This window comes from Lycium barbarum, chromosome 4, assembly GCF_019175385.1.
Source record: "Lycium barbarum isolate Lr01 chromosome 4, ASM1917538v2, whole genome shotgun sequence".
Lineage (NCBI taxonomy): Eukaryota > Viridiplantae > Streptophyta > Magnoliopsida > Solanales > Solanaceae > Lycium > Lycium barbarum.
Window position 1 is genome coordinate 17,441,202 of NC_083340.1, and position 59,720 is coordinate 17,500,921.

The 59,720-nt window shown below is 33.4% G+C and overlaps 3 protein-coding genes and 1 pseudogene across 3 annotated transcripts; 3 read left to right on the forward strand and 1 right to left on the reverse strand.

The window, feature by feature from the left end:
* The first annotated feature begins 1,109 nt into the window (after positions 1-1,109).
* Positions 1,110-10,238, forward strand: LOC132637218 (butanoate--CoA ligase AAE1-like; annotated as a pseudogene).
* Positions 10,239-21,239: 11,001 nt separating this feature from the next.
* On the forward strand, positions 21,240-23,916 carry LOC132635424 (subtilisin-like protease SBT3). The gene has a single exon (XM_060351806.1). The coding sequence runs from the start codon at positions 21,429-21,431 to the stop codon at positions 23,748-23,750; it is 2,322 nt and encodes a 773-aa protein (XP_060207789.1). The 5' UTR covers positions 21,240-21,428; the 3' UTR covers positions 23,751-23,916.
* An 11,724-nt stretch (positions 23,917-35,640) lies between these two features.
* Positions 35,641-38,005, forward strand: LOC132635425 (hypothetical protein At1g04090-like). The gene is made up of 2 exons (XM_060351807.1): positions 35,641-35,883; positions 36,199-38,005. Exons 1-2 carry the CDS (start codon positions 35,787-35,789, stop codon positions 37,776-37,778), a joined length of 1,677 nt encoding a protein of 558 aa, XP_060207790.1. The 5' UTR covers positions 35,641-35,786; the 3' UTR covers positions 37,779-38,005.
* Positions 38,006-38,568: 563 nt separating this feature from the next.
* On the reverse strand, positions 38,569-43,161 carry LOC132635426 (ubiquitin-fold modifier 1). The gene is made up of 4 exons (XM_060351808.1): positions 43,000-43,161; positions 42,805-42,902; positions 41,239-41,271; positions 38,569-38,897 (listed from the first exon to the last, which is right to left on the reverse strand). The coding sequence occupies exons 1-4, from the start codon at positions 43,071-43,073 to the stop codon at positions 38,818-38,820; spliced, it is 285 nt and encodes a 94-aa protein (XP_060207791.1). The 5' UTR covers positions 43,074-43,161; the 3' UTR covers positions 38,569-38,817.
* Between the last annotated feature and the right edge of the window lie 16,559 nt (positions 43,162-59,720).

Consider the following 59,720-nt stretch of genomic DNA (forward strand, 5'->3'; position numbering starts at 1 on the left):
GTTATTGGCGTTCCATTTGTCTTGTTTGTTTGGATCTTGTGATCTCCGTTCAAGCCTCGGTAGATGAACAGTAGTGAAATAATTGAAAGAAAGTATTTCATTTGAAAGGTAGGTATGTAAGTATATGTATAAAAATGTAACTATATGTATATAAGTTATGAAATATGTATATGTAAATGTACGTATGTAAGGAAATATATGTATATGTAAGTTGTGAAATGTTCTGTCAATTTCGGACTGTGACATTTCTAAAGCAATTGGTTTATAATATTTCCTGTCTGGTAGCCTTAATCTTGTCAATGTCCCCGTTCTTTGTCTATATTTTTTTCTCAAAAAAACTATGCCCCAGTTTTGGTTCTGAAGGGTGTACTAAATTTATGTTGTGGTGTGACCGAACCTTATATAGGTTGCCTACGTATCCGCCAAGGAATCAGGTCAGCGTAGTTCTGTTATATCTATGGTAAAGGGTTTGTTGGATTTTTATCTAGGTGTGACGGGTCTGTATGTTGATAGTCTTCGTGTAAGGTTTTTTTTTTTTTTTTTTTTTGAATTTTCTGTTATAGCGCAACCGAACCCTATGTGTGCTGCCTACGTATCTCACCATGAGAATCAGGTCAGAACGTAGTTCGTATGTATGCAAAAATCTTTTGATTTTTGTTCTAAATGCAACCGAACCCTATATGGGCTGCCCACGTATCCCCCATGAGAATCAGGTCAGCGCAGTTCGTATGTATGCAAAAATCTTTTGATTTTTGTTCTAAACTCACATGCATATTAGGACGCGTTATTTTTTTTTTTTTTTTTTTATATAATCATTTACATCTGTTTGACAACTTGTTTGACTCTCTTTGATAAATTATTTGCTACATGCCTTACTTGACTTTACGTGATCATGACTTTACCTAGATATGTTCATGAAACTAACATCATTTATACTGTATGTTTATTTTATCTTATTCCCAAAACAGAGAGTTGGTTCGTGTTGACACTCAATGGCTGACCACCCTTACATCACAAGGTCAAAGACATCATCGTTACCTCAACGCAGCTGGGTTGTTCAAGGAAAGGCAAATATTACCGCACCTATTTCGACTGGTCCGGAAAACATCATGGTTTCTAATGATCCCCCTGAGACTTCTGAACATAGCAATACTATCCAACGGGATGAACATATCGCCCGCCTAACTCAAGAGATTGAAGATCTATGCAGAGAACTGAATCGGGTTAGAAACATGATCAACTCATCTATTACACTCCAAACTCCGCTTCCTGAACCTAGGAACGTCACACCAAACCCGCCTCGTTTTCCATCACTTGAATCCCCAGCAGAGTCGCCAAGCTGTCACACCCCATTTTTACCCGGAGGTTAAAATTAGAAGTATGACGTATTGGAGATTCCTGTTTTTTGTTTGTGTTATGTTAAGGAGTCGCCACCTAATTATTTACGGTGAATTAGGACACCTGAAGTTTATTAAAGTTATGTCTAAAGTTAATTCTGTTTAAGGTCTGCGAAATTTAAGATTCTGGATAAGGGTTCAATTAGTCTAAAGGGAAGGTATTAGGCACCCTTTAAGACCCATTAACAATGGTTAACCGACCGGACTTATGATTAATTAGGCTGAGTGTAAATATAGTATTATAGGAAAAGGAAAGCAGTTTGTAAGTATGGCCAAAGATAGATATGTCAGAATGCTATTTAAAATAGAACTTGTAAAAATAATAATAATTTGTATAAAAGACTATTTTTTATGCTGTTTAGAAATACAATTTATAAATATTGTTAAAGTTTTAAATAAAAGTATAATAGTGTTGTTTAAAGTAATACTTATATAAAAAAAAACATAATAATTTGCGTAAAAGAAGATTTTAAATGTTAAATGAGACTGGAAGATATTGCTAAGGCATTAGATAAAAATATAATAATGTCATTCAAAAATAAGATTTGTAAAATGGGATGATTTGCTTATGAATAATAGCATTTTTAAAGGATAGTTTGACAAAAGTGATCTTCAAGTAAAAAATGATATTACATGAATATGATAATATAAAAACGCCTAGACTTAAATATGATAAAAAGTCCATGAATTTCTTTCTATATTTTTATCTCTTTATTTAACATTATTTGCGCTAAAATATGCATGATTAAAAAGTGTGTTCATAAAATGTATTTGAGTTTATATTTTTTGTGTATCCGTGATGTAAGACTAGAAACGTGATCTTAATTCAAAATATATATTTACGACCTCACGTCCTTGAAAAACCGATTGTTCTAATATAGATAAATATTGTAGGTATTGTAACTAATTTAATATGAAAAATGAAACTATGAAATTAATTATTGGTTCTTTCTACCTATTTTACTAAAATCAAAACCCCACTGATTTCGCTAAGGTTCACCTAATCTAAGCAAATAAAATAAGTAAAGTGTTAATCAGGTAATTATAAATTAAATACACATAAAAAAAAAGGGCAAAATGATTCAAATGGGCTCAGGCCCATTTTCGTGTTGTTGCTGTTTGCTATTGGGCCACTGCTGGGCTGAAGCCCAGCAGATTTATGCGCTGCTGCGGATCTGTTTGCTGATGTTGGGCTTGGCCCAAATTTTATCTTCTATTGGTGCTGCAGGCTGGGCTGAATAGAGAATGGAATCATGTTGGGCTTTTAGCCCAACGCCAAAATACGGAAGAAAACGAGTCTCTCGGACTCGTGTGCGAGATGATCATGCATAAAACGAGAGGAAACGATTAGTATATGATCAACGAATATGTAAAATACACACTCAAACCAGATCAGCAGGTTGTATATATTCTGTGTATATTTAAATATATCTCATGCATACATATTCATAAGGATGTGTAAAAGGTTAAGGTTGGAAAACTTCCTCTCCATCTTCCCGATGCCGCACAAGTTCCAAGGAATTTTCATGAATCCCAGGCATGGCTAACACCGGGAAAGGCTTGGATGACCCCAAACTGTCATGGTCCATCTAAAAAAAACAAACATGTCCAAAAATGGGACAAGGGAGCGCAGGGAACTCGAAACAAAACTCAGAACAACTCAAATGATAACAGCAACATTCAAAAGAGTATTGAGCATATAGGATTTCCAGAAAGGAAAGAGGAAACGACCTATTAGCATGACACACACATATTAAGCATAGAAATTAAGTCCATGACTTAAGCTGGTCTAGGCAAGAGTGTTAAACCAAGCAAATTACTCAAAATAGCATGGATGATAGTGTACAGTCAGACTTCAACTAGACAAAACAGTTAAGCATTTCTATTCTTTTAAGTATAGGAAAGGAACAAAGCATAAAGTCACAAATGGGAGAAACAGCAGCCCAATGTTATTGAGGGCACAACGAACATAGCACTCGAATAAAAAAAATCCATGGAATAACAGAATTAGAACAATTTCCAATAGTTCAGATAATGTAAAACAGAAGGAAAAGGTGTGTGTTCCCAAGAGTTTCAGGTTTCAGGACTGAGACAACATACAACATAAGATCAATATCTGGTCCATAGAAGTTGCGTCTCATTTTGTAGCCACAGAGGAAAAGATGAGAAGCCTATCAATTGCAAGAATAATTAGGGTGACATTCAGACATGAGGGCACAAAAAGAAAGCATAGGACAGTGGCAAATATGAAAAATGAAATACCTGATATACCCTATAGCTAGCAGAAGCATGTCAAGGAATTACTAATCTATTTAAACACAGTTGCATACCCAAAATTTTTACACAGATCATGGTAAAGCTCAACTAGTGCACAAAAGTTTCAGAATTTGACTAAGATTAACATGCACTCTGTGATCAAACTAGTCATGAAAACAGTACAGAGATACAAAACATACTAGGAGATACTGACTTAAGCATAGATAGAGGGTGTTCACATCCAGGCCCAGCAACAAATCAAGAGAAAAACAGAATGCAGTGTTATCACAGGAATGAAGGTTCATACATACATTACAAGGAAAAAGGAGATAAAGAATTAGTATTCTACATGGTGGACTGATACTAAACTTGATTCAGGACAAATTAAACAATGTAGATATATTTAGCTATTAGTTCAAATGCAAATTCAGTTCCAAGAAACAAACGCAATGAGAGATAATCATTAACGACCAGGGCAAGACTAAATTAGTTAGAAGTAAACAGTAGCCTGCATAATACTACTAAGATGCTGAACTTAATCTAACCAACTGAAAATGGAACAAGGTTTGATAAACGACTTGTTAAGGAAACTAAACATAGAATTCAGATTTGGAAACAAACACATTTCAACAACCAATACCGACATGTTAGGTAATCTTTCATTGTATTTAAATCTAAGCGGATTACATTTATGATAGGGTATATTACCTGAAAAAATAGAGTAAAAGCAAGGCAATGCTGGCCTGTTCTAATTACATACGGAGTATACCTAAGATATACACACAGTGATGTGTATATCGAATATATATTGAATGTATATTTTCTTCTTATCCCGGTAACCTACTGTATATCATATGTATATCTGACTCTGGAACAAATTATGAATCATGGAAAGTTCAGTCTAAGCCTCCAAACTACTACAGACACCTTTCAAATTCGACTAACGATTAATATCCTATCCTAACAGCTCCCAAACATCAAACAAATAATGCGACAACAACGAAACTACATAATCACTAAACATACAGCAGGATAAACTAAAAATCTTAACCAAAACAGAAATTAAAGCTTACGAGTGATAAGGCATCGAAGTTTACCTTTTTTGTGCGCAATGAACTAGGGTGTCGAAGTCGTCGAATCTACACTCGAACGTTAACAGATTAGGAATCGACAAAAATGGATTCGAAGAGTTCTATCGCAGCCAAAGTCCACCAAGACAGAACGAACATTTACCAATCTTAAAGTTAGAATCGTAATCAAAATGAAAGTCCTAAAAAATGCTAAAGATTTCTGGGTGATTCTTGTTGTATCCCAAACAAACTCAATCCGTCCTTTTCTCCTTTTCTTAGTTTGTTTTCGTTGTTTTTATACTGAAAAAAAAGGAGCGGGAGAGAGAGACAAGTGGGGGACAGGGGTGAGTGGGGAGCGGAGAAGAAGGAGGGAAAGGGGGTGAGTGGGAGCGGCGTGAGGCGGCGAGTGGAAGGGAGCGGAGTGAGATGGGAAAGGAGAGTGGGAGGCGGAAAGAAGGAGGGAAAAGGAAAGGAAAGAGTGAAGGGGGAAACCCTTTAGGGCTTTCCCTTAATTTGAGTGAAAATGGGCCGGACCCCGTCCATTTGTGGACTGGGTCAAATTTTGGACTGAGTATTGAAAGAAATGTCTAGAATTAAAAACATAGCCTGGTCTAAAAAATTGAGATAAAAAATATGGTTTAGTCTAAAAGATATTAGGAGTTAATCGGACTTTGATTTGGGGTCCGGTAAGTCAAAATACGGACCGAGTGCAAGAAATAGTTTGGCTTCTAAATTTGAATAAGAGACTCATTTTGATTAACGATGTACTAAGGGTGCCAGAATATCACCTAATACGGAAATATGTAATTATAAAAAGACCCGGGTAAAAATTATATGATGTCGCAAATGACCGTGCAATAATATTTAATAACAAACGCTATTATTTAAATGTGCGAAATAAATGTGATGTGTGTGCGGAAGTTGGTAGAAACGTTGAGAAATGCAAATTTCAATAATACTGAATAATAGTAGCAAATAAATAGCGGTAGTAATACTGATAAATAACAATGATAATGGTAATAATGATAATGTTGATGATAATGGTGATAAAAAAAATAATAGTAGATATAATAATAATGGTAAATAACAAACATTGATAATAAAAAATGATAATAATTAATAATAATAATAATAAAGATGATAGAAATTAATAAATAAAAAATAATAACGATAAATAACAATTATTGATAAAATAATGATAATAATTAATAATAAAATAACGATGATAATGATGATAAATAATTGATAACAAAAAATAACGCTGATAATAATGATTAGTAATTAATAATAATAATAATAATAATAATAATAATAATAATAATAATGGAAATAACAAGAATGATAATAATAAATGACAACTAGTAATAAATGATAATTTAAGAATAATAATAATAATAATAATAATAATAATAATAATAATAATAACAATAATAATGATAATAATAAACTGCAGAAGAATAAATAAAACGTGGGTGTTAATAAAAGACTAATAATTATAGTAAAACTTAAATGCATATTTTTTAATTTCTCGAAATACCAGAAGTATAAATAGGTATTTCGGAGGAGATGCGGGACAAAATTAGGTGTCAACAGTATATAGAATGTAAGGATTTACAAAGTGTTGCCTTGTAATTAATTTGACGAATCCGAACCCGAAAACGAGACGATGGCTAACCGTTTGAAATTTGTGATAAAGTAATGCTTATAATGTTAAAAAAAATAAAAGTTGTGATATTAATAGTAGTAGCAATAAAATATCGCGAAAAATAAAGTATTTAGCTCGTTAGTAAATTTAAAAACCCGGGTAAATTAAATAAAAGAGGGACAAAATTGGGTGTCAACACCTGATATTTTTTTCTGCGTACAATAATGTAGGCTCAATACATCAAGGATGCGTAAACGTTCGGATCGTCATTTTAGGGGTTGAAAATGTGCCCGAAGTAAGTTTTATTTGTAACCTTTAGGTTTAAGTGTTCTATATACATAGACGTCCATTTTTGTTTGAAGACTTGTTGTCATTAGCTTAAGGTTTTTTATTTTTAGGGTTTAGATTTATTGAAAATAAAGCCGTTGCCAAAAGGTTTTTAACTGATTTAGCGCAGTATTTTACTGCGCTAAAGTTTTTTTTTTTTTTTTGTATAGCGCAGTAAAATAGCAAGCACTAAAAAAAAATTGGCAATTTTTTTTTTTGGAACACGTAGTGTGTTTTTTCATACTTTGACCAACAATTAGTCGTGTGTCAAGACTCCGAAACGTCAATATTTTATATAGAACCTGATATTTTTTTCTGCGTACAATAATGTAGGCTCAATACATCAAGGATAGGTATACGTTCGGATCGTCATTTTAGGGGTTGAAAAGGTGCCCGAAGTAAGTTTTGTTTGAAAAAACTTAGTGTTTGACTGTACGGTTATTTTAGTCAACTTTATATGTCGAGAAAATTAGTCAGCTTTATTTTCAAAAATTGAAACCGCAGAAGTGAAATTGACATTCACAGCTATATTACCTTGGGATTTTTACGTTGAAATCTATTGCGTATCATCATCATCATCATCTTATAAGTAAATAAAACTGAAAATTTCAGGCCAATTTGGGGGAAAATTGAAATTGAATGGGATAAAAGGTGTTTTTTTTTAAAATCAGCTCGGCCAAACCGCCTTGTGGCAGTTTGTTCGCATAGATCTCAAAACAATACGCAAGTTAAAAAAAAAAACGCGTAAAACGGACGTCCGAGCACAAAGTTATGACCATCTAAAGTTTGACCACTTTACAACTAGTTTTTCTCCCTATATTTTTTAGAATTATATTTATATTCAAAATAAAGTTATGTCTTGATTAAAAATAACACGCTTAAATCAAAACCTTAAAAAATAAAACACTTAAACCTTAAACAAAACTTACTTCGGGTACCTTTTCAACCTCTAAAACGACGATCCGAACGTTTACGTATCCTTGATGTATGAGCCTACATTATAGTACGCAAAAAAAAAAAATCAGGTTCTATATAAAATATTGACGTTTTGAAGTCTTGACACACGACAAATCGTTGGTCAAAGTATGGAAAAAACACTAAGCGCTGCAAAGAAAAGATTTATTAAAATAAGATGTTGCGATCTTTTTATGAAAAAAAAACACTAAGTTCCTTAAGTGTGTTATTTTTTAATGCGTAACTTTCTTTCGAATATGTTACAAAAAAAAAAAAAAAAGGCCGAGCGCAAAAAACCGTGTATATTCGAAATAAAGTTACGCTTTAAAAAATAACATACTTAAATCTAAACCCTAAAAATAAAAAACTTTAAGCTAATGACAACAAGTCTTCAAACAAAAATGGACGTCTATGTATATAGAACACTTAAACCTTACAAACAAAACTTACTTTGGGCACCTTTTCAACCCCTAAAATGACGATCCGAACGTTTACGTATCCTTGATGTATTGAGCCTACATTATTGTATGCAGAAAAACATATCAGGTTCTATATAAAATATTGACGTTTCGGAGTCTTGACACATGACTAATAATTGGACAAAGTATGGAAAAAAACACTAAGTGTTTAAAAAATAAAGTTGGCCAATTTATTTTTTTTTGTACTGTTTCTATAACGCAGTATTTTACTGCGTTATAGATTTTTTTTTAACAACTTCTATAACACAGTAAAATACTGCGCTAAAACAGTTAACGGCTCCGTCTCCGTGAACTGCTTTAGCGCAGTAAATTACTGCGCTAAAGGTAGTTTTGTAATATTTTTTTTTTGTTGGGGTATTTTGGTTCAAAGTGGTTTTTTTGGGGGCATTTTGGTTCCGGACTTTGCTGGAGGTTGGGGTCCATAGTTCCATGCATTAAACTAGAGCTACCCTCACTCAAGTATGACAGGGTGTGACTCGCACATCATAAAAATTATTAGTGTATATCTTGAAAGCAGTTCATTTGCCTTCTATACCACTTAGTTAATCTTGTTGGTATTATAGAGATGCTTAACATTAGTTAATTTTTTCTTACATTTTTACCAAGAAGAAAATGAGTTCTTGTTCAAATCACCATCTTTTGTTTTGGTCTTAGTTTTTCCTAAATTTCTGAGCTGGTTGCTTCCTTGGCTTCTAATGTTCCTGCAATGTATGAGCTTCACTTTGGAATACCAATGGCAGGTGCAGTTCTTTGTGCACTTAATGCGGGTCATGATTCAGCAATGGTCTCTCTGTTACTTAGACATTCAGAGGCCAAAATCATATCCGTAGATCACCAGTCGATGTTGCTAAGGGTGCATTAGAAAATCTGTCAAAGGCAATTGCCAAGTTGCCCTATCTAATTTTGATCTCTGATAGACAGAGTCAGTTATCCAGCCAGAATAATTATAGGAGCTTGGCTTCAGAGAGTTGGAGTATGAGTCTTTTTTAGCTACTGGAGAACCTGATTTTGACATAGTACGGACAAACGATGAATGGGATGCTATTGCTCTCAATTATACCTCTGGCACAACATCGAGACCTAAAGGAGTCATCTATACTCACAGAAGGGCAAATCTTAGTTCTCTGGCTTCAGTTCTTCTCACTGAAATGGATTCGATGCCTGTCTATTTATGGACTCTTCCCATGTTTCATTGCAACGTATGGTGTCTTACTTGGGCTATGGCAGCACAGAGTGGCACGAACATTTGCCTGACAAGTGTCACCGCAGGAGGGATTTTCAGCAGCATAGTTGAGCACCAAGTGACTTACTTGGCTGGTGCACATACGGTTTTGAACACGATAATATATGCATCACCAAGTGCCCAAAGGCCCCATCCGAGTACAGTAAACGTGATCACAGCTGCAGCACCACCTCCTCCTCAAGTTCTACTTAAGATGAAAAAGCTCAGTTTTAATCTTAGTCACGGTCACGGATATTAAAACTATTTGCGTTTGGAAACCTGAGTGGGACTCTCTGTCACCTGATGAGCAGGCTAGGATTCAGGCTCGTCAAGGAGTGAACCATCTTGTCTCAGAGGAGGTAGACGTGAAGGATTCTGAATCAATGAAGAGTGCACCTCCAGATGCAAAAACAATGAGGTAATGATTAGAGGAAACACAGTAATGAATGGTTACTTAAAGTATGTCAAAGCAACAGAAGATGCTTTTAGAGGGGGTTGGTTTCGAAGCGGGGACTTGTCAGTAAAGTACCCTGATGGATACATAGAGTTAAAGGATTGTTCGAAGGACATCATTATCTCTGGTGGAGAAAACGTTAGTCCAATCAAAATGGAGTCTGTAATCTTTAACCATCCAGCTGTTCTTGAAGTGGCTGTAGTGGGAAGACTAGATGATCTCTGGGTTGAGACACCTTCTGCATTTGTTAAACTGAAGGATGGATGCGATGCCAGTGCAAATGAGATTATCAAGCATTTTCGTGATCGTTTGCCACATTACATGACTTCTAGGACAGTAATTTTCGACGATTTGCCAAAAACTTCAACAGAAAGACTCAGAATTTGTTCTGAGACAAAGCCATGGGAAGTGTTTCAGAAGCTACCAAACTTTAATAAATTTTAGTGTGGATGGGGCTTGCTTAGTAGAACGATCTTTCTGTATTATAGACATAAGTTTGATCATACATAACCAATAAACGGGGCTCAAATACTTAGTCCATTGTTGCTTGTGTTAATTATACAGAAGAAACCTGACAGCGTTAATCAATGATGAAGAAAGAATATAATGCCAACAGAATTTTGTCTAATCCCATTTATATTTGAGGGGCAAAACTAGGCATTTTTCATCTGAATTTGAAAAGACTATTATCCACCGTATTTTGGATAACACATCTCTTCATCCAAATAGACTAGAAACATGAGATATATTTTGTAATTTCGGGTATCAAACAGTGACAGGATCCACTTCATGTGTTGTGTCAAGGGGGCTTAGACCTCTTTCTCCATTACTTTAATAGAAAAATTGCAGAAAAGCAAACTATGTATAAATATGTGTTATTGAATAGAATGGTCATGTGGACTCAAACTTTGTTTAAGATCCTATATGGTCAAAAGTAACCTGCATTGAGATATTTACACTAAACTAATAATAAATACATAACATAAGTTTGTATAAAGACTTATTTCACTTAATCATGATTAATTAATATATATTCTCACTTCATTAAACCACTAAACCGATAAATGCATAATAATTGGAGTTTAAGGCGTAACTTACAATATTAATGATTCCTCTTAATTTCTCATTATAATAACATTAATCGTTTAACTTTGTGTTGACTGGTGATGATTTACAAACGAAATATATTTGTTTAATTAAATTGAGTAATTTGTTTGTGACAGTTACTACTAAAAAAATAGGAATTAGTGACGGACAAATTCTGTAGCTAAACAATAAAATCCGACGCTAATTTTATTTAGCGACGGATTATTAAAAAATTATGTTAGCTATGAGCAAGAATGTGTGTTGACTTTGAAAGATTAAGTAGATGTTTGGCCATGAAAACCAAATATTTTTTCACTTTTTGGAATGTTGAAGTTGGAGCTGAAGATGGAGCTGTGTTTCGTTATAGTTTTTGTAAAGAATATTTTGTTAGTTGAATGTAGTGAAAGTGAAAATAAGGTTTTAGGTGTTTTTCAAATTCCAAATACAATTTCAAATTGTATTTGGAATTTTCATGATCAAACGCTGATTTCCATAGAAAGTGAAAAAAAAATCTGGAAAAAGGTGAAAAATTCTTATGGCCACATGGGTCATAAGGTTCTTATTTGTTTGAAAAGAATCATTGCAGGGTTTGGAGCACTCGTTCAACCAGTCAGATTTAGAATTCTACCAGGTGTTGATTTGTTATATCTACTCGAAGTACTTTAGGAAAAATTCTTTGTGAAAATTACATATATGGCTTCAGAATACCTTAAATGATTAAATTAGGTGTCTTGTCATGCAAGGATTCAGATCAATTAGTTTAGAATTGTGTTATTGAAGAAAAAGATCAAGTGAGAATCTTTTATAGTAAAAACTGGTAAGTAGAATTATATTCTTGTTAGAAAAGGTATCTACTGACGATTTATTTACCTGTTTCAGAGATCAACTTGGAATATGGTACTATTAATGTATTTTGCCTATTTAAAGAGTCCAGGAATCATCATTGAGCTTGTGCATTTATTATACTTCTGTGGGTCTGGACCCCACAAATCTCCCCCTCCAGACTCATTCACCTGAAGGAGGATACACTTGCTTCTAGTTTGAGTGCATTCCGACAAGTTCTTTGCAAAGTTCGAACTTATCTCTCGATACCACCTTGGTCAACATATCTGCAGGGTTTTCACTCGTGTGAATCTTCTTGACCTGGAACAATTCGTTCTCTACCTGATCACGAATCCAATGATATCTGACGTCGATATGCTTTGTTCTCGCATGGTACATGGAGTTCTTGCTCAAGTCTATTGCACTCCGACTGTCACAATAGACAACATACTCCATTTGCTGCAATCCAAGTTCTTGAAGAAATCTCTTGAGCCATATCATCTCTTTGCCAGCTTCAGTAGCCGCAATATACTCCGCTTCAGTTGTAGACAGTGCGACACACTTCTGCAACTTCGACTGCCATGATCCCCCTGAAAAAGTAAACAAATATCCAGTAGTGGATTTTCTGTTATCGAGGTCACCTGCCATATCAGAATCTGTATAGCCCTTCAAGATTGGATTTGATCCTCCAAAACACAAGCATTCATCTGAGCTTCCTGTTAGATACCTGAGTATCCACTTCACAGCTTCCCAATGCTCTTTCCCTGCATTTTCGAGAAATCTGCTAACAACACCGACTGCATGAGCAATATCTGGTCGAGTGCATACCATTGCATACATCAAACTTCCGACGGCAGAGGAATAAGGAATCTTGGCCATTCTCTCTTTTTCCTCCTTTGTTGCAGGACACATCTTTTTGCTCAATTTCAAATGACCAGGAAGAGGTGTGCTAACCCACTTAGCACTCTTCATATTGAAGCGCTCTAGTACACGTTCTATGTACTTTTTCTGTGACAAATAAAGCTTCCTTTCATCTCTTGAACGAGTAATTCTCATGTCCAAAATCTGCTTAGCATGATCCAAGTCTTTCATTGCAAAAGACTTACTCAACTATTTCTTCAACTCGTCAATCCTGGAAGCATTCTTGCCCACAATCAACATATCATCCACATATAGCAGAAGGATGATAAAGTCATCATCAGAAAATGTTTGTACAAACACACAGTGATCTGAAGAAGTCGTCTTGTAGCCTTGCTCCCCCATAACAGACTCAAACTTCTTGTACCACTGTCTGCGAGCTTGCTTCAATCCATATAGACTCTTCTTAAGTTTGCATACAAGATTTTCTTTACCTTTTGCCTTGAAGCCCTCAGGTTGTTCCATATAAATATCCTCTTCTAAGTCACCGTGAAGAAAAGAAGTCTTCACATCCATCTGCTCAATCTCCAAATCCAGACTAGCAGTCAAACCAAGAACTGTCCGAATGGAGGACATTTTCACGACAGGAGAAAATATTTCGTCAAAGTCAATACCTTTCCTTTGACCAAATTCCTTAACAACCAATCTAGCTTTGTATCTGGGCTTCAAGCTGTGTTCTTCGGCTTTAACTTTGAACACCCACTTGTTCTTCAAAGCTCTTATTCCCTTAGGCAATTTCACCAACTCATAAGTATGGTTCTCACGCAGAGATTTCATCTCATCTTGCATGGCTTCAATCCATTAATCCTTGTGCTCATTTTCCATGGCCTCCTCATAACATTCAGGTTCTCCCCCATCAGTGAGTAATACATACTCATTAGGTGAATAACGGGAAGAAGGAACATGCTGTCTAGTAGACATTCTAAGTGGAATATCTGGCTCATCCACGCCTTCATGAGTAGAAGCATCGACTTCATGAGTAGAAACATCTACTTCATCAATAGCAGCATCGTTATCATCATCAACATGCTGATCTGGAACATGATTCTGGGCATCACCATCGTCATAGAGCCCACCAACTTCATCAGCATTTGTATGAGGAACTTGATCAAGATTAACTAAACCTTCAGAACTTGAAGATTTTATCTTCTCCGCTTTGTTAATATCTTCAATGGTTTGATCCTCCACGAAGATAACATCACGACTTCTTACGAGCTTCTTCTCAATTGGATCATATAGCCTGTAACCAAACTCATCAAGGTCATAACCAATGAAGATGCACTGCCTTGTCTTGGCAGTTAATTTTGACCTCTCATCTTTAGGCACATGTACAAAAGCTTTGCAACCAAACACTTTCAAGTGGTCATAGGAAACATCCTTGCCATACCAAACTCTGTTTGGATTATCACTTTGCAAAGCAACCGCAGGGGATAGATTAATAACATGTGCGGTGGTCAACAATGCCTCACCCCAAAAGGAATTCGGCAACTTTTCTTCCGAAAGCAAACATCTAACTCTTTCCATCAAGGTTCTGTTCATCCTCTCTGCTAAACCATTAAGCTGAGGAGTCTTAGGAGGAGTCTTCTGGTGTCTAATACCCTGTTGCTTGCAGTATTCGTCAAACGGTCCATAATATTCACCACCGTTATCAGTACGAATACACTTCAGCTTCTTTCCAATTTCTCTTTCAACTGAGGCCTGAAACTGCTTAAAGACACCCAACACTTGGTCTTTAGTCTTTAAGACGTAGACCCAAAGTTTCCTTGAGCAATCATCAATAAAGGTAGCGAAGTAAAGTGCACCACCCAAAGTCCTTGTCTTCATTGGACCACATAAATCTGAATGCACCAACTCAAGCAACTCTGTCTTTCTTGAAGGAGGATGAGACTTGAAAGAAACTCTATTTTGTTTTCCAGCCAAGCAGTACTCACACTTTTCTAATTTAGCACTTTCGAAATTTGGCAATAATTTCTTTTTGGCCAGAACATTTAGTCCTTTCTCGCTAATGTGGCTAAGCCTCTTATGCCATAACGTTGAAGAGCTATTGCTCTCAACTGCATTCACCATATCAACACAGGTAGAGGTCATAGTCCAGAATAGACCACGACGCTTTTCGCCACGAGCCACAATCATGGAACCTTTAGTAAGCTTCCACTTTCCAGCACCATTGGTACTGACATATCCCTCATCATCCAAAACACCAACAGAGATCAAGTGCAAACGAACATCAGGTGCATGCTTTACATTGTTTAAAACTAGTTTAGTTCCAATACTAGTTTTCAAACAAATCGTTCCAACACCAGCCATCCTAGATACAGTCTCATTACCCATACTCAAAGTTCCAAAGTCACCCGGAGTATAGGATGAGAAAATTCCTTCCGTGATGTCACATGAGATGCGGCACCACTATCCACAACCCAGCTTGACTCATCACAAGCAATATTTATCAGATCCGCATCAAGGACAGTAACAAGATCTCCTGTAGTGACAGCGGCAACACGATTGCCATCTTCTTTCTTTTCCTCCTTATCTCTATTCTCCTTTTTCAAAATCCGGCAGAACTTCTTTGTGTGCCCTTTTTTCCCGCAATGATAGCACTCAATATCTTTAAGTCTGCTTCTGGATTTGCTTCTATGATGTTCTCTATTTTGAGAACCACGATTCTTGCCTCTCCCCCTAGTGTCAGTCACCAAGACATCTGATGAGGAGGAACCTTGAGATGTTCTTCTCATCTCTTCATTTAAAAGACCGCTCTTGGCAAGATCCATAGAGATCACACCATCCGGAGCAGAATTTGATAATGAAGTTCTAATAATTTCCCAAGAATCTGGTAGGGAACCAAGTAGAAACAAGCCTTGAATTTCTTCATCAAAATTAATGCCCATAGCGAATAACTGGTTCATGATCCCCTGAAAAATATTCAGATGATCTGTCATTGCGGAACCATCGTGGTATTTTAAACCCAACATTTGCTTTATCAAAAACATCTTGTTGTTACCAGTTTTCCGAGCATACAAACTTTCAAGATGCTCCCATAGGGTCCGAGCATGTGTCTCCCCAGAAATATGGCTCAACACATTATCGTCGACCCACTGTCTAATAAAGCCGCAAACCTGCCGATGCAACAAATTCCACTCTTCATCTGATTTATTATCAGGCTTTTTATTGGCAAAGACAGGTTGATGAAAATTCTTGACATAGAGCAAATTTTCCATTTTGCCCTTCCAAATGACATAATTTACACCACTCAAAGTAACCATTCTACTAGTGTTGGCTTCCATCGTTTATCATAAATACAAATACTATTTTATTCGAAGACCAAAGTAATTCTTTTCTGATGTGGAAGTTCAGACTGTGCTGCAACCACAGAGCATACTCAGACAGAACCTTGGCTCTGATACCACTAAAAAAAAAAAAAGACCCACAATTTTTTACTTTGCCAAAAGAAGAAAAATTTGGCACCGGCCAAATTGCAGAGTTTGTCAAAAAGTGATACCAATTCGTGGGGTCCAGATCCACAATTTTTGACTTTGCCAAAGGAATAAAAATTTGGCACCGGCCAAATTGCAGAGTTTGTCAAAAAGTGTTTGAAAAAGGTTGAATTTGGCACCGGCCAAATTAAATGCAAGGTTGAAGAATTGCCACAGGCCAATTAATGCCAAGAGTAAAATTGCACACTCCATCCCTATAAATAGGGAGCTCTCTTTCAGTTTAATGACACACCAAAATCTCAGACAATACATCTGAGTGAGAGCAAAGTGAGGTATACCATAGACTGTGTAAGAAAATAGTCTGTGAAGAAAAATAGAGTGTGAGTGATATTGTAGTGAGGTGGAAAAATCAAAAGAGTGTTTTTCCTTTTGAGGGTGTAGTGGTCTTAGGAGTATTAGTACTCGTTACTACACAGTGTAAAATTCCTTGCTATAGTGATATCAGCTACTCCTCTTGGCCGTGGTTTTTCCTTTATTCAGAAGGGTTTCCACGTAAAATCTTGGTGTCATTATTGCTGCATTTTATTCTTGTTGATTTAACCATAAGTTAGTGTTCCGCGTTTATCACTAATACCGTGAATATTATTTTTGCGGGTCTATTTTATTCGCAACAACTTCAACCAAGAGAAAAATTTGAGCATTCAAGAGAGAAAACGAGTGAAGCATCTAAACGTACACATGAACATGTTGGACGTGCGTTTCTTCATTAAGTTTCGAGTCTAGTTTTAGTGAATGTATTAGGCTTTCGATTATAATCTCTTTCAGCTTTTGAGAAGCACATTTGAGGTTGTAATTGGGGGTAAACATTGGAAGCTAGAGTTAGCTTGAAGGAGTTAGATTGTTGGTGTAAGTTCTTTGAGAATATAATACGAATATAATCCTTTGTGGTCGTTTGGTACGTGGACAAATTTATGCTGGGATTATAGTCCTGGGATTATAATCCCAACACTAAATAATCTTTGGATTATTTAGTACTTGTTCTTTGTTTGGTTCATTGGATTAAAGGTGAGATATACCATATATAATCCAAAGCATGTGCTTGGTATTAGTTATACCACCTAGGAAATAGGATAATATTATCCAACATTGTGGTATACTTTTATACCGGGACTAATTAATAACCCAAACCAAATATGGTATAAATTTAACCCTAAAATTTAATACCGATATATCATGTCTTATACCATATACCAAATGACCCCTTTGAGTTTTGCTTCAAGTTAGCTTGAAGGGGTTAGCAGCAATCGAGGATTGTTGGAGTAATAAGTTCTTTTGGGGCAATGGGTGTAATCCTTTGAGTTTTGCTTCAAGCTAGTTTGAAGGGATTTGCAATAATCGAGGATTGTTGGGTGAAGGACTCCGGGGTATTGCCCTTTAAGATTGCTTTTGTAATAGGGGTAAACTAGTATTCAATCATTAGAAATAAATAAAGGCAGAAGAGAATGAAATCATGCAAGGAATTCATACTAGGGATGAATAAAGGAGCTATAAGCGGAGGTAAATTTAGAATTTAAATTCTACGAGTTTAACCTTTTAAAGACTTTAACATTAAACCCATCATATTCTTAAAGTTATTGATTTATACCTACTATTTGTTGTAATTTTAGTAGATTTTGCCATATAAAGTTATGTTCCGCATTGAAAGTATTAAGTTTAAATAAACTTGATATGTAAATAGGCATCCACCCCTGGCTACAAGGGAATAATCCTTAAACACTCACCAAAGGAGTACAATCCTCTATTCATCTAAAAACTAGCTAAGAAATTAAAAACAACCCTAAGCTTACTGTGTGTGTGTGTATGTATATATCGTATAATTTCTCATTTGTTTTATGTAATACACTTGTCCTATATCAATCGTTCCGTGATATTGACCTTTCTCTTTAGATTTTTTTTTTCCTCTTAAAACCCTATGTTTACCAAAATATCGTACGTTATTAATGATACATACAAGACAAATCATGATCAGACAACTGAATATATCCGCTTGGCTGGGAGCGCTTACTATTTGGTATTAAAAGCTGGCCTCTGGTAGGTAGGAGTCCCTACTCTCGTTTAGAGCCCGTTTGGCTTAGCAAAAAAAAAAATGATTTATAAACTGAGTTGATAAAAAAATAATTTATAAGTTAAAAAAATAAATTAAAATAGCCCAACTTATATTTTTTTTACTTATTTTAAGCATTTTTTTAGCTTATAAGCTGATTTGTCAAATACCTGAAAAATAACAAAATAGCTTATAAGTGGTCAAAAGCTTATAAGCTGATTTGACCACTTATAAGCCAATCAAACGGGCTCTCAGTCAAGAAACTTCGAAGACTTGTCAACATGTATGTTGAGATGGATAGCACAAATGAAGTTAACTCTCATTTTCAGTTTTTGCAAAAACTAAAACAAGAGTTTTAAAAAAAGAATGATAATTTGATCTGATTTTCTTTCTGAAATTCACTTTTAAATTCTAGTTTGCTTAGACATTCACTATCCGAAATTTAATCGGGCAATTTGCAGGATTGTCCTTCGCTGGGGGGTGGTCTTTAATTTTTGTCCTTCGCTACAAGCATCTTGGTTTCGGATTCGATCCTCGTTCAATCAAAAATTAAAATAAAAATGTTTCAAACTCTGCCTTAAGGGGAAAAAAAAATTCTAGAATTTTGTAAACATCTGCCTTAAGGCCTAATTTTGGGTAAAAGTTTGTCTTAACTTCTGCTTTAAGGCATGGCATAAGTTGGGCCTTGTGAATCCCAACTTATGGCATGCAAATTTTTTTAATTTTTTTTTTGCTGAGCTTGAATTGGAATTCAGGACCTCTAAGTGTTAAACGAAGGATAAATATTAAAGACCACCAATTTGAGGGATAAAATTTAAAGACCACCCCAAAAAAGATAATCCGCTCAAAAAAATGAATTTAATCCAGATTTGGGGCGATAGGCCCAAAAAGGAGATAAAGCCGACCTGCCAAGAGATTGTCCATTCTCAAGACTCGAAATATCTCGTTGTTTCACTATTCCCTCAATGGTATACAAGCCAGGCCAATTCCAGTGGAGCAATCCCTGTTCTTTTTCTTCTTATCCAAACGTTAATTCGAAGCTAAGTGTCGGCAATATTAATTGTTGTTGGATATTCGTTGCATGGCCGCTAACATGATTGATTTTGTGTCATTCATCAAAGGGTAAACCTACTGATGGTTTTGTTCCAATTCAAGAAAAAAACAGTATGTTGTCGGGGGCGGATCTAGCCTATTAAGTGGGGGTTTAATTGAACCCTCAACTTTCGATACGGAGTATTAATTTATGTGTAAAAAATTATTAAAATTATATATATAATAGATATGAACTTATAACTTTTAAAATATAATGAGTTCAATATTAAAATTCTTAAGATTGAACTCACATAATCTAAATCCTGAATTCGCCTCTCTATGTTGTTTGTGTTCACTCCGAAAATTTGATCGGAGTACTCAAAATCTGTTTCATTTTAAGATAGATGAAACAAATTGGAGTATTTACTTTCTTCTCTGTACAAACCAAACTCGTTCCAGCCGATTAGCCTTCGTCTTTCCTAGACTCCAAAAATTTAGAAGCTTGCATTTTTTTTCCTTGCAAAACAAAAGTTAGACAGATGTCCGGATGATATTGTCTTGAATAGTCGTCGAATAACACCTACATCGCTGCCCTACCATTACACGATTGATCTTGAGTGACTTATCATACTGGGGACCATAAAAGAAACTATTGCTCTAGCCCCTCTCCAAGAAAGAGAATATTTTTCCTGTTTTACTACATTTTTATAACAATGATGTCCGGATATGTAGCATCATCACACATGTAACGTCATTAAAATTATTTCTTAGCTTATATTGCCTTATAAGAAAACTCATTAAAATTTGTATTACGGGAAAAGATAAATAACATTGAATCAAATGGATAAGAAGGGCCATAATCGACAAATTGACACATAGGTTCCATTTAGGCTTTGATTAGGAATTCGCGACTTAAATAGCGCGAAAAAAAAAAAGTTAAACCAAACTAGTACAAAAAAAAAATATAAATAGTATTCACGCACGAATTTCGTGCGTGAAAGGACCAAACTGCCAAAACACAGTTTTGGAAAAGGAACATTAGTGACTACGCATGAATTTTGTGCGTTAATGTTGGTTTTTTTTTTTTTTTTTTTTTTTTGCGTTACCTTTCCAATCACGTTTTTTTTTCCATACTTTGGGTAAAGATTAGTCATGTTTTAAAATCCCAAAATATCAATATTTTATATAAAACTTAATATTTTTTTTTGCGTACAATAATGTCGGCTCATTACATGAAGTCCACCTAAACGTTTGGATCGTCGTTTTAGGGGTTCTAAAGTGTCCCGAAGCAAATTTTGAAACTTATAATATTTATAGGATTTTGATTTAAGTGTTTTATTATATTTGAATGTACAAATTTAAATATTTGATTTAATAACAATTCATCCAATACGAGAGGTCTATAGTAATTAAAAAATAATTCATTCCATTTAATTGCACACCATTTGAATTAGTATTGTAATTAAATAGAATGAATTATTTTTTAATTAGTATAGACCTCTCGTATTGGATGAATTATTATTAAATAAAATATTTAAATTTGTATATTCAAATATAATAAAACACTTAAATCAAAATCCTATAAATATTACAAGTTTCAAAACTTGCTTCGGGGCACTTTAGAACCCCTAAAATGACGATCCAAACGTTTAGGTGGACTTCATGTAATGAGCCGACATTATTGTACGCAAAAAAAGATATTAAGTTTTATATAAAATATTGATATTTTGGGATTTTAAAACATGACTAATCTTTACCCAACGTATGGAAAAAAAACGTGATTGGAAAGGTAAAGCAAAAAAAAAAAAAAAAAAACAAACAAACCCAACATTAATGCACAAAATTCATGCGTAGTCACTAATGTTCCTTTTTTTTATGACCCCTTTCACGCACAAAATTCGTGCGTGAAAGGCCAAAACTGTGTTTTGGCAGTTTGGTCCTTTCACGCACGAAATTCGTGCGTGAATACTACTTATGTTTTGTTTTTTTATTAGTTTGATTCAACTTTTTTTTTTTTTTACACTATTTAAGTCGCGGATTCTTTGATTAGTTGAGTTTACTTTTACACAAATCGCCTATCTTTACTACAATAAAGTACCACTGTACCTCATTCCAATCTTCTCCACTTACCAGTATTGATTGTTACAGGGACCGCATCTTTCTATGCATAAAGTCCTATAAATTCAATTGAATATTTGGGTAGTGTGTAGTAAGTGAACATAGGATCTAGAATGGGTTTTCCTCATTCTCCACATCTAGTCTTGCTTTCATGGGCTGTTTCTGCTCATCTCTTTTTAGCTATAGCACAAAGATCCACCTACATAGTCCATTTGGACAAAACCTTAGTGCCTAATGTCTTTGCTAATCACCATCATTGGCATTCTTCCATCATTGATTCCATCAAAGCTGTTGTTCCTTCATCAGTGGACAGGTTTCACTCTGCTCCAAAACATGTTTATTCTTATGACAATGTGTTTCATGGCTTCAGTGTTGTTTTGTCCAAAGATGAACTGGATGCTTTGAAGAAGTCACCAGGTTTCATTTCAGCTTACAAAGATAGATCTGTGGAACCTTACACTACTTACACATCTGATTACCTCAAGCTCAATCCTTCATCTGGTCTATGGCCAGCTTCTGGTTTAGGCCAAGATGTGATCATTGGTGTTATTGACACTGGCGTCTGGCCAGAATCCGCGAGTTTCCGAGATGATGGTATGCCTGAAATCCCCAAGAGGTGGAAGGGAATTTGCAAGCCAGGCACTCAGTTTAATATTTCAATGTGCAACAAAAAACTCATTGGGGCTAATTACTTTAATAAGGGAATTTTGGCTAATGACCCCACTGTGAACATTTCCATGAATTCTGCGAGAGATACTAGGGGTCACGGAACACATTGCGCTTCCATTGCTGCTGGGAACTTTGCAAAACGTGTCTCCCATTTTGGATATGCAGCAGGAACAGCAAGGGGAGTTGCACCACGAGCTAGGCTTGCTGTGTACAAGTTTGGCTTTGACGAAGGATACTTTGATTCAGATATGATTGCTGCTATGGACCAAGCTGTTGCAGACGGTGTTGACATGATATCCATTTCTCAAGGGCACAGTCACATTCCCTTGTATGAAGATCCGATATCAATTGCTTCTTTTGGAGCTATGATGAAGGGAGTTCTAGTTACAGCTGCAGCTGGAAATCGAGGTTTCAGTTTTGGAACTGTAGTAAATGGATCTCCATGGATCTTGTGTGTGGCAGCAGGCTACACTGACCGGACATTTGCAGGAACTTTGACTTTGGGCAATGGGTTAAAAATTAGGGGTTGGACCTTGTTTCCAGCAAGAGCCTTTATCAGGGATATATCCGTGATTTACAACAAGACTCTAGCCGCTTGCAATTCAGATGAATTGTTATCGCAAGTTCCTGATCCCGAACGCACCATCATTATATGTGATGATAGTAATAGTCCTAGTTGGGATATCTTTAGTCAACAAAATTTCGTCTCTCGAGCAAGGCTTCTAGCAGGCATCTTTATTTCTGAGGATCCAACAGTGTTCAGGGACACTCCTTTTTCCGACCCGGGAGTTGTGATTGACAAAAAGAAAGGGAAACAAGTCATCAATTACGTTAAAAACAGCGTTGCTCCCACGGCCACCATCACGTTCCAAGAAACGTACGTGGATGAAGAAAAGCCATCCCCAGTTCTAGCCGAGTTCTCAGGAAGAGGGCCCTCCAGAAGCTACTTGGGAATTGCAAAGCCAGATATTATGGCACCAGGGGTACTGATTCTTGCAGCAGTTCCACCTAATATCTTTTCAGAAAGTATTCAGAACATAGGATTATCTACAGATTATGAGCTTAAATCAGGCACATCCATGGCTGCTCCTCATGTTGCTGGAATTGCAGCAATGCTAAAAGGCACACATCCTGAATGGAGTCCTTCAGCTATTCGCTCTGCCATGATGACTACAGCAAACCCTTTGGATAGTACTCAAAAGCCTATCAGAGAAGACGATAACATGGGAACCACGCCCTTAGGGATCGGATCGGGGCACGTTGATCCTAACAGGGCACTTGATCCCGGCCTAGTATATGATGCTACTCCACAAGATTACATAAATCTTATATGCTCTATGAACTTCACAGAAGAACAATTCAAAACATTTGCAAGATCATCAGCCAATTACCACAACTGCTCAAATCCATCAGCAGATCTCAATTATCCATCATTCATTGCCTTGTACACGTCCAGCCAGGAGGGTAACTTCACCTGGTTGGACCAAAAATTCAAGAGGACCGTTACGAACGTTGGTGAAGGTGCAGCTACTTATAAAGTAAAAATAAAGACTCCGGCGAATTCCACAGTTTCAGTGTCACCACAAACGTTGGTGTTCAAGAAGAAAAATGAGAAGCAAAGCTATACTTTGACAATTCGCAATATAGGTGAGATGAATTTGATTAAATTTGGGTCTATCACTTGGGTTGAAAAGAATGGCAACCATTCAGTAAGAAGTCCAATAGTGCTAAGTCCTGGAACTGCACCCTGGGGTACAGATGATTAGGACAATCACATTATGAGAAAGTTTTAAGACATTTGGAATAAATTATGTATGCTCCAGAAGCAACTTAGGACAAATGTTTTATGGTATGTTACTTTATCAAAAAAAAAAAAAAAAAGAGAAATGTTTTATGGTTTCTAGTTTCTACAACATAATATCCTATTCGAAATCTAAATAGCAGAGGCGTCAAGTGGTTCGGAAAAGTAGTACTTAGTAATTAGTATAGTATAAAACAAGTTGTGTTAATGTGTTAAAAGAAGTGTTAATGGGTACCAATTTAGCCGCATACTGTAATTATTATGATTAAATCATAAATGAAGGTGAACAAATATAGTACTCTCTCCGTCCATGCTTACTTATTCATGTTTGACTTGACACACCATTAAGAAGCAATTTAAAAAAAAAAGGTATTTTACTATATCACCCTAATTATTACTCCCTCTGTTCCAAAAAGATTGTCTTCCTTTCCTTTTTAGTCTGTTCCAAAGAGATTGTTCCCTTTCTATACTTAGAAACAATTTAGCTTTATGAGATGATTTACAACCACACAAATATCTAAGGCTTGTTTTGGACCACACATTTCAAAAGTCTTCCTTTATTTCTTAAACTTTGTGTCAAGTCAAAAAAGGACAATTTTTGGGGGACGGAGGGAGTATAAGTCATTTAAATGTTGGGAAATGGATAAGAAATGATTAGAACTTAATAACACTGGTAAAATAGGTATAAAATGATACAATATCTCTTGATTTTTCAAATTAGACAAATTAAAATAGACATCTATTTTTAACTTAGTGGACAGAGCACTAATTAATTGCAATTTGATGATAAAAATATGTCAAAACATCTGATAAGAATTTATTAGATTGCTATAAATATGGAATGTGACGCTAATCCAATCTTACTATCAATATACTAGAAACATGATATTTTATTGGAAAAAGGCTAAAATTATCTTAAACTATCGGAAATAGATCACTTTTAGGGTGTGTATGTATGAAGGAAAATGTTTTCCAGGAATTAAATGAGTTTCTTACTTATTTTATTGCGTTCGATACATAAGCAAAAAATATTTGTATATAATCGGGTTATGGGATAGGGGCTACGGGTGGGGGTGAAGATGACGTGTTTGGAGAGTGGGACGAGAGAGACAATCAATGTAGAATACCATTTATGAGAGTTGTATTCCCTACGGGAAGTCATTTTCCTCATTTTTCAGGAACTTGTTTTCCTAAAAAAATATTTTCTAAAAATTTTATTCAACTGAACATGAAAAAATTGAAAACCATTTTTTAGAAAATATTTTCCTTCATATCGAACATACCCTTACCCTTTGTTTGTTTTAATTTGGTATCAACTACGTTCTCGCCGTTAACCCATTAACTCAATTTTACCCTCAAAACTAACATATTTCATGTCTGCTTGAAACACGCATAAAATATTTTTTCTTTATTGAGTTGGAAATACGCATGGAGAAAAAATCCTCCCTTCTATGAGACTGCTTTGTTGTGACCAGAATTTTTATTGCCAGACTTTAATATTCCAAGCGGATAAAAATCAATATATATTATAAAGTTAGGCATAGACAAAGTGACATGACACCTCCTTATAGCCAGCATTTGTATTTATCTTTTATTCCGTTTTTTGCCTTTTTTTATATATGAACTTATAATCTATTAACAACATAGATTAATAAAAGGCTCACAAAATAAATAGGAGTACAAATCAGCCCACGTAGCAATAAATAAAAGGGCAATGCACAGCAATGCCCCTTATACGGGTGGTTTTTAATTTTTGTCCCTCAAATTGTTGGTCTTTAATTTTTGCCCTCGCCTAGAATACCTTGAGGTTCTGGGTTCGAACCCCAACTCAGGAATAAAAATAAAAATAAAAATAAAAAATCACAAGACAAGGCTTTTGGAAAAGTCTGCCTTATGTGGCATAGGTTGCCTTAAGGCATAACTAAAGTTTTGCCGGATCAGACAGAGGTTGTCTTATAAGACAGACTTTTAGTTATGCTTTAGGGCAATCTATGCTGCATAAGACAGACTTTTCCCAAAGCCTTGCCTTGCTATTTTTTTTTTTTTTTTTTTACTAAGCAGGGGTTCGAACTCAGAATCTCGGGGTATTTCGACCACTTTTTAACCGAAGGATAAAAATTAAAGACCAACATTTTGAGGGACAAAAATTAAAGACCACCCCAAAAGAAGGACAATCCGCTCAAAAAATTGATAAATTATAGAAAACAGCCCACCAAATAATAAATAAGAAATCAGCCCACGTAGCAGTAATACAATGACCTTAATTTTAAGTTCTAATTCTCTAATTAAAATGAATAATTAGTGCATATTGAATGTCTATGCTTCTTCATCTTTCCCCTTCCTATTACTCACATACTTGGGATTGTTTTGCACTCCTCCTTTTCATAATAAGTAGTATTTTAGATTTTTCAATTTTTTCAAAATAAGTGGTGCTTTAGGATTTCAAGAATACTTTGGGCAGATTCTTCCAAAATTGCCCTTATTTAAATAATCAAGATTCATTAATTATCTTTTCTTTTTCTAGGCATTTAATTATGTAAGCACAATTTGATTAAGGGTAAGTAAGTAAAAACACTCGAGCAATTTCTTAAGGGGTTTGCATGAGCTAAAAGAACTACTTGTTATGAAACAGAGGAAGTAACGTTTCAAAATAACAATTACTCTTGCATTTACTTTTTGCATTAAATTTTGGGAGCAATGATCTTTCAAACACAATTAGAAGTAATATAGAAAGAGGGGCTGAGTTATATAGGTAATTTTGTTTTTCCTCTTTTATCTATTTTTGGGTTATGGGGAGGGTGGATTTGATGATGGAGAATTTGATTGATATACCTCTTTGATACTTTTTACTTCTGACGTGTTGTGAATACTGAATTTACACGTACAAACAAGCATATAATAGTTGAAATGTTCAATAGGTGATTTCTTTAGGATTATGAATTTATGATGATGAGCTTTGAGTGATAACGATTTAATTTTCTCTATCATGATTCTTAGAAGAGAATGATGAGATTTGAATTCATAACACAATCAATTTAATAAAAAAAAAAATAGGAGCAAATTAAGGAATTTGTTTGGTTAATTTGGATGAGGGATGGGATCCAATAAGTTGTAAAGCAGGGCTGTAATTTTGCAAAAAATCTTTTAGAAAAGTAACAAGTGAGAAGAAAGGTAAAAAGAAAAAGAGAAGCAAGAAAAAGGAAGGAAGAAAAAATTGTGATCCAAACTGCATCCATTACGTGCATGACCACATAATTTATTTTTCTCTTTTATTGTTTATTCTTTAATAGAGATTAGTAACAACATAAAATTAGCTAAAAGAAATTTTTGATACATGCTTTTTATTTTCATCAAATGAATGACCTCTTTTTATTGAAATTCTAGCTATTCGTAGTATGAAGTGTTTTAAAAGGCGTTTTTGGGGCGAGCCCCCGGGGCGAGGCGTACAGGCAGGGCGTAAGTATCTTGGGGCGTAAGCCCCAACCTTTGGGGCGTTTGCCTAGGCGTAAGCCCCGGGAACTTTTATAAATTTGAGCCAAAATTGCTTAATATTTTTTTTTAAAAAAGGTTAAATATCTAGTAATTAACTCATAGTAAATTCTCAAACTAAATATCTCAAAAAGTCAAAAGTTTTTTCTAATCGTTTATCTTAATATCATAAGCTTTTCTCATTATTGTTTACGGAGTAACATATACACTTTACACCTTTGTATGCAAAGTAAACTACAAAGCAAATAGTTTTGTCCTCCAATTCTTACTATCTTCCATGTTTGCATTTTCTTTCTTCATGCTTTATTTTCTTCAAGATTTTCTTAGCGTTCTTCAATTTATCTTTTTCAAGATAGTTTTTAATTTTAGAATTTCTTTGGATATCACTCTAGTTTAGATAATGTTTTGAAGACTCTACTCTGACTATTTGTATTATAATGAGTATTAATTTGTATCTAGTTTTAGGTTTTAAAATAATAACTTTATATTATTGTCAATTTTATCTTTGAATTATTAGGACAGAGTATCGTTTTGTCAACTCTAATCATGTTTCATCATAGTCATGTTATTGTATAATGCATCTTTACATTCACTTTTTCAAGATTTTTTTAATAGTTCATGCATATGTTAGATTTTTTTAATAGTTCATGCATATGTTAGCATGTTAATAATAAATATATACATTTTTATACTAATTCTTTTGATTTATATAATTTTAATATATTTTTTACTTATATTTTTATTTTATTACTTTAGAAAATATTAAAAATTAAGTACCCATGGGGCTTACGCCCCGTGCCTCGGGGCTTACGCCTGGGCGAGGCATATGTAAAACACCTCGCCTTATGCCCACGCCTTTTAAAACACTGAGTATGATATGGAGAAATCTCATTGCTATTATTTAAACAAAAGCATAAAATTTATGCTCGTAATTATTGAAATAATTATTAATTTCTTCATAAAAATTCAAATTTTTTAAATAAAATGTCTAACAACTTTCATGAAAAGAGTATAATTTTTAAATTTCTGAATCAAGGTTTTTTTTTATTTACCTTTTCTCCTTTGTACAAATATTGTTATTTTTTTTGTTTTTAAATAGAGAAAGATGCAAGTTGGTACGCAGGAGTTAAAAATCTCCACTAAGATACCAATGTGATGTAGTAGTTGTTCCTATTTTGACACTTATATCTATCAGTTGTTGATTTTCTTTTGTATTATATATTTTTAATCGTGATATTAGTTCATGGATAGTGAATGACATTCGTTGATGATTGTTTGTAGAAATGTATAAAACATTTATGGTAAATCGAAGTTGTCGTCCTTTCTAACATTATCAATTTTTGTTTTCTTTCAAAATCGCGCGAAATGCGGTTAAATTCACTAGTTATATGTATGAGTGTTGATACCAAGCCAATATATACATATTATGTGTTTGTACATAGACTCTTAATAGGTTAATTAACATGCATTTTTACCTCACAGATCACTTAATTATATATACTTAGTTGATTTATATGATTTGGTATAAATCCGATGGCGGTAGATATTTATCCTAGAAAGTGCAATATTTGTGAGAAAACATGTTGTTGCATCAAATTCGGTCCAACATTGGAGATTACTTGGTCATATGCTCTATTTATTGTCAGTACAAGCAGACTGAATTAATTTCTAGAGGAACTTAAAAAGATATCCTTTATTTTTAGTGCAAAAGTTGAATATAATGACATGTAAGAAATACTAAATTTTGAACACGTGTTCTCATGAATATCCCTTGTCAATCAATATGAACTTTATAAAATATAAAAATAATATTAAGTGTTTGATGGGTAACCCAAAATTTAAAAGGAATAAATTACGGCGCAAACTAATGAATGATGAGTACTCTACTTGACTAAATTCGAACTACATATCAGTTTAGACTCAAACAAAAGAGATTATTACAACTTTCATTAGCTAAAAAGAAAGAGATCATCACAACATTACGGTCATAAAAAGGTAATACAATAAGAATGAGAAAAAGGTGAGGAGAGGAAATTCAATGAAATATGTATGAAACCTCAGTCCACTTTCTTATCATAAAATCTCAAATATGTTATAGTTTCTTATTTACTAATTATGTCTTAATTGTTCTGAACTTATCGAGGAATCTGCCTTTTTTACTCATCCAGAAGAACAATTTTTCCCCTTTCAATCAAAAACAAAATTGGCATGAAACATAAATCAGACACAAGGCTTCAAGCAGAATTTTCTCGATCACTATGACCAGTTTTCAGCAATAAGAACAAATGATTTTTGCTTCCACTTTTATAATGTAATTTAAGTAATTTCTCTTAAAATTAAAAAAATTAAAACTTGACGAAAGTAAGTGTTTAATAGAAAGTCCTCGCAAAGCAGGAAACTATGTCATGATGGAAATCAGTAGACAATATTATGAACAAAGCACCCTCGCTTTTCCAGCTAATTACACCAGTCTACTTTTTCTTCACTAATCTAACCTAATCTAATCTAATCTAATGATCACATCTACTTAATTATTTAACCAATTCATTTAATCACTCTAGCCTATAATATACAAGCCCTTGTTCTATCTTCACAAGTTTAGACATGAATATCCAAGTATTTTGAGCTCAACTACAACTGAAATTTAATAAAATCACTTTTCATTATTTAGAGCTCGCGTTTTTTTTTCTTTTTAATTTTGTTGTATACCTCACACACAACTTTTAACACTATACATGTAATTTTTAAAAAGTTTTTGCTAATTTAGAAGGGATCCATGTGTGACACACGTGCAACACATTTAGAAGCTAGTTTTTATTTAATATGCATGTAAACCTCTTAATTAGCAAGGTTTGACTTTAGACTACCAATTTCATTAAGCCACCTTGTGCGGTGGAGGTGAGACGGAGTGTTTTTCTTAGGGGGTTGGGGGTTTACGGGATGTGGGGTGGGGTTGGCAGTGGCGGAGCCAGGATTTCCGCCGAGGGGGTTCAAAATATAAAAAAGTAAACATACGGAGAAGCCTAAGGAAGTTCAACATCTACTATATATACATAAAAAAAAAAATTAACCTTGTAAAAATAGTATTTTTTTTTTCCGCCGAGGGGGTTCGGATGAACACCCTCGGCATAGTGTGGCTCCGGCACTGGGGGCTGGTAGTAGGGAAGACAATTAATATGGTATATCACTTATGAAACTTGTTTTCTTTACCTTAGCTTCCGTCAAAGAAGTTACTTAATTAATTTTTAAGGAGCTTGTTAATTCCTGGAACAAATGTTTTTCATAACATTTTGACCAACCAAACATACAAGCATTAAAAAAAAAATGAAAAAAGTTCCCTCCGTACCAAACACACCAATAGCATAGTTTTGTACCTCAAATATAAGTAGATAGGGTTAGACATTTTTGCATTCCTTAGCTTCACCACATTAAATATTCCTCCTAATTTCTAAATATGTAGTCACATTAGGTTCCTTGGCTTTCACTATCATACATATTTATATTATATACTAGATGGTCTATGCCCGTGCTGCGCACGGGCCCAACACTTTAGATTATAGTATATCTATGTATATGTAGTTGTATTTGGATAGTGATTATATATATATATATATAGAGAGAGAGAGAGAGAGAGAGAGAGAGAGAGAGAGCCTGTTTGGATGGGCTTATGCCTATAAGCTGTTTTCAGCTTATAAGCTGCTTTAGATAAGCTAAGTTAAATGGGCCCAATTATTTTTTTGAGCTTATTTTAAGCACAAAATGACTTTAAGTTGGTCAGCCAAACACTCAAAAAAGCTGAAAACAGCTTATAAGCAACTTATAAGTCAATCCAAACGGGCTCATACACGAAGCATGGGTTTTGTGCTCCATATCTAAAACGTTATTATATTCGTGTTTGCTACGAAAATTTATTAATACTTTCTAAAAGAGAAGACTTGTTTAAAAGAAAAATATTTTCTTCTCTTTGAGATAAAACAATAGCAATATTTAAGCATCAATTGATACTTTCAATTTTAATTTGATTAATGTAAAATACTTATTATTTTTTATCAAATTTTGATTTGGATAATTCTAATTCAAATTATTAAATTAATTTTACATGTTTGAAACGAAACAAAGTAGAAATTGATTTTCTATTTAAACGAAGAAATGCTATTTTTTAATTTTTGGTAAATATTCTCGGTTTAGTTTATTTTATTTGTCATGTTGTCTTGTGCATGGTTTTTTAAGGAAACGTGAATTAGAATTATAGTTTGACTAATTTACCTTATTCATTATTTGATCTCCATTTGATATTAATCTCTTTTCACATTTATTAGAGTAAGAATAAAAATGAAAAAGTAATTAAATTCTATCTTATTTTAAAATATAAATATTTTAAGTATATTTATTTTAGTAATCATAACAAATAAATGACATGGCGGAATAGTAAATACAACAATTATATATTTAGATTAGATCTCAGACTAATATAAGAAAAGAAAGAAAATTGTATGTATTTGCCTACTAAACCTTTTGAAGAAAAACAATAATATGGGGTCCATGTTTTTTGCTGTGCAATAATTTCATTTGCTCCACTAATGGGTTAATACGCATGTAGCAATGAATCCACTATTATTGACTTGATGGGGATACTTTGGGAATTACATGAATATTGTTTGATTTTTTAATATATGGGGTGCACGTATTTATTTTTGTTTGACATTGATTTTTTTTTAATATGGGATTCACTTTTTTTATGAGTTTGGAGAGGGCGGGATCAATCTTTTTTTTAATGAGTTTGGAGAGGGTGGGGTTTCATTTTTTTTTTAACTATATAGAAGCACTTTTTTTATAGAAGCATTTTTTTTTAAGAGTGACTGACGACAAAGCATGGGTAAACCGATACTTCTATATAGTAGAAAAATAGAAATATAATAAAGTATTTCTATTTACTTTTTAAAAGAGTTGGTAATATAAAGTATAAAATGTCATTTTTTTGGCCTTAAATAAAAAAGTAGGTGGGACCACAAAGGATTTTTTTGCCCTTAAATAAAAAAGTGGGAGGGACCACAAAGGATTTTTTTTGCCCTTAAATAAAAAAGTGGGACCAAAGGACGGACGACGATCTTGCTTATAAACTGGCTCTTCTTCAAAACACGATTAATATAACATTATAGTTTATGCTTCGTATCCAAAACTTTATTATATTAATGTTTGCTACGAATACAAAGTTGGCAAAAATTTACTAATAGACTTATTCAAAAGGAAACCGTTGATACTTTGAATTTTAATTCGATTAATTTAAAAGTGTAAATATTCTATTGTTAATGTATGTAGATTGGGCCTAAACAATACCTATTATTTTTTATCAAATTTTGATTTGGATAATTCTAATTCAAATTATTATATTAATTTTACATGTTTAAAATGAAACAAAGTAGAAATTTGATTTTCTATTTAAATGAAGAACTACTATTTTTTAATTTTGGTAAATATTTTTGGTTTAACTCATTTTACTTGTCATGTTTTCTTTTGCACGGTTTTTTAAGGAAACGTCAATTAGAATTAGAATTTCACTAATTTACCTTATTAATTATTTGATCTCTATTTAATATTATTTTTTATTTTATGACATTAATCTCTTTTCACATTTATGAAAGTAATTAATTCTATCCTATTTTAATATATAAGTATTTTAAGTATGTTGTTGTACAATAATTTCATTTGCTCACACTAATGGATTGATACGCATGTGGTAATGAATCCATCATTATTGATTTAATGAGATACTTTGGAAATTACATAAATATTTTTTGATTTTTTAATATGAGATGCATTTTTTTTTTTGACATTGTTTGTTTTTTTAATATGGGATTCAATTTTTTAATATTGCTTGATTTTGTTAATATGGGGTCCACTTTTTTAATCCATCATTATTGATTTAATGAGATACTTTAGAAATTAATTGTTTAGTTTTTTTAATATGGGATTCATTTTTTTAATATTGCTTGATTTTGTTAATATGGGGTCCACTTTTTTAATCCATCATTATTGATTTAATGAGATACTTTAGAAATTACATAAATATTGTTTGATTTTTTAATATGGGATGCACTTTTTTTTTACATTGTTTTTTTTTTCATATGGGATTCATTTTTTTTAATATTGCTTGATTTTGTTAATATGGGATCCACTTTTTTTCCGTGTGTTTGGAGATGGCGATTCCACATTTTTTTTAATATTGGTTGGTATTTAGTTGGGGCCCACACTTTTTTTTAATATTGGTTGATGTTTAGGTGGGGCCCACACTTTTTTTTCCAGTGGAAACGGACGACGAAGCATGGGTGGTCTATGCCCGTACTGCGCACGGGCCCAACACTTTAGATTATAGTGTATCTATGTATATGTAGTTGTATTTGGATAGTGATAATATATATATATATATATATATATACACGAAGCATGAGTTTTGTGCTCCGTATCTAAAACTTTATTACATTCGTGTTTGCTACGAAAATTTATTAATATTTTTTAAAAGAGAAGACTTGTTTAAAAGAAAACTATTTTCCTCTCTTTGAGATAAAACAATAGCAATAGTTAAGCATCAATTGATACTTTCAATTTTAATTCGATTAATTTAAAGGTGTAAAATACTTATTATTTTTTGTCAAATTTTGATTTGAATAATTCTAATTCAAATTATTAAATTAATTTTACATGTTTGAAACGAAACAAAGTAGAAATTGATTTTCTATTTAAACGAAGAAATGCTATTTTTTAATTTTTGGTAAATATTCTCGGTTTATTTCATTTTACTTGTCATGTTGTGTTTTGCATGGGTTTTTTAAGGAAACGTGAATTAGAATTATAATTTGACTAATTTACCTTATTCATTATTTGATCTCCATTTGATATTAATCTCTTTTCACATTTATTACAGTAAGGATAAAAATGAAAAAGTAATTAAATTCTATCTTATTTTAATATATAAGTATTTTAAGTATGTTGATGTACAATAATTTCATTTGCTCCCACTAATGGATTGATACGCATGTGGTAATAAATCCATCATTATTGATTTAATGAGATATTTTGGAAATTACATAAATATTGTTTGTTTTTTTAATATGAGATGCACTTTTTTTTTTGACATTGTTTGTTTTTTTAATATGGGATTCATTTTTTTTAATATTGCTTAATTTAGTTGGGGGCCACACTTTTTTTTTAATATTGGTTGATGTTTAGGTGAGGCCCACACTTTTTTTTTTTTGGTTTGTTGACGACGAAGCACGAAGCAGACGACCAAAATGGCCCCAACTCGTGCTTCTAAATAGTTAGAATTAGAATGCATGTTAGTAGGTATGATACCAACAACTCTGTAGAAATGCATGTACGTAATTTCTTGTTTGTGTTGCATATTTTCCACCACTCATTAATAACTTTGACAAATTTCTTCTGTCATACTCATATGTATGCATGTGCTTTGCATGTTGTCGCTGCATGGAAATTGGTTGTTAGGGGTGTTCAAAGTAACCAAAATGCTACGTCAAATTGAAGGTTTGATTTGGTATTAGATTTTTTTTTTTTTTTTTTTTTTTTGTGCTTTGCATGCTGTCGCTGCATGGAAATTGGCTGTATTAGGGGTGTTCAAATTAACCAAAATGCTACGTCAAATCGAAGGTTTGATTTGGTATTAGATTTTTTTTTTTTTTTGAAAAAAAAAACTAAAATATTTAATTAGAGGTTTTTTCAAGAAATAAGTCAAAAAAAGAAAAAATCAAACCAAATCGAGAAAATGAGCTATGTGACAATTTTTCTGGTTAACTGGATAGATATTATATTATTATATTTAAAAATTAGACAAATGTACAAGTTAAGGCCATCAATCCAGCACAGGGTCGGATCCATACCATTGGGTGTGGGTTCGCAGGAACCCACAACTTTAATCCGAACCTTTTATGTTTAATGTGAAACCCTTCAAACATATACGAAATTTGAGCTGAAAACCCAGTAACAACAGACATTGCTAGCTGGAAACCCACAAGTTTCAAATCCTGGATCCGCCTCTGATCCAGCATTGGAGCTCCCTGGTAGTTCAATGTTGTTTACCAAATTACTATTGCGGGTCATAGTTTGTCTTTCAAAAGTTGTTCTTAGAATAACTGTCCATACGGAAAACATAAAATTATACTAGAAAATTTCAGCATTTTGTAATTAAAACTCAGACACAAACCCAGAAAAGAACTATAAGTCAAGAAAATTAATGTGAATGTGAAAAGGTTTTTAGCTTGAGTAATATGTGCAATATTTCTTTAGTGATAAGCATCTAGCATGCTTGCACGAAATTATGTATATTGTCAAAAACAAAACTTCTTGTGCTCAATAACTTGATGGGACCAATAAATTAATTGCTAGCTTGGTTACCATTCTCAACCACCTCAAAATTGGAATATGCTTTTTTGCCAATCTATTTACTTGTTACAATATTTTCCCAATCTATCCTAAGTTGCTATTCACAAATTCCTCTCTCATGGGAAATTGTATCCCTTCTCTAGACAAAGAAAGCAAATCTTTGCCCATTAATACAATTTTCAAGCTTCCATCTCCATTGCCCAATTGGCCACCAGGTTTGAAATTTCACTTCTTAATTACACTACAAGGAAAATGAAATTATCTAGAAACTTCGTCGTTAATATGTCACTAAATTGTTCATAGCTGACATAATTTTTTGATAATATGTCATTAATCCATCGCTAAATAAGATTAGCAATGGATTTTGTTGTTAACTACTAAATTTGTTTGTCGTCAATTCCTTTTTTTAGTAGAAATTTAATTTAGTATTCCTCCCTTTTCATGCAGTAGATTAAAATGCTTTTTATATCCTTTTTTTTTTTTTTAGTTTATTTGTGATAATTTTATTTAACATTAAGCTCTAATGACAGGTTCAGGGGATTTTGGGAGTGGATATATTGATTTAGGAGGGCTAGAAATTTGCCAAATTGTGACATTTAACGAAGTTTGGGCTACTGATAAAGGAGGGCCAGAAAATCTTGGAGCAACATTTTATGAGCCTTCACCAATTCCAGATGGATTTTCTATGTTTGGATGTTATTGCCAACCAAACAATCACCCACTTTTTGGTTGGGTACTTGTAGGGAAAGACAATGTTGGTGAAATCCTAAAGAATCCAATTGATTACACACTTATTTGGAATAGTGAGTCCTCAAAATTCAAGAATAAAAATAGCACTGATCATGGCTATATTTGGCTGCCCATTCCACCTGAGGGTTACAAAGCTTTAGGCCACGTTGTCACAACCTCACCTGAAAAACCTACCTTTGACAAAATCCAATGTGTTCGATCCGATCTCACCGATGAATTAGAGGTTGAGAGTTGGATTTGGGGTCAAGGTACAACCAGTAAAGCGAATGGTATCAATGTTCATAGCGTAAGACCTCGAGAAAGGGGCATAAAAGCACAAGGGGTGAGTGTAGGTACATTCTTAGCCAGGATCACAAGTGACAAAGATGATGATTCTAACAACACACTATCCCTTGCTTGTTTAAAGAATAACAAATTTGGTACCTTTTCTTCTATGCCTAGCCTTAGCCAAATTCAAGCATTATTTGAACAATACTCTCCACTTATATACTTTCATCCCAAAGAAAAGTATCTTCCTTCTTCTGTCAATTGGTATTTTGCTAATGGTGCTTTGCTATACCAAAAAGGCCAAGAATCAAATCCTAGTCCCATTGAACCAAATGGCTCAAATCTTCCACAAGGTGGTCCAAATGATGGTGCATATTGGTTAGACTTGCCAATTGATGACAAGGACAGAGAGAAAGCTATGAAAGGAGATTTGCTAAACTCTGAGGTCTATCTCCACATTAAGCCAATGTTAGGGGCAACATTCACTGACATAGCTGTGTGGATTTTCCATCCATTCAATGGACCTGGCACAGCTAAACTTGGCCTAATTGATGTACCCTTAGGGAAAATAGGCGAACACGTCGGTGATTGGGAACATGTAACACTTAGAATCAGCAATTTCAATGGGATGTTACACAAAGTTTACTTCTCAGAACATAGTGGAGGGACATGGCTTGATGCACCACAAGTTGAATTTCAAGAGCCCAGTAACAAAGTTGTGGCCTATTCTTCACTAAATGGACATGCCAGTTTCCCAAAACCAGGGCTAGTTTTACAAGGGGCTGGAGATATTGGGATAAGGAATGATACAGCTAAGAGTAACTTGGTTTTAGACAGTGGGGAGAGTTATTCAATAGTTGCTGCTGAAAATCTTGAAATAATTGAACCACCATGGCTAAATTATACTAGAGAATGGGGACCAAAAATAACTTATACACTTGGGGATGAAGTCAAGAAAATTGAGAGCTTGTTGAAAGGGAACTTGAAAGGTGCATTTGAGAAATTGGTGAAAGTATTGCCAAATGAAGTTTATGGAGAAGAAGGGCCTACTGGTCCCAAGATGAAAGGTAACTGGAATGGGGATGAAGTGTGAAAAATAGAATAGAGGCTTTCATGCAAGTGTGTTTTGTAATTTATTTTCCACATGTAATTTAAGTATCTGCTTTTGGTAGGGATCTAGTAGCTCAGTTGGTTGGCTACTGAACTTTCACCTTGTTGGTGACGGTTCGAATCCCCACATTGTAATTCTCTCCCCCATTTCCCCTTCTCTTGCCCCCTATGTAATAATAAATATAAAAAAAATCTGCTTTTGTTATTCAATTCATAAGATTGTTAATAGGGAAAGTGAAATGAAATAGAATTCAATCTTTTCCACATTTGCTGGTGAATGAAAAAGAAGGAAATATATGCAACCAAAACCTTTAAGCCCTTTTTAAAAAATATATACTAATTCACTCATGAGATTTTCAATTCTTTTCAATTAATGGCATACCACCCTTCCTTAGATGTCCTCTAATTTTCCTTTCCCTACTTCCCAAACAAGGCACAAGGCATAAGGCATAAGGCATAAGTCCCTTAACATACCATCTAATCACCACTATAGAGATTTTTAACCAAATACCAAAATAAGAATTGGTTTTCAAAAATGCATTAGAAACCTACTAAGTACTCAGAGACTAGAAAAATTCTTTTAGCCAAAAGAAAATTGCAGAAATAGGAAAAGAAAGGCTAAATAAAAGCAAGAGCATAACCATTTTATTTGAATACTCTCATAAGCATCTGCTGCAAATATGAGATACCAAATACAATGCGCATCAAAGATTGATCTTCACTAATTAATTAAATGAAAAGTAATATTGTTGGTTATAGATAGAAAACAAGACTTATCTTAAACTGGTTAATAACTTTGGAAATTTGACATGGCAAATTGAATCCTCAAGTTAAGACATCAGTCTCTCAACAAACCATTATTCATTCTATTTATAGATATTGCTCAATTCAACCTGATATTCAAACTATACTTAGTATTACAACATCAAAAGATGAGGACATCTAAACATAATGTGCTACTCATTCCGGAAAGAATATCCCCACCCTCCTAGTCCTAGGAGATGAAATACAGAGCTAAACATTCAGAATGAGATCCACAGAGCACCAACCCTATCCCGAGGAATTAGGCGCAGTTCAGATCCATGTTTAAGAAAGACGTTACCTGAAATGACATTCAAAGTTGAAAGAAATTCAAAAACGGATACTCTTGGAATATAACATTCAGAACTAAATGATCGATATTTAATCACGCCAGGGTAAACGAACAAACTATCCCAAGCAACTGTGGCTAAAGAGAGACAGATACATCCGCAATGAAAAGACACAAACAGATTCTCCACGGAATATCTTTAGCATTCTTAAAAGGGAAAAGGGTCAAATATACCCCTCTACTTTAGTTTAATGGTTAAATATACCTTCCGTTAGTCAAAGTAGATAAATATACCCCTTCCGTTAAGAAAGTAAACAAATATACCCCTCAGTTGACAAAATCTCCAATTCCACCATTAATTACCCGATTTAACTTAAAAAAAACCATGCCCGACCCGTCCCGACCCACAAATTAAATTCTTTCCACCCAAATATGCCCACCACCACTACAACCGACCCAACAAAACAACCACCACCGCCGCCACCACTGTTTAGCACTCCCCCTTACCCCCTAAACAGTTCCGGCAACAATGGTAAGCTTCTCTACCAGTATTTTTCCTTCATTCTCTTTTTTAATCCACCTTAGACCTTAGTTATTGAAAAGTTAAAGAAAAAATGAAAAAAGCCCTGACGTTTTTCCTGAAAACAGACAAGTACAAAATAAAAAAAGAAATAAAATGACTAAAGAAAAAACAGAAAAAGTTAAGAGAAAGAGAAAGGAGAATATTACAGAAGAATTTCATGCAATTCGATTTCGTCAATTTGGGGGTTGATAGATTCATTCTTCTTTATAGTGACTGATTTTGCTATACATTCTTTTTAAATTTTAAAGAAGAATAACTCTATTTTGAATGTATTTTAATTCTACTCTCAAACAAAAGGAACGGTTAGGTAAATCTTTGATTTACATTCCCCGGATTTTTAAGCTAACGGTTTTTTTTTTTTTTTTGAGCAAAATGTCACAATCTTAATGGCAATTTCAAAGCCGTAGTTCTTGTCACGAGTCTAGAGAATTTCATAGCTAAATCAAAAAGATCATGTATAACTAATGAACTTAGTTCCTCAATTAAAATGAGGATAAAGTCTTTACTTCTTCTTTTCAACACCTCCGGTGGCCCTCATCTTACGGAGAATGCTAGACATCTCCTCTCTCTTCTTCTTTGCCCTCTTGTGAGTACCCAACTTCCTCGGCGGTCCCATCCCCCTTGATGATTTTTGTGGTGCTAACACTTTATTCTCTTTTTCATGTTTCATTTTTTATTTTTTTTTCTTGAACAAATTCACATATACTGATTTGAATGGCTGTTCTCATTTTACATATTCAGGGGTGGCAGCGGTGGTGGTGGTGGTTGTGTTGGGTCGACTGTAGTGGTGGTGGGTATATTTGGGTGGATAGAATTTAATTTGCGGGTCGAGACGGGTCGGGTATGGATTTTTTAAGTTAAATCGGGTAATTAATGGTGGAATTGGGGATTTTGTCAACTGAAGGGTATATTTGTTTACTTTCTTACTGGAAGGGGTATATTTATCTACTTTGACTAACGGAAGGGATGTATTTATTTACTTTGACTAACGAAAGGGATATATTTATCTACTTTGACTAACGGAGGGTATATTTAACCATTAAACTAAAGTAGAGGGGTATATTTGACCCTTTTCCCTTCTTAAAATGCTCCAAACCAAAAATAAAAGATAAAGAGAGACTTCCAACGATTTTATTCTTCCACTAGCTAATAAAGTTTCCTCTGTAGCATTTCTAAGGGGGAAAAAAAAGTTCACGGTACCTTGAGCTCCATCCAACTACTCTTTCTCCAGCTATCAGCTTTTTAATTGTACCTTACTAATCAATTCTAGAGGCTGCGAAATTCCAATAACTTATAAGGAGACTTAATCCAATAGCTCTTCTTCATCAGTACACTTGGGTTTTCCCACATAACTCTATTGAAAATCATCTTGACTGCTGTCTAAGTTATGACACTCACTCTTCCTCAGCATTTTCAAATACAATCTAGTGAAACATATAGTGACATATAGAGCAACCTAAATTGTCTGCCTTGAAAACTTTCCAATGGATGCACAAACCATGTCATTCGGGACTTCTGGTTATAGATCTATGGATTTTCGTAAAGAGCTCAAAGAACGGACCATATTTTTCATTAAACAAGAACTCATCCTTGAACATGCCTTGGATCTTAATGCACTATATTTTTATCACACACGAGGATTATATTTTTTAAAGCTTCCATTCCAGAGATTGTATATCATCCACAAAACAAATAAACCATTATTTAGCGAGGGAAAAAAATAAGATACAGGAAGTAACTACAAAATATTCTTGTAAAGTATAACATTACCTGCACTTTGTTGAGGATTAATTCCCACTCCATCTGCAACAAGACAAAAGAACAAAAAAAGATAATTTAAAAATTATAAAAAAAAAAAAAAAAGGAAACATACAGTAATAAGAAGCATATTGTTTTAACTCCCTTTTGTCATTGAAGTTGAAGACTGAAGAATATCATAGCATTGGAAAGGACTCGAGGATACTAATCTTATGGTACCAAATAGGAAGCCCACATTGAAATAGGAAGCCCGCATTTACATTGCCAATCTCAAACATCACTTTTTTAACAGGAAATATTTCAATTACTTTCCTTTCTGACTTTTGATCCAAGAAATTACCTGAGAATTTAAGAATGACTCAAAACCAGCTTTGACCTATGAGGAACTGATGACGACTACATATCATTTTTATTCATAAGTACGAAGAAGGATTTGATAAGAACTTTTGATTTGATAAGAAGGATTACACTACACCAACTTAATACAAGGCTCTCTTGGGTGTCACCTGCCTTGACTAATTTGTTTGTCTAATTGTATAATCCATAGGAGAAAATTATTTTGTATTTAAATAACTAGAATTAAAAGAACACCTAGAAGTGCAATGCAAAATTTTCCAAAATTATTGGCCCGCCACCACTCATGAGACAAAATATCAGATCCCAGACCACCTAAAATTCTAACACACCAGACCCAAGAGTAGAGATTTATGGCTAATAAGTTCAGTGCTATAAGGCTTCATTTAGTCCCATTGATAGCATTTCTTCAAAAGTATTTTATTGGGTTCAAAGTTGATATTGTCTTCTGTTAGAATGTCTTGTCCTGGTTGAGGAATGGGCTATTGTCTCCCTATAGGCTCACTTTATTAGCCAACTTTTGGTATTTAAGTCAGGCTCCATCTCCATTTCCTTTACATGGTACCAGAGCCAGATCCATCACTGTTCTCGATTTACTTAGTCTTAAGATCCCATGTTATGTTATCCACACTCCAAATTTCCAGCCCTAGACATATTGAAGGTTGTGAGAACGTCCAACTATTAGTTGAAGGAACGACTGTTGTCTCCTATAAGGCCTTTTTTATAAGTCAAAGGGTTTCATAAATAAACACCAAATAGGTGTCCAGACTCCTTATATATGTCATTGGACAATCCTCACCTCATCAGCTAACTTATGGCATAAAGTTAGACCCCATATCTATTTTCTTAAGAGTTGCTAGTCTCCTCGTTCTTACTACTGCGCTTAATTTCTTCCTGTTGTTATATTATTATGAGAAGTTCCACAAGATTTGTTCTAGATGAAATCAAAATTCACAAATTTTACTTAACCAATCAATCAATCAACTATGCCTCAATCCAATTTGGATTTGTTCTAGATGAAATCAAAATTCACAAATTTCACTTAACCAATCAATCAATCAATCAACTATGCCTGAATCTCAATTCGGATCAACAAATACAAAATGTATTTTACGTTTCGGGGAACCAAACCTAGGTTTTTCAGGTGAGAGCTCGCGTATCATAACCGACTCTAAAAATAATTAAAATAAAAAAAAATCCATAAGTGAAGGGCAAAAAGGGTACCATTAGTGATAATAGCGCTTGTTTGGGGAGGCACTTTGAATTCCTCTGCCGCAAATTTCAGAACAGCAGTAAACGGAGCTGCCTCCGGTACGCTAAAACTGATCATCAACAATAAAAGGCCGAATTCAATTAATAAAAAACAAAAAAACAAATCAATGTGAAAACACAAATGAAATACTATCAATTTATACATACACTTTGAATGGTAATTTGGGATCGGAAGTGAGAGTGACTTTGAACGACACTTTTCCTCCACCACCACTCGCCATTGTTTTCAGGGTTTGAAGAAGCCTTTGATTTTGTTGTTATATTTTCAACTTTTCATAGTTGGGCCTTTTTCCGGCCCGAATTACGAGATGTGCTGTAGCAGCCAATCACAAGTGACCATGTTTGCACGCGTGTGCCTCTTTCAGGTAAGCACTTGTGTAACAGGATTCAATTGCACATACATCCTCTAATTCTTAAAAATCACCACTTATACCCCCCTTATATTATAGGGGCAAAGGTGTAAATATACCCTTTTAACTTTGCGATTTAGAGCAGATATATATCTACTTACAAAAGTGATGTATGCATACACCTGCTGTTACAAAATGATGCAAATATACCTCTGCCGTTACACAATGGTGCAAATATATCTTTTCACTAACGAGAGTTTTTTAAAAAAACAATTTAGGTTATTTTTTAATTAAAAAAAATATCACGTGACTTTAAAAAAAGTCTACCTATTTTTTTTAGTAGACATATTTTTCTAAAGCCATGGTAATTTTTTTTCTAGTGTGTCGGGTATGGTTCGTTTAAAAAAATAAGTTTACCCATTTTTTTAAACAAACCAGACCCGATCCATCAGGAAAAAAAATTACTATGTAGCTTTAGAAAAGTATGTCTACTCAAAAAAATAGGTAGACTTTTTTTAAAGTCACGTGATATTTTTTTTAATTAAAAAATAACCTAAATTGTTTTTTTAAAAAACTCTCGTTAGTGAAAAGATATATTTGCACCATTGTGTAACGGCAGAGGTATATTTGCATCATTTTGTAATGACAGGGGTATATTTGCTCTAAATCGCAAAGTTGAGGAGTATATTTGCACATTTGCCCTATATTATAAAACTTTTAAGCTATTTGTCTAAAGTTAGGCATCATATATTAAGAGTTGTTTCAAAGTTGATAGACATGATTTTTTTTAAATATTGAGTATAGATTAAATAGCGATGACCAATTAGGATTCCCTCCTAAATTTTTACATACAATCTTGCGTGTATTTGTCTAAATTAGATTACGAATTAGATATTTATTTAAAAATCTAATATTTGAAATTTAGAAAGGCGAATGTATAATTACTAAAATTGTATAGAAACATATAAGTCATTACACGAATCATCCTTTTTTTAAAAAAAAAAAACAAACATAAAACCTAGTCATTTTACACGACTTAAATGTTGGGACTGCAATTAACGCTGCCTGAGGTTAATACCTAAATAATTGCATAAAAGTTGAGGGGTTGTAAGTTGGGAGTGTACAAAGAAAATCGATAAATCACACCAAATCGATAATTCGAATCAAACCAAGAAAAAAATCTGACTAATGGCTTGGTTTGACATGATTTGGTATTAAAAAAAAAAACGATCATAATTGATTAAGTTTTGTTTTAACTACACCCTCCATCTCAATTTATGTGGCATCATTTGACCGGCCACGAAATTTAAGAAATAAAATAAGACTCTGTTATGCTTATCAAATTGGACTTACTTTATAGTGCATACTTTTGTTGACTTTTTTTCACAACAAGTACACATCTTTAAAAGTAAGTGGGACCCAACAAGGGTAGAATAGAGATGGTGTCGTTAAAGAGCGGCCCAATCAGTAATAAGGAAAGGTGACATTCATTTTGGGACAGACTAAAAAGGAAATGATGCAACATAAATTGGGGCGGAGGGAATACATAAAGTCAAACCGAATCAAACCCACCCGATGTTACATGTATACGGATTTTTAATATATTATATGTATAAAAGATTTACTTATAATGTAATTTATAAATATTTCTTAAGTTTTTCATAGTTTTGTCTTTTAACATATTCAAGCTTGAACTTAGAATTTCAAATGTTCCAATGAGTTTTATAGCTCATAGATATATGTTAGTAACTCAAATAAAGTTCAAACCAAAACCAAATCAATACCTAATACTTATAACAACAGTAATTCAATCCTAGCATTAGGAATGATAAGAATGTTGGAGATTTATTCTTTAGTTTTGCATTGTTAATTTAGACAATAAAACTGCATAACTTAATTTTTTTTCCTTTGTCATGTATTAATACTTAATAGGGGTTCTTGTTTTAGCATGACTTAATGTTTTTAGGTGATGATCATTTTCATTATGCCTTATTAATTTGCAATAGCTATTTTATGCTATTTTATTACTTCTTTTTTGTTGAATGTATTTTATTGCAATGTCATCTCTCATTTCACATTTTTCTTATTTTCTTAAGAAACACCTTAATTGTATAGTTGTATCTTACTAGGAACAAAGAAATATTTGAAGTAAAAGTTATATTTTGGATGAAGATTTTTCTGGGAAAAAAAAGGGAAGCCAAGAAACCCGACTTATATTGGTTTGCTTTGATTTATCAATTTAAAAACCCGACGTAGTTGGTTCAGCTTGCTATTTGAAAAATCCGAACCAACTGGTCCATCTACACCCCTAGTCAGAGGCGAATCCAGGATTTCAAGAGGATGAGTTCACCATTAACTATGTTTTTTTTTAAAAAAAATCTTTTGCCTTTGGTTCGTTACAACTTAGCGCCTATGGGTTTTTTTTCATTTCTTTTGCCTTTTGATACTTGGGTAATTAGAAATAAAGGGGAGAAAAACTCATTACATGTAATATGAAAAAGACCTTGAAGAAATAAACACAGGCCCTAACTAGTGCTCCACTTAATCTGGTTTGACCATGTGTTCCTTCGATTAATATTATATGTATTTTCAGAATTATACACATAATATATCGAGTTTAGTCGAGTGATCACGTGTTCACGTGATCCAAATTTTATACATAAATTCGCCTCTGCCCCTAGTTGTAAGTGCATAGTTGGATGAATTGTCGGCAGAAATCGTCCACGAGCCTTCGCTTCATTGGATTATGAAAGTTTCATAACATGGATACGTTCTATAATTAAACTGTAGTATTCATATCTATGGTGAACAAACAAACTAAGCTTACGTTAATCGCTATAACTAACAACAAGTAAGCCAATTCATAATGGAACATACTCGTATCCACTTTATATATATATATATATATATATATATATATATATATATATATATATATATATATATATATAAAGTGATAATAAAGAAAATAGAAATAATAATATTAAGGTTAGAAATAATAAGTGAGCGCGTTCGGTTATTAAGTGAACAACAAAGCGAGAAAAATAAAGAGACGTTTAAAAATAAAGAAGTTGAAGAATTAATAGACCAATTAAAAAAAGTAGAAATAACACCTCAAAAAGAAAAAGCTAAAGTAATTAGAAAACCACAAAAATGGACCTTCTTTCAACTAGACCAAGAAACGAAGAAGGATTGGTACCAGTTTGAGTAATTACTTACTTGTTATTATGAATCTATTACTCTTAGTATATGATTATTCTCTTAATTTCTTAATATACTCGATGGATTAACCTGTAAATTCCTAGGTGTTTGAAAGGTCGTTTTAATGTCCAAATGATAAGGGACGATATTGGCCATGGTAACCGGGGTGTGGTTAAAGAAGAAGGATATTAAGAATCGAGATTAAGAGAAAGAGATGAACAGTGTAATATGATTCATAAATTTAAAAAAAAAAAACGAAAAAATTATAAAAATTGGGAGAATAGGCTACAAAGAAATAAACCTACATGATAAGAGGAATCAAGGGGTGAGGAAGTACCAAGTAGGATTGTTTAAAATATTAGTTTTAAAAAATATAACCCTCCTATCACCTTGGTATCAGAGCAAGAAGATTTTCGGACCTAAACCTGTTTATAGACAAAATTATATGAGACAACATAGTTTTACTCATTTTTTAATGTATCTATTTTTCTAGTTTTTTGTTTATTCTCCTAACGGAATTTTTATTTTACAAATTTTCTTTTGATACTCTATACTAGTTGTAAGTCTTTCTATATCCTCTCTTATACCGTGTAATTCCCACGTTATAGCAGAAATTGTCTCTTCGTTAATTTGACTTTGTAAGAGTCTATTGTTTATTAGTGATGATAATGTTTCTGAATTTATTATCTCTAAATATGCACTTAAGGCTTTTTCTACTTGTCGATATTCTCGTCTTTTCTTTATATCTCTATATAAATACCAATAATTAATCGCTATTTTCCTGACAAAGGGTAGTGTTCTCATATAATTAATATGGTCTAAATCGTTTTTGGTTCTTTGAGGTCTTTCTAGATTTTATATATCCTAGTAACTTATATTCTAATCCTGATATTATATCTATTAATTCTTGTAGTCTTAAATGGTTTTCTTTAGTATTACTTAGCCTGATATATTCCTAATATAGTTTTTCTAGCCCTTGTTTTACGTCTAAAAAATTATCTTACATTACCCTAAGGGGATAAATTTTACTTTTTGCTCTAGATGTCTAATAAGATCTTCAGCTCTAACTATTTCGTCGTTGATAAAAAATATATCCCAATTAAGATTATTTCTTAAACTTAGTATTGTTATATTATTATGTAAGTCTCGGCGATGGACTATGTCTATGTATCTACTGTATTCAGTTAAAAACGTTCTTGTTTATCTAAGATTAGCAAGTCTTTTTTAGGTGAAATATATCATACGATAATTATAACTTATATATTGAAATTATAACTTATATATTGAGTAAAACTATGTCGTCTCATATAATTTTGTCTATAAACATGTTTAGGTCCGAAAATCTTCTTGCTCTGATACCAAGGTGATAGGGGGTTATATTTTTTCAATAGAAATATAAATAAGGATAGCAATATTATGTGGTTTTTTACCAATATTTTAAACAATCCTACTCAGTAGGGCTGTACAGGGCAAACCGATAAACCACACCAAATCGAACCAAACCGGAAAAAAAACCCGACTAGTGGTTTGGTTCAATTTGGTTTGGTGTTTGAAAAAAAACCCCGACCATTATAGGGTTGGTTTGGTTTTAACTAAAAAAAGTCAAACCGAACCCAAACCAACTCGATTATAGATATACTACTTTTAAATTATGTTATGCATAAAAATATTTATTAAAATGTAATTTATAAGTATTGTTTTAAATTTTTTCATAATTTTTGTTTTCTTTCTTACATTTAGATTTGGATTTAAGAAGCCCATCTAAATAATATACAAAAAAAAAAGCCCATAAGGAAATGAACACCACAAGTCCACAAGTCCAAAAGACCAAAACATAATGCAAATTTAGCCCCAATTCGGCTACAGAAACAGAACCTTCTCCCAATACTAGGTCTAGCACACAAAAGTTATATGCAGATCCCTCTTTTGTGCAAAACTGCAAATACTTTCTCCTTTTCTCATTTCAGATCCCTTTCTCCTTTTCGCTTTTGCTTTCCTCTCAAATCAAAGAAATAATATGACACTCAGTAGCTTGTGATCTTAATTCTTAGCCATCGTTCGCCTTTTCTCATTTCAGATTAACCACAGAGCACTCAGATCTTATGATCTTAGGCTACAGGCTACAAGACTCAACTTTACACTGTAAGCCTTTAGTTTTTCCTGATTAGCTTTAACGTTTTACAAATTTATTTATATTGCTATCAATTTGTTGATTTGTTACAAATTACAACTTTTTTATTATATACAGAAATTTTCTTTCGCGATGGAAGCGACAACTTCTGGAACTAAATCGCTAGTGATTGACAACATCCCTCCGATTGTGCCAACAGAATCTCAAGCAAAAAAGCAAAAAAGAACAACTCCTAAAGAACCTTCTAAATCTGGGAATAGTGGTAGAGAGACTTCCGAGATTTGGGATCACTTCTCCAAATTTAAAGCTAAAGGAGGTAAAATTAGGGCGAAATGCAATTACTGTCCAAAAACGTTTGCTGCCGAAAGCAAGAATGGGACTACTACATTATGGTCACATCTAACTGTTAAATGTAACAAATCTCCCTTTAGAATCGTTGATAAGAGACAAACAACATTAAAACCTATTAAATAAGGGTGGACAGAAGGTCTTTCGGGTTCTAATGAAAGGGTAGTGTATAATGCGAATGAAATTAGGAGGGCCATTGCGGAATTTGTAATTATTGATGAGCAGCCATTTAGAGTTGTAGAGGGAGAAGGCTTTAGGAAATTGATGGCTAAAGCCTTACCAAATTTTGAACTACCTTCTCGTGTTACTGTTGCAAGGCATTGCTTGATGATTTATCAAGAAGAGAAAGATAAGCTTAAATATCTTATCAAGGACCAACGTGTTTGCCTTACTAGTGACACGTGGACATCACTCCAAAATTTGAGTTATATGGTTGTCACCGCACATTGGATTGATAACCGATGGAATTTAAAAAAGAAAATTCTGAACTTTTTTCCAACACCAGATCACAAAGGCGAAACTATTGCTAAGGGAATTGAGGAATGCTTATTGGGTTGGGGCATTGATAACTTGTTTACAATAACCTTAGACAATGCGACTGCCAATGATGCTGCCATTAAGCATTTGAAGGTGCTAATGGATGATTGGAATGGGGTAATACTTGGAAATGAATTTTTACATATTAGGTGTAGTGCTCACATATTGAACTTGATTGTAAAAGAAGGGTTAGATGAACAAATTGAAACCATTTCTCGTGTAAGTAATGCGGTAAAATATGTTAGATCTCCTCCTTCAAGGTTTGCTTCTTTTAAGTCATTTGTTGAAAAAACTAAGATAGACACTCATGGTCTTGTGAGTCTTGATGTTGAAACTAGATGGAACTCGACATATACAATGTTAGATACAACTATAAAATTTGAAAAAGCCTTTACAAGAATGTATCTGGATGACCATAAATACCAAAAGTATTGTCGAGAAATAAGTGCATTAAGAGGAAATCCATCAGCAAATGACTGGAAGAATGTGAGAGCTTTTGTCAAGTTTCTTGATCTTTTCTACCAGACCACTTTAAAATTTTCAGGAACTTTGTATGTTACTTCCAACTGTTTCTTCTGTGAATTTTTTACTCTTCGAAGTTCTATTAAAAAGTATTCTACATGCGAAGATCTTATTTTGGTTGATATGGCAGACAGGATGAAAAGTAAATTTGAGAAGTATTGGGGAAATTTTGAGAATATGAATATGTTATTGCTTGTTGCTGTTGTGTTAAATCCCAGATATAAGATGAAGTATGTAAACTTCACTCTTTCCAAAGCATATGGTCCTTTGTTGGGAAGATTAAAGTCGGAAGATGTGGCAAGTGTTTTAACGCGTTTGTATGATTCTTACAATAACTCTGTCGTTGATGCTTCTTCTAATGACAATATTGGAGGTGATACTAGCATGAGTGAAACCGATGATTTGTTGGAATCTGAATGGGAGAAACATTTGGTAAACGAGGGAAATATTGCAAAAAAAACTGATCTTCAGATATACTTGATGGGTGATGTGGTGAAGAATAAAGATTTTGATATCTTGTCTTGGTGGAAAGTTTCGTCTAGTAAATATCCAGTTGTTTCAAAAATTGCGAGAGATGTTCTTTCTATTCCTATTTCTACTGTTGCATCTGAGTCGGCATTTAGTACAGGTGGTCGAATTCTTGATTCCTACCGGAGTTCTTTATCGTCAAAAACAGTAGAAGCTCTAATTTGTACTCAACAATGGCTACAATTACCTTCTAAAGAATACAATATTCACGACAGTTTGGAAGAAGTCCAGAACATTGAGCAAGTTGATGAAAGTATTGTCAAATAGCATCTGATGAATATTTGCATGCATGACCCCTATTTTTTTGTCCTGTTCATGTCCTGATGGTACTTATGAACTGCAGCAGTCAGCAGATATGCAATTCTGCTTTGGCTTCCTTCTTCCATGCAGAAACTGAATTGCACCAATAGTCCAATGCCATATAATACTTGTTTAAAAAGTGGATATTTGAGAAAATCAGCTGCAGGCCTGCAGTAGTAGCAGAAGCAAAAAAAATTTGGAATCTATGCCTAAATGCATATATGGTTTCTTTTACTTATTTCTCAAAGAGATGTTGGTTTTCTTTTATGAATGGAGAAAGAAATCATGGACATATAGCATTGATTAGCCAGTTTTCTTTTACTTATTAATTTATTATTTTTTCTTGCAGAGTATGGAGACTTGGTATTTGTGTGAGAATTGGTATGTTAATTACACAGTGTATATTTCGTGTATATCAATAATTTGTCACCCCTGTACTCTGCAGCTGCAAACCTCTTGGATTTCTGCACTTATTTCTCTGCTGTGTTTTACTGATATTGTTTTCTAGCTGGTGCAATTGTTTTCTCTGTTGGTTTTACTGATATTGTTTTCTGCAGGTATAAGTCCAGAAATCCAAGAGGTTTGCACTGCTTTTTCTAGCTGGCAAAATATTGAATCTGCTGTTCTTATGAGTTATGACCTTTGTTTTCATGTTATCCGTGGTTCATGCTTTGAGTTTCTTTGGTAACTGAGACTTGCAGAACTAGGACCAAAAGACATAGTACTCAAGGTTGAAGTAGACAATTTGCGTCCCTTTTGTTTTTTAATATTTGGTACTTAATAGCATAAAAGGCTGGAGTTGTGGGGACTCTCATATATTTTAATGTTAGTATTTCCAATCAGAGGTAGTAACTTATATGATGAAAAAGAAAACTTTAGATAAATCAATTATTAATGTTTTGTTATGCATCTGAGATCGGATTTACCATTTAAGGAATGCTAAAACATGAAATACTTATTCATACTTTGAAGACCATCTGAAGAATGACATTCCCCCCCCCCCCCCCCCCCCCCCCCCCTCTTTTACTTTTCAGTGCTACATTTTAATTACTTGGTCCATGAGGAATGGTTTTGCACTGCAATATCCAGTATACTGCACTGCTTTTTCTAGCTGGTGTAAACAGCAGTACTTGCTCAATCAAGCTGCAGTGATTCCTTTCAGTTGCTGACTGTTGTATGTATCTTGCAGGCTACAACCTTTGTTTATTTTTGCCCAGTTGCTGTAGTATATTGCACTGATTTGGATTTTTGCCCAATCTTCAAGCTACAGTGATTTGGATTTTTTCCTAATCTTCAAACTGCAGTGATTCCTTTCAGTTGTTGTAGTATATTGCACTGATTTGGATTTTTGTTTTTGCCACATCTGACATTTTATGGCCATTTGACATTTTAGTTATATTATAAAGTTAAAACTTCAAACAGTGTTTTGCCTCCATCTTATATGTTGATATTTTGTACTAGAACTCTTTTTAAGAAGCACTGCTGTGTACTTTTCATTAGATACTATGAAAAACCTGAGAAACCCGAAAAAACCCGAAAAACCCGAGAAAAATTGATATCGAAAAACCCGACTTTTTATGGTTTGGTTTGGTTTATAGATTTAATAACCCGACACAAATGGTTTGGTTTGGTTTGTAAAAAATCCGAACCAACCCGGTCCATGTACACCCCTACTACTCGGTACTTTCTCACCCCTTGATTCCTCTTATCATGTAGGTTTATTTCTTTGTTTCTGCCTATTCTCCCAATTTTTATAATTTTTTCGCTTTTTTTTTAGTTATGAATCATATTACACTGTTCATCTCTTTCTCTTAATCTTGATTCTTAATATCCTTCTTCTTTAACCACATAAATTTTATGTTGTAGTTCACGGTAAAACTAATGGTGTTTTTCAAACTTGGATAGAAGTTTTAGACTCTATTAAAGACATAAGAAAACATCTTTTTAAAGGATTTAATGATTCCACTAAAGCATTAGACTATGCTAGAGGAGTATTAGGTCCAACCTACTATATTTCTCCAGCTTTCAGGCAAAACCCAGACAAAATCCCTCAGTATAATGTACAAAAAGACACAGACAAGATAATTTTTTGTGATCACTGTTCTACTATGACTGAAGTAGTCAAGAGATTAAATCAGCAGAAAGAGACATTGGTTCAAGAAAAAATGAAACTCTTGGATCAAGTGAAGACATTAGAACAAAGACTACAAGCGGTTAAGTTCGAATTGATGCAATCTCAGAGTTCTCCATCTCAGACAAAAATGGATGAGACGGGTGTGCATTCCCCAATGAATGTAGTCAGACCCACTGTATCGGGTAAGTATACAGCTAGTCCGGTTCAAACGGTAGCCGGTAAAGACTTATCAAATCCGTTGATGGCTGTCACTTTGCCAAAAAGTGAAGATGAGGGATGTTCATTTCTCCAAACAAGACGGAGACTACCAAAGACACTTTCGCAAGGAGCAATTTTTACAAAGAAAAGCACATTTGCAAAAAAGAAGAAGAATGAAAAAATAGAAAATATAGTAAAAGAGACACTAGAAAAAAATTCCAGACCCCGGTTAATTGGGATATATTTTTTATCAACGACGAAATAGTTAGAGCTGAAGATCTAATTAGACATCTAGAGCAAAAAGTAAAATTTATCCCCTTAGGGTAATGCAAGATAATTTTTTAGACGTAAAATAAGAGCTAGAAAAGCTATATCAGGAAAATATCAGGCTAAATAATACTAAAGAAAATCATTTAAGACTACAAGAATTAATAGATATAATATTAGGATTAGAATATAAGTTACTAGGATATATAAAATCTAGAAAGACCTCAAAGAACCAAAAATGATTTAGACCATATTAATTGCATGAGAACACTACCCTTTGTTAGGCAAATAGCGATTAATCATTGGTATTTATATAGAGATATAAAGAAAAGACGAGAATATCGACAAGCAGAAAAAACCTTAAGTGCATATTTAGAGATAATAAATTCAGAAACATTATCATCACTAATAAACAATAGACTCTTACAAAGTCAAATTAACGAAGAAACAATTTCTGCTATAACGTGGGAATTACACGGTATAAGAGAAGATATAGAAAGACTTACAACTAGTATAGAGTATCAGGAGAAAATTTGTAAAATAAAAATTCCGTTAGGATAATAAACAAAAAACTAGAAAAATAGATACATTAAAAAATCTAGAATACTTAGACTTAAGAATATACCAGAAAATAAATATAGAGCATTAAAAGACCATAGTATTATAAAGTGTAATTTTAGTAACGGAGACCATATATTACATAGCGAAGACAAACAGTTGAATACATTGGTAGATTTAGTCATAAATTTTAGTGAAAAAATACACGAAAATAATAAAGACATTACTAGAATATTAGAGGTGGTAGAAGCATCTCAGACTAAGCAACAGAAAACTTTCGAAAAGTTAGAACAAAATCTAGATTACTTAAAAACACAGGAATTAGAATTAGAAAAGAAAATTTAGATTCTAGTCAATAAATTTAATCTAGAAAAATTACCTACAAAGACGGAAATAGAAAAGTTAGTTAAAGTTATTACAGAAAAATCAAAAGAGATAGAACTAAAGACAACCCAAATAGTCTCTAAAATAACACAACAAGTAGAGGTTTTAATTAGTGATATTAAAGAATTAAAAAAGACAGTAAAAGAACTAAAAGAAATCACTCTTTCATGAGTAGACCAACCTTAGCTCAAGAAGAAGCCTAAAAAATAATAGGAAAGTCTATACCTTTACCAGCAGACTGTAAAGATTATATACCTAACGCTAAATCAGATCAAATAACTCTACAACAAAATATTACTATAATCTCATTAATATTAGAAATAATAAAGAAAATAGAAATAATAATACCAAGGTTAGAAATAATAAGTGAGCGCGTTCGGTTATTAAGTGAACAACAAAGCGAGAAAAATAAAGAGATGTTTAAAAATAAAGAAGTTGAAGAATTAATAGACCAATTAAAAAAGGTAGAAATAACACCTCAAAAAGAAAAAGTTAAAGTAATTAGAAAACCACAAAAATAGACCTTCTTTCAACTAGACCAAGAAACGAAGAAGGATCAGAAAGACAAAGAGTAAATTTTTCAGATAATAGAATAGGTAATAATTTCTTATCAAGAATTTTAAGTAGAAGAGGACCAGAAGAAAACAATCAACAACTAAGTGAAGTAATAGACTTAGATAGAGATATACAAATTTTTCAACAAAATCAGTTAAAACTATTAAATCAAAAAACTTTATACAATATAGGACAGTTTTCAAGTACAACCCAATTATATAGACATTATAGAGAAAAACAAATATCAGCCATAGGAACTAAAATTACTACAATAAGTTTAATAGACCCAGCAGCTGTAAGACAAATAAAAAATACTGGAAGAAGCTTAATGCATATGGGATTAATAGTAGCAGGATTAAAAGGATTAACTAGAAAGAACTTAGGAACTAAAGTTTTAATAGTAATTTATGACGATAGACGGTCAGACATGAAAAAATCAATAATAGGGCTAACGGAAGTAGACATGACAAATAATGGAGGAATCTTTTATATTAGCCCGGATTTTATAATGAATTTAGCAGAATTTGGAAAGCACATAAAAATAGTTCTGCCTATTCTCCCAATTTTTATATATATATTTTTTTAGTTATGAATCATATTACACTGTTCATCTCTTTCTCTTAATCTTGATTCTTAATATCTTTCTTCTTTAACCACACCCCGGTTACCATGGCCAACATCGTCCCTTATCATTTGGACATTAAAACGACCTTTCAAACACCTAGGAATTTACAGGTTAATCCATCAAGTATATGAAAAAATTAAGAGAATAATCATATACTAAGAGTAATAGATTCATAATAACAAGTAAGTAATTACTCAAACATTATTAACATAACATTTTAATTAAACATAAAATAATTTACATAGTAGGGAGATTAGTACAGAAAACCTTAGATAAAAACTTACATGACTTGAAGATGGAGAGAGGTTTCCCTTTCGGGAAACCCGAAAACTACTTCACACTAATAGAAAATTACTTGAAGGCTTAATATTATTTTACAAGAAAATTATATTACAAAAGGTTTTACTGGGAAAAGGAGTTGGGACATTTGTGAAAGGGAAGAGGAATATGGAGTGGTTTGTTGTGAGAGAAGTGTTAGAAACTTTCTCGTTCTTGATGACTTTTTTCTTCTTTTTCTTTTCTTGATTCTCTGCTCTTCTACGAACAGTGCTATATATAGGAGTCTGGCGGACTTCAACTGCGGACTTCAAATTTGTGAAGAATCTTTTGAGTTTAGCGGGGTACTCTTGGAGCCCCATCGTCACGTGAAACTTTTCAAAAGATACTTTATAATTTTGTCCGTTTGCTGAGCTGTCCCATTACTTTATGAAGCTACTACTTTATTAAAGCTACTTTAATAAAGTCTGATCTTCTTTTTTCTGAAATGTCATTATCAGCTTTTTATCCAAAGTCTCTCTTTTGTCATTGTCTTCCTTTCTTCTCTGAAAGATGACACAAAAGTCTTGATATCATGACACAAAAGTCTTTCTTTTTCACATGTCTTCTTGTTCTTTCACTGAATTATGCCACTAAAGTCTTTTTCACATGTCCTTTTCAATTCTTTTTCCTTTCGTCTATCTTTCCTGAAATGTTCTCTGCATTACTTTTTTATTTTGTATTCTTGTTAACTAATGTCTTCGATCGTCTTCTTTCAATTAGGATCTACTATTTTCTCTAAGTGTCTAAATTGTGTAGAGCAATTGAATCAAAGCTCATGCCTGAGTCTACATCATTTGGATCTTGCGAGTCTTGAAATGCACTGTCTTGAAAATTAATATCATCTCCTTCGAAATATGAGTTATGGATTGGTGATATCCCTTGACTTGGAGATAATTCCAAACTAGGATCTTTAACTATATGTTTATCTTGTTCTTTTGTCTGGAATTTTTTTTCTAGTGTCTCTTTTACTATATTTTCTATTTTTTCATTCTTCTTCTTTTTTGCAAGTGTGCTTTTCTTTGTAAAAATTGCTCCTTGCGAAAGTGTCTTTGGTAGTCTCCGTCTTGTTTGGAGAAATGAACATCCCTCATCTTCACTTTTTGGCAAAGTGACAGCCATCAACGGATTAGATAAGTCTTTACCGGCTACCGTTTGAACCGGACTAGCTGTATCCTTACCCGATACAGTGGGTCTGACTGCATTCATTGGGGAATGCACACCCGTCTCATCCATTTTTGTCTGAGATGGAGAACTCTGAGATTGCATCAATTCGAACTTAACCGCTTGTAGTCTTTATTCTAATGTCTTCACTTGATCCAAGAGTTTCATTTTTTCTTGAACCAATGTCTCTTTCTGCTGATTTAATCTCTTGACTACTTCAGTCATAGTAGAACATTGATCACAAAAAATTATCTTGTCTGTGTCTTTTTGTACATTGTACTGAGGGATTTTGTCTGGATTTTGCCTGAAAGCTGGAGAAATATAGTAGGTTGGACCTAATACTCCTCTAGCATAGTCTAATGCTTCAGTGGAATCATTAAATCCTTTAAAAAGAGGTTTTCTTATGTCTTTAATAGAGTCTAAAACTTCTATCCAAGTTTGAAAAACACCATTAGTTTTACCGTGAACTACAACATAAAATTTAATTTTTTTGTCTAAATTTCGGTCTGTAAAATACTGACAAAGAGAATTTATAGTAGCTACAAAATGTTTAGAGTCTTTTCTATTATGCGAAATCCATAAATTATCCACTAAGCATCTTTGTTGTCTGTCTATTACCTATTCTGGTAATACTTTAAAAGTCCAATTAGATGGCTGGAAAGGTACTAAGTTATTGGCTCCGAATTGTATTCTTTCCATAGTATTTCTCTCTAATAAAGATGTAGGTCTAAAATGGAGGTTACCTAATACTGTCTGTCTGTATATGTCTTGGGTTGAGGCTATGCCTTTCCCCTTGTCTGCTGTCTGAGAACTGGAAGGTCTCATGCTGTTCAAATAAAAATTTTGTTAGCAGTAATCTTTAGTCTACTTAATTGGTCTGCTAAATTATTATCTTTCCTTTTATATGTTCAAATTTTAAATTATAAATTGAAATGGTATCTAAAAAATTTAGCCATCGTCTTCTACTGCTATTTTTATCATTTATCTTTTGATAGAATTTAACTATAGCTTTGCAGTCTGTTCTAACTAGTATTTCTGGTTTATTTAGAATACTATTTAATCCATTTATTACAGCTAAAATTTCCGCATCTATACTACTCATATTTCTTTTTTCTTTATACTTACCACTTTGATAAGCACATATCTTTTCTTCATTTTTATTACTATATTTATTGGGTTTTGCTTTTAGTACTGCTCCCCATCCTTCAAAACTACCGTCTGTCTCTATAATTAAATAGTCTATTTCTAGAGGCATATTTAAATCGGGAAATCCTTTAAAAAGAGGTTTTCTTATGTCTTTAATAGAGTCTAAAACTTCTATCCAAGTTTGAAAAACATCATTAGTTTTATCGTGAACTAGTAATACAAAATTTAAAATTAAGGTAGAAGATGTGGTAGAAGTAATGGGAAATAGAGGAATAAGACTAATAAATCCCATAAAAATAAATCCTGAAAAATATGCAGGGATGGAATGGAATCTAGAAGATTTTAATAGAAAAAAGATTCTACAGCTAGAATCTCGCCTCATGTACACTAATTCTAAGGAGAGACATCTGTACGTTTTACTAATTATAATTATACGCCACAAAAAGACATAGAAGAAGAAAGTACTTTAGTCGAAAATGAAATTACAGAAACAACTTTTATGAATATAGAAGTAATACAATATGAGTTTGCGGTAGACATAGCTATAGAAGAAGCAAAGATATATATATATATATTTTTTTCTTTTTCTCATCGAACATACTTGCATATGTTTGGGAAGTTACAAATACAAGGTGATATAGGATTTCAAGAGAATTGGCAGCGAAAAGGTGCAAATTGACTACGTCCTCCTCTTTATTATCACTTCCATGATATTTCAGCCTCAATTATACGGCTACTACTAGGGCTGGACATAAACACCAAAAATCGAAAAATTGGATCGAATCGAATTAATTTGATGTTTCGGTTCGATTTTTTTTTTTTTATAACAAATTCGGTGTTTCGGTTCGGTGTTCGGGTTCGGGTCAACGGTTCTTCGATATTTCGGTTTAACCGAAGTTTTTTTTTTTTTTAAGATTTACTACATATAATTTTTTTTACAACACTCAATCTACTCTCTCAGGCCCAAATTAATGTATCCAAGTCCATTCCTAAGAGTATAGACCCACCCTAATTTCATTCACTTAACCTGAGCCCTAACTTCACTTCCTCTCCTCTGTCCTAAGTTTTATGAACTGATGAATTGTGGTCAGTTTAATGATCAGCTTGACATTCATAATACAAAAGATTACATCACGAGTTCAAATTTTTCACTATTCATTATTAAATGTGATGTCTGTCCCGAATATAGCTAATATTGGTGCATTTTCAGTTGTTTGGTTTATGTATATCAGAAGTTGAGAACCTTTAGTAACTGTTCTTCATGTTGGCCTTTGATAGGCTCTGTTCATGATCCTTTCTTTATTGCTTCTTAGCTGCTTAATATTATTTTCTGTATGATATCAACTTCTATGTCCTCTCATGTGTTTTAAGTTAATATGCTAGCTGTCTCTGCAAGATGTTATAGAGTAACCTTGTTATTGCGTTTTATAAGAGATAGAGAGGGATTTAACTGCAATTAATATAATCCTGATAGACTATAGTTCTATTGTGAGTCTTATTGGTTTGAGCCTACACTTATTGCTATACTATAGCAGCAGATCACATAAAGTGTGCGATCCAATAATAATTTTTTATAATTAGGCTTTATAGACTATCGTCAAACCT

Excerpts from the sequence above, each read along its gene's own strand:
- LOC132635424 (XM_060351806.1), top strand. The coding sequence starts at position 21,429 with ATGGGTTTTCCTCATTCTCCACATCTAGTCTTGCTTTCATGGGCTGTT.
- LOC132635425 (XM_060351807.1), top strand. The coding sequence starts at position 35,787 with ATGGGAAATTGTATCCCTTCTCTAGACAAAGAAAGCAAATCTTTGCCC. Across the intron at positions 35,884-36,198 it reads ATTGCCCAATTGGCCACCAG|GTTCAGGGGATTTTGGGAGT; the intron begins GTTTGAAATTTC and ends CTCTAATGACAG.
- LOC132635426 (XM_060351808.1), bottom strand. The coding sequence starts at position 43,073 with ATGGCGAGTGGTGGTGGAGGAAAAGTGTCGTTCAAAGTCACTCTCACT. Across the intron at positions 41,272-42,804 it reads AAGCGCTATTATCACTAATG|ATGGAGTGGGAATTAATCCT; the intron begins GTACCCTTTTTG and ends GTCTTGTTGCAG. Across the intron at positions 38,898-41,238 it reads TAATCCTCAACAAAGTGCAG|GTAACGTCTTTCTTAAACAT; the intron begins GTAATGTTATAC and ends ATGTCATTTCAG.